The sequence below is a fragment of the Dendrobium catenatum genome, unplaced genomic scaffold (genome assembly GCF_001605985.2).
Source record: "Dendrobium catenatum unplaced genomic scaffold, ASM160598v2 fragScaff_scaffold_224, whole genome shotgun sequence".
NCBI lineage: Eukaryota > Viridiplantae > Streptophyta > Magnoliopsida > Asparagales > Orchidaceae > Dendrobium > Dendrobium catenatum.
The window spans coordinates 144920-213938 of NW_021318686.1; the positions used below are offsets into that span (position 1 = coordinate 144920).

A 69019-nucleotide genomic window follows, 5' to 3' on the forward strand; every position below is an offset into this window, starting at 1 on the left:
GGTCCCCTTGATCTAGATAGAAAAATAGAGAATATTCCATCAATATTTTACAGTTGTTGAAAATTCAGTATAAATCAGCATTGAGTAACTATCTGGAAATGTTTGGTTGCTTGGAAAAGATCCAATAATAAATAATGAATAGTCATAAGTCCAATGATGGTTGATGGTCAGAGTCCAATAATGGTTGGTGGCCAAGAAGAGCTCTGGTTGATGGTGTAAGCTTGAGAAAGCAAGAAAAATCTTTTATTTTTCTTCTCTTCATCCTCCCTCTTTATGAAGAACGAGGGGTCTATTTATAGTTTTTCAGAGTGGAATACTTAGTAAATAGTAGAAGATCAAGGACACATTGGAAATATTTTAATGGATGACCGATATCAACCCCCTTAATCATGCATCATTTATTGAGCATTTGAGTGTATTAATGATGTAAGCATTTAACGATCTTGTCATATGGTTTGTCTCATCGATCCGCTCAATTCGACTCTAAGAATATCCCACTTGGATATCATTTGGTCATCAATTAATATTTTGAAGCTCTAAATGTGCTTTGGCCTTTAATTTTAACCCATTTGGGTTCGGATTGGACTAATTTTAGAGTAAATGGGTTTGTCTCTTCAAGACATTCAGTTTGTCTATAAGTATACTGAAATTAGAGTTTGGATGATCCCAACTACAATTTTGAAAGTTTATGTTTTATATTTTCATCGAGATTTGTACCCTATCAAGATAATTTTTTGATGACATATCAGTTGCGCCAATTTCTAAACATCGAAACCTACAAATTCTAAAAATATGTGTTAGAGGTTTTAAAATTATTCAAATGAAAAATTATAATTTTTAGGTAATTATGAGGTGTGATTATTCCCAGGACTTCAATGTGGATTTCCCCTCTGGATCATGAGTCAAGTAAAATACCCTAAATCATAAATTTAGGATATCCTAAAATTGGCTAAAAAATCAGAGCAAGAACTATTAAAATTTATATTCTAAATATTTTGAAATGGCTTAAAACAGACTATAGAGGCTCTGTTATGCTTTGAAAGTGTCAAATCTGAGTCTGGAACATCAAAAAAGGTCCAAAGGATCGCAAACAAGTTTAAATCGAACTATCCGAGCCAAAAATCAGGCCCAAATATGAATTGGAGGCCAAACCAGTCGGTCGGCTGCCACTCGCAAACACCTTCGATGAGCCCTCATGATTATCACACCTGTTTAGTTGCCTTGTTGCCCATTGTCCTGTATGCTGCTTGCTTACCCACATGGCACCCAACAGTCCGCGCACACTCGCACCCGTTCGAATGGCTGCCCACGCCGTTTGGTGCGTGAAACTGGCACTGCAATTTATGTTTAGTAGTAATAAAAAACTGATAAAATCCAAAAAAAATAAAAACATTTAAAAAAATCTTGAATATTTATTTCCCCCATTTCACCTATAAATACCCCCTAAGGGTAGGTGAAGAGCATAATTCTTTATTTATTCTCTTTTTTTTTCTTCTGCACTTCTTTTAACATTAGAGTCATTCTTCTGTCTTGGATAGGTAGCATCCCCTATCAAACTCAAATGCCCCTCTTTTGGTAAAAAGAATATATTATTCCTTTATTCTCCTTTTTCTCTATATTTCTTCTAACATTAAATGCATTAAACTGTCTTAGATAGGCGGCATCCCTTATCTTGCCTTAGTGCCCCTTTTTGTGTAAAAGAAATAGTTCTTGCATTTCTTCTCCTTTTCATTAGTATTTCTTCTAACATCAGAGGCATTCCACTCTACTAGATAGACATCATCTTCTATCAAGTTTTAGTACCCCTCTTTGTGAAGAAAGAATGAATAATTTCTTTATTCTCCTTTTCCTTTATATTTCTTTTAACATTAGAGGCATTACACTATCTTAGATAGGAGGCATCCCCTATCAAATTTCATTACCCCTCTTTGTGTAGAAGAAGTTTGATGAAAGTTTATTCTCCCCATAGACTACCCATAACAGAAGAAAACAAACAACTTCTACATAAGAGGATGGTCTGAAAAGATCTGGTGAATGTATCACTCGGGAGGAGACCTGGTGTTTGTCATTAGATGGATAGAACTTTAGTGTGATTGATCGAGAAGAGATCTAGCAATCTTAAATTTATGCTTTGATACAGGGAGTCACGTAATATGCCAATGAATGCCTAACATAGGTGGTTAGGAGATATTCTGATGTTGGCACTCGGGCGATAAGCTGATGGCATTGATTGGATGGTATGCTTCTAATGATATTCAAATGAGAGGATAATGATGATGGTGGTTGGGTTGCATTTTTTTTAGAAATATATGTTAGCGGGGGAAGGTAGTGAATAACTTGATCGAGGTAATCAAACACTGTATCGATTGTAATAATCTAGTAGCACACTCATGGTACAAAATAATTAGAAGCTTGGTAATCTTTTCCCCAAAATATTTTAATTAGGCATGCGCTTTTCCACTAAGATTATATTAGATATAATGACATTTATGAAAGCAATACAATCTTATTTACTTTTTAGAATCCCATATTAGTTGAAGTTGACCATATGTTTGAATCTAATTTCAAATTATACATTATACATTGATTTGAGATGTTTATATGAGATTCATGTTTGTTTTCAATTTATTTGAAGTAATAATTGCTCTATTTTTATCCAAGAATACTTATAATTTGTAAACTTATCCCCCAATTGCAATTAAGACCATTTTGCATCTTTGATATATTGCCCCCAATTAAAGCAACTAGATTTAGGAATTTATCCCTTATGTAGCTTTTAGTCTTCTAAAATTTTTATAAATAATCAAAGAAATGTATATCTTATGAGGATTTTAGCCTTATAAGATTTTGATGCACTTATGCCTTTTGAAGTTTTCATCATTATAAGGATTTTGGTGTTCCTATGCCTTTTGAGGCTTTTATCCTTCTAAGAACTTTTAATGAGTGGTGACCCTGTCAATTACTTGCTCTCATGGACTCTTTTACCTTCAAAGCTACCTCATGGGATGCCTTCCCAGGGTTATTTATTAGAGTGTGGCTCAATATTATTAACTTGCATTAAAAATGTTGAGAAAATCCATAATGAATGTTTAACCTATTTGTCATAGTGTCGTTCAAAAATGGTAAATTGTGTGGAAAAGGTCGAGAGAATCCACCATTGATGTTTGACCTATCCGATATTTTTTGTTAGAGTATTACTCACTAACATTAACCTATACTGAAAAGGTCGATATAATCCACCAAGAATGTTTGACATATCTGAAGTTATTTATCAAAGCATTGCTTACTAATGTTAGCATACGTGGAAGAGATCTAGAGAATCCACCAAGGATGTTTAACTTATCCGGGGTTGTTTGTTAGAGCATTACTCAATGATGTTAACCTGTGTGGAAGAGGTCGAGGGAATCCATCTAGAATATTTGACTTAACTGAGATTATTTATTAAAGCATTGCTTACTGATGTTAACATGCATATAAGAGATCAAGAGAGTCCACCAAGAATATTTAGCTTATCTGAGGTTATTTATTAGAGTATTGCTTAATAACGTTAACTTGTATTGAAGTGGTTGAGGGAATCCACCAAAGATATTTGACATATCTGAGGTTGTTTATCAGAGCATTGCTCAATAATATTGACATGTGTGGGAGTTGTTAAATCAAACCCTCTTGGGATCGATTATGCTTTGATTGGGAGGGGGGAATGTCTTTTATCCCAAATCAAAAGTAAATATAGGTCTGTTTTTAGACCATTAATGCCTTTTTGAGGTCAATAATAAGATGTTATCTAAAAATTAGAGGTATAAGCTGAGACCATATAGTGCTTGAATTTTACTTGAAGCATCCTTGTATTTATTAAAAAAAATAGTTGTTGGTGGCATTATCTTGGATATTAAAAATGTTGGAGGAATTTTTCTTGGCCACAGACACATTTGAGGTTCCAGTCAAGGTTGCCCCCTAATTAGGAATTAAGGTCTCACAAACAATGCCAAACTATTATGTCATAGAATATTCGTAGTAATAGAAAGATAGAGCTTAATGTCTTAGATTTGAATAAAGATCTAATACAATGATGGATAAAAGAGAGGGGTGTAATATTTCTAAGAGACATCAAAATTTTTATATGAAAAACCCTAAAAAGGGAGAAAAACCTTAGGGCCTGACCCAGTTTAAATGAATCCACTAGTGTTGGTGGTTGATTACAAATAATGCCCTACTCAGAGAAGGGCGCTGGCTAAAATATATATTATATAGATCACATTGCATGGTTGGAGAATAAAATGATAGCTATTCTTAAGAGAATGTTAGCTAGTTCAATTGGTTTGTAGGACCATAGTCAGGCGATAAGGTCAGAGGGACTATAGTCGGTAAGTGATAGAGGTTAGAAGAATCATACTTGGGAGACAGTAGTTGAATGGACTGTATTTGGCAAAATATCATAATTTTAGAAGTTAATCAGACTACCAAGATTATTTGAAATATAGTTTTGAAGTTTTAATTGTACTCTAACATTATTTTATGGAATCATAATTACTTTCTAATTAGATAAAAATAATGCACTTTGCAAATTACCCTATAAAATCTTTTTTAAAAATTACATAAATGTCTAAAATAGTTATATCTACAACATATTGAAAGTTATAAGGACAAAGTTTAGCACTTATAAAGTTATTATCTTTTTAACACTACGAAATTTTAAATTTAATCAGAAAAATATCAAATATTTTGTATATTTTTAAATTGAGATGAATAGAATGTAAACTACCTCAATCTGAATAACTTTAGAATAGAGTAACTGCAGAAAATGAACCAAAGGTGCTAAAATATAACTTCGTATCATTAGGATTCCCCCCTCTCTAGCTAGCTGCCAAAGGAATACGGAGAATGAGTTTTTATTAAAAAAATGAAATGAGTGAAAAGTGATATTTTCATAAGATTTAAGTTAGACGCTTGACCCTGTAGTACCGTAGCGCTACCCACTAGAGAGCATGACATCGCAGCACCTACCCTAACACCACAATTTGAATTAATTTGGCAAAAAGGCAGAGCTCAATGTCACAACAATGCTTATTTGAAGCAGCGGCACCCTTAGGAGAACTTTTCAAAATTTTCAATTATGCACACAAACTCATGCGACCCTCTTCAGAATATATTCAAACACCCCATATACACATAGAACACTCACATATACTTATAAAGGACATGATTGCAAAAATTTAAATAGGTTATCCTTACCATATCGAGTCATAACAAGTGCAAGTACACACGAATTGAGTTGGTGTTACACGTATGTTTTCGACATCAACTCCGACTCCCAACTTTAAACACTTAGATTTATGCTGGAATCCTATCAAATGGCTATCTCAACTTCAACAATGCGATGTCTACTTTATTAATGCCTTCAAGGTAGGGCTTCATCTGTAACTTAATTAAATACGATAAATTATTTTAACTGGGTAAAACATGGTAAATTTTTTCTTTCTTTTCTTGATTTTTAACGTAAAACTCTTATGTATCTTATCATTATTTCTCCCCTCTTATTTGTTTGTATAGATTATTTGTGTAAAATTAGGACGTTAAACTCTATTTACTGCCGCGAATATTCTAGCAGTTAACATATTAATGAGAAGATTTATATTATTCACAAATAATGTCTATTAACTAATTAAAAAAAACTATTACTATAAAATTTGTCTTATATACTTAATATTATAAAAACTTGGTACAATTTTATCGCTCATAAGTCTCATATTAAATGTTTCCGGATCGATCCTAACCCATCGGGTGAGCCAGACTAACCGGTTACGGAGATCCGTGTTTCTAGGCGATCCAGTACTCACAGAGCCTAGAAGTTCTTTCTTCCACGTCTCCCTTGATTTGCTGCCCGATGCAGTCCGTGCTAAGCTTCCACTCTCCTCGGTGATCTTCCCGGCGCCGCGATTCAGCCTCGTCGTAGCCTCCGCCGCTGCTTGAAAGAAGAAGAAGAGGCGATGATTTCCACGGTACCTTCAAAACCTCAACCCTCATCGAACTGCGGGATTGAGACCAATTTGATCTGTTCTATGTTTCCATTTTGCCCTTTTTACAGCAGAGGACATTTTCGGGGTCTTCTCCTTCACAGAGTCCTAGATCTCCGTCGGGGCAGCCTTTTCTATCCGTCTCTGTGACTGACCCGGTGAAATTGGGGAATGGAGTGCAGGCGTATATCTCGTATAGAGTCATGTCCAAGGTGTGTTTTTACCTTAATTTGTTATATCATTTGCTTGTTTTTGTTTCTCTTTTGATAGTAGTTGCTAGGTATGTTTATTGCTGAATGAAGAGCCATGGTTTTGTTCATCTTTTGTTTTTGCCTTTCGGGGTATGAGGGTTCAGATTTTGCGTATCTTATAATGGGACCAATTTTCATTTGAGTTTGCTGGAGATGGGTTTCCATGACTTGAAATCATGGCATCGCATACGTCAGATGTCTATATATAGGGACTCTGATATTTTTGGTCGCAGTATTTCTAAAGCTATATCACTTGATATGAAATATTTGAGCTTAGGTTATGTTTTCTGAATTTTTTGATATTCCTATTGTATCATTATTTTCCAACATGCATGTTAGATATGTAAAAGTATTATGATTGATATTGATAAAGGATAATTGCATTACCTGATATTTATGTTTTCCTTGAGAAACACAGTAATCGTGAATTGCTTCGCATGCTGTAAGCTTTCTGCAAGAAATGTGTAATTTTGTTAAACTCTCTTCTAGATTGTACCTCTCGATGTTTGCTTTATGGGGGATCTATTTTATGATATTTAACTACCACCAGCCCAAAAGATCCATAAAAGTTAGAACTTTAGTGATTAAGGGCGACTTAAAGTCTAGAGTTCACTAATGCAAATTTTTTATGAGATGTGCATGGAAACACACAAAAGACTACTATTCATTGTTTTTAAATTTTGATTTAAGCAAATCCTAATTTCTTTTTATATAAAATTAAAAAAAAAACATTCTTTCTAGATTGAGTAGCATATTGAAGAGATTTCTCCTAAATGAAATAGGGAATTAAATATAGTTAATTTTAATTTTCGGGGTTGAGGTTTTCCATAAGAGAAAGCTCTTATGATTAATTACATCCCGGCTAAGATACTAAGAAAACTCTCAATTAAAGAACTTTTCTTTTGGTCAACATTATAGATAAGATACTATTGGTTAGGGTAAGTTAATATTTCAGGAATGTCAAATATGGAAAAGAAGTCTTTATGCAGGGGATTATGTTAATAAGGTCAAAATTAGATATAGATTAGTGGAACATTTCCATGAATTAATGAGGATAGGCGCAAGAGACATTAACATTGTTATGGAGTCTTATAGCTCGATAACATCTAGAGAGATATTCCCGAACTAGACTCATGCTATCATTAAACATATCTACTGTGGGATATTGTGGACATAATTCCTCAGTTTAGTTTGTGTTTTATAACTCCATAACTTTTAGAGTGAGATGCCCATGGTATCATGAGAGTATTTACCTAGACATACAACAACTCAGGGAAACTTATACTCCACTAGCACCCTTAAGGAAATACCTAGATTAGTCTTATAGTACTTAGAGAAGATATATACCTTTGAAAAGAATCAAGGGACCCACAATCCACAACAAATTTGAGGGATCTTTCTAGACTAGACTCATAGTATCTAGAATGGTACGTGTCTTTAACTGACTACAAGGCTTAGACTTAGGGCCAAATGGGTTTTTCAGTACTATTTATCAGTTCATTGGGAGGATGCTTACTAGAGAATATACAACTTTAACCATGAAAGATTGCGGAGCTTGACTATCATTCTTATATCTTGCTTAATTCAGGAATGCACTTGATCGACCTTGTCATATTTTAAAAAATGATGCCATTTATAGGGGGTGCATTATTTGGCTAAAATTAGTTTGATTTTTAAATTAACTATTTGGTTTTTGGTTTAAAATTTTGAAATATTTGGTTATTGGTTATTGAATCAATTTTGATCTTTCTTAAGCCACATAAATTGAAATAAAAAAAAAATTAATAAATAAATTGAAATTCGAAATTATAAGCTGTAACTAAGATTGGGAGCAATAAAAATCGTCAAGTGGTTGGCATACTTTTTAGTTCATGTAGGCAAGGGGGGGGGGTGGTCAAAAGCTTTTTGGGTTCTTTGGTCTTGGGGCTACTTGTTACCTCTCTGGTTGGGCCTTGGCTGCTCTCAGATTAAGCCTTGGCTGTTTTGGTTTTGAGTTAAAATCTTGGGATCTACTTGATTCAAGCTCATAAATGCTTGAGCTAATGATAGCTCATTAATATGAAAATGTATTATTCTTGTAAGCTCATTAAGAGGAATTGAATCCTTGCCTCTTCCCCTTCTTATGTCCCCTCGGTTTTCTCTTCGTGCTGTTCCCGTGAAATAATGCTGGGTGCTGGTTGCCTTTTCGGTTTTCCCCCAGGCTGCTTTCCCGTGACTTCTCCAGCCTGGTTTTTGTGTTGGCTCTTCGAGTCCCTCCATAGCTGTGTTCCTGTGGCTTCTCCTACCCAATTCCTGTGATGTTTTGGTAATTGTTTTGTGTTGCCTGCTCCTTTCTCGTTGCTATTTTTTCCCAGGATTTATGTGGCTTTTTTAGTGCTGTTTTGAAATAAATGCAAGGCTTTTTGGGTGTTGTTTTGGACTGAAAATTGGCCTAATTTAATGGGTTTAAATGAAGATAATAGTGGCTGTTTGGCTGCCCCTTTAATCCTATATATTGGAGATGTTTGTGGCTGTTTTAGAGTTTTTAGAGAGGATGATATAATCAGATTTTTAGAAGGCAAAACCTGAGGGTTTTTTCTTCTTTGGGAATAGCTTGCGAGCTGTGTCCCCCATCTCTTCTCATCTCTATAGCTTGCGAGCTATGTTTCGTCTTGGCTTCTAATATCTTTTTTATCTCCACAAGAATCGACATCAATTGTATCTTTCTTCTTAAGGGAATGCAAGTTTAGGAATTTTATGTCAAAGTTTGTAACCGTCGTTTTATTTCTATGAAAGTTGTCTATTGTTCTAGTGTTGTATAATTTTATTTAAGTTTTTCGTGTCTTTTCTTATAGCCTAGGAAATCTTTTCTTGCTTGAAAAAATTAGGCTTTCTCCTAATTTATGCTTGCATCAATTTGATATTAGAGCATGGTTGTTGTGTGTGTCTTGGTGTCAGATTTTTTTTTGTTTTGAGTCATGTTTTTTTTTTGAGTCATAGTCCTTGCAATCAGACTTCGGAAGCCTCGGGACAAGATTCAAAGCAAACTCAAGCTTCATCAGGAGATGAACAATTTCAACCAGAGGAGAATTGATGTAGGCAAGGGAGGGGGTCTAAGCTTCTTGGGTTCTTTGGTCTTTGGGCTGCTTGTTACCTCCCTGGTTGGGTCTTGGCTGCTATTGGATTGGGCCTTGGCTGCTTTGGTTTTGAGCTGAATTTTGGAAGCTATTTGGTTCTAGCTCTTTAATTACTTGAGCTGATGTGTTATCTCATTAATTTGAGGAGTTATTGCACTTTCTAGCCCATAATTTTGAAAAGGTATATGGAGTGGAGCTTGTTTCTTCCCCTTATTGTGTCTCCTCAGTTTTTTCTGTGTTGTTCCCGTGAACTGATGTTGGGTGCCTTTTCGGTTTTCCCCCTGGCTGCTTTCCCGTGGCTTCTCCAGCCTGGTTTATGTGTTGGCTCTTCGGGTTCCTCCCTGGTTGTGTTCCCGTGGCTTCTTCTACCAATTCCTGTGCTATTTTTGGGAATTATTTTGTGCTGACTACTGTTCTTCCTTGTCCCTTTATCTGATTGGTTTGGTTGGAGGTAGAAGTTAGCTGTTTGGCTCCCCTTTCTCTCTTATAAATATAAGATGTTTTTGTCTAAAAAAGAGTTTTTAAGATGCTAGGTGGCTGATTTTTGGAGATAAAAAAACCTGAGAGTTTTTTCTTCTTTGGGAATAGCTTGCGAGCTATGTCCCTCATCTCTTCTCCTCTCTATAGCTTGCGAGCTATGTTTCGTCTTGACTTCTAATCTCTTTCTTCTCGCCGCAAGTGACCATCCCACCTGTATCTTTCTTCTCGATGAATGCAAGCTCTTTTAGGTGTCTTATGCTTGTCAGGATTTATAAGGTGTTTGTTTTAATGTTATAAGCAAGGTTTTCAGAACCGGACCGGACCGGCCGGTTCAACCGCGAACCGGTCCGGCGGGCAGTCCGGAGAGAGTGAGCAACCGAGTGTTTTAAGAATCGGGTAAAAACTGGTTGAAATCCCGGTTGAACCGCTGAACCGTTGAACCGGGGGGTTCTGAAATAACCGGCCGGTCCGTTAAAGCTGTAATTTGAGTCCTTGATCTGCGATCTAACGGCTTAGATAACTATGTATCGACAATTCGGCATAAGTGTATTACTTGTTCGCTCGTATCGTTTGCCCTAGCATACGCGAACGACGGAACGAGACTTGGAGCCTCGGACGATCCCGACAGAGGTTTCGCGAATGAGACTTCTTCTTCACTTCTTCTCCCTCGTCCGACCTCCCAGCCACCGGCGAACACGTTGGGGAAGAAGTTACGTCGCTTTTGGCCTCCTACCCGACCCGTCGAGCTCAGCCTCGCATGTTCTTAAATTTTTTTGGGTAATTTTTTATGCATTTAAGCTTGCATTTATTCTCCAAATCGTATCGATATGCTTGCATTTCTTCTCCATTTATGCTTGGTAGGATTTGTTCAGTTTATGTGGCATTGTGGTAACCCTAATGTTAGTGTTGATGGGCATTAAAATGTTTATGTGCATTTGGAAGAAGATGATGATATGATAGATAGAGATTAAAATGTTTATGGTGTGCGTGAAAAAATCAGTATTGAAATGTTTATGTGCATTTGGAAAACAAATCAGATATATCATTTGGAACCATGAGGGCTGTTTTTTTCAGATGAAGCTTCACTAGCTGAAGCAATTGAACTACATTTGTGAATTCCCATAGCTTCTCCATCGCATAGGCTTTTGTGTTTCTGAAGATGAAGTTGATAATGCAGAGCTTATAACTTGCTCATTTCTAGATGTTTATACTAAAACTTTTATCATATATTCTTCAATCTAGTGAAATCCCATAGCTTCTCCATTTGTGAATTTATTATATATTCTTCAATCTAGTGAAATCCCATAGCTTATGGGAGATTTATTATAGATTATGATGATAATTGATTTTTTTCTAAATCCAGAATGGATCAACCAACAGTTTTGTCTCATAATATGCGTGAAAAGATCGATATTGCTTGGGATCATTGTAGTGAAAGTAAATGTTCAGATGGAAAAAAACAATATAGATGTCTACATTGTGGGATTATATACAAAGGTGGAGGAATTAATAGGATAAAACAACATCTAGCAGGGATAAGAGGTAACATAGCTTCGTGCAAAAAAGTTCCACATGACATTTGTCATCAGATGCAAGAGAATCTAAGAGAAATAGGCAAGAAAAAACAACAAACCCAGGAGGAGTTAGAGCAAAACACAACAGTTTTTGTTGATGAACATATGGATGAGGAAATAGGCTCTTCATCACTTCCCAAGTCACAAGCCTCTAATGTACATCATGAAGGACTTCATAAAGGGAAGAGAAAGAAAGATGACATAGATAACTTTTTTGCACCAAAAACTAAACCTGGTTCTCAAACATCATTGAAAAGTGTAATGTCATCCAAAGAAGCCATATACCGTGCTGATTTGGCAGTTGGGAGATGGTTTTACGACAGTTGCATTCCATTTAATGCCATAAACTCTGCTTTTTCACAGAAGGCTGTTGATGCTATAGCTGCAATTGGCCCTAGTTATAAGTTGGCATCCTATCATAAGTTGAGAGTTAATCTTCTGCAAGATTGTAAAAAGGAATGTAAGCTGTTGATAGATTCATATAGAAGATCTTGGAAAAAAATTGGTTGCAAACTCATGGCCGATGGTTGGACAGATAACAGGAATATAACTTTAATTAATTTTCTTGTTTATTGTCCAAGGGGCGTTGCATTCTTGAAATCTGTGGATGCTTATGATATTACTAAGGATGCCAAAACATTATGTTCATTATTTTGCGAAGTTGTTGAATGGGTGGGGCCAGAAAATATTGTACAACTTGTAACAGATAATGCTGCAAATTATAAAAAGGCAGAGGAATTACTGCATGAAAGGTTTGGTAACATTTGTTGGTCTCCATGTTTTGCTCACTGTTTAAATCTTATTCTTAGAGATTTTGGGAACATGACTCATATTCAAGATCTTGCGAAAAGTGCTTCAAAAGTTACAGTTTTTGTCTACAATCATGTCTTTATTCTAGCTTGGCTAAGAAAAAGAGAAGGTTGGAAAGAAATTATAAGGCCTGGAGCTACTAGATTTGCTACAACTTTCATAACTTTGAAAAGCTTATATGAACACAAGCTTGATTTGCAGGCTTTCATAACAAGCAAAGCTTTCTTTGATTCAAAGCTCTCCAAAACAGTTAAAGGGCAAGAAGTCTCATCCATCATTTTGGATATAAAATTTTGGAATGACTGCTTGGTAAGTTCCAAATTGACTGGGCCTTTAATTCGATTATTGAGAATTGTGGATTCTGATGAAAAACCATCTATGAGATTTCTTTATGATGGAATGTACAGAGCAAGGAGAGCAATCAAGTTAATGTTTAAAAAATCCAAAAGGTTGTACAAACCTTACACAAGCATTATAAAGAGGAGATGGTATCGTCAACTAAGACAAGGCATACATTGTGCAGCTTACTTTCTTAATCCACATTTTCAATATGATAAAGAAAATTTTTGCATGAAATCTGAAGTGATGTAAGGTTTAGTGGAACTGATTGGAAATAAAGATATATGCCCTAAATCAACAACAACAATGAATGAAGTTAGGCTTTTTCGTATTAATTTGGAAAGCTTTGGCAAACCAATTGCTCTAATGATGGCCAAAGAAATGCAGCCTGGTAAGTCAAATAAAAATGTTAGAATGTATTTAGTCTTTCTTGTATATCAAATATTAATTAACTAATATTAATCTTTTTTTAGATGAATGATGGAAGATGTTTGGATCAAGTGCACCAAATTTGCAGAAATTGGCTGTTAGAATTCTTAGCCAAACTTCTTCATCTTCTGGATGTGAAAGAAATTGGAGTGTATTTGAACAAATTCATACCAAGAGAAGAAATCATTTAGAGCATCAAAGACTAAATGATCTAGTATTTGTTCGGTACAACCTCAATTTAAGGCATGGGTATGAATATATAACTTTTAATTATATTTAGATGTCATTTGATCATTTCTGTATGATTGTATGGCTTAATGATCATTTAATTATATTTAGATTACAAACAAAAAAAAGAAACTAATTTTGAAGCTTGACTTGATATAAAATTTTAAAAATTTTGTGTGATGACAAAAGCTATGCATTTGTTTATGTTTTATTGACTTATTTGAAGAGACACTTATAGTATATGCTATTTGTTTATGTTTCATAAACTTAATTGATGTCATGTTTATGTTATTTGAATTAGGAGCTATGAAAATAGAATGTTGAATGAATGAATTACAGGAAAATTTAATTTTTATTTTATTTTTTAAATAATATTATTATTTATTACGTCATCCGGTTCGACCGCTCGAACCGTGAACCTCTCCTTCTTCCGGTTCGTTGTCCGGTCCGGTTCTGAAAACCTTGGTTATAAGTTTTTTGTTTGTCGTATAAATTGTAGTTTGTTGTCTTTTTAAGAATTTGGTGTATTTTCTTTATCCTATGAAGCATTCATAAACTTAATTGATGTCATGTTTATTTTATTTGAATTAGGAGCTATGAAAATAGAATGTTGAATGAATGAATTACAGGAAAATGTAATTTTTATTTTATTTTTTAAATAATATTATTATTTATTACGTCATCCGGTTCGACCCCGGTTCGACCTCGGTTCGACCGGTCGAACCGTGAACCTCTCCTTCTTCCGGTTCGTTGTCCGGTCCGGTTCTGAAAACCTTGGTTATAAGTTTGTTGTTTGCCGTATAAATTGTAGTTTGTTGTCTTTTTAAGAATTTGGTGTATTTTCTTTATCCTAGGAAGCATATGCCTTTTGCTTGCAAAAATTTGGGGCTTTTCCAAATTTTTTGCTTGCATCCATTTTTTTTACTTTCTTTTTCGATTTTTTTTTAATTTTAAAAGAAAGGAAGACACAAAAAACCTATGAAAATCCTAACCTAGACACAAACTTTGACATAAAATTCCTAAACTTGCATTCCCTTAAGAAGAAAGATACAATTGGCGTCGATACTTGCAGAGAGAAAAAAGAGATTAGTAGCCGAGACGAAACATAGCTCGCAAGCTATAGATGGGGGACATAGCTTGCAAGCTATTCCCAAAGAAGAAAAAACCCTCAGGTTTTGCCTTCCAAAAATTTGATTATATCATCCTCTCTAAAAACTCTAAAACAGCCACAAACATCTCCTATATTTAGGATAAAAGGGGCAGCCAAACAACCACTATTATCTTCATTTAAACCCATTAAATTAGGCCAGTTTTCAGTCCAAAACAGCACCTAAAGAGCCTTGCATTTATTTCAAAATAGCACTAAAAAAGCCACAGAAATCATGGGAAAAAACAGCCACGGGAAAGGAGCAGACAACACAAAATAATTCCCAAAACATAACAGGAATCAGGTATGAGATGCCACGGGAACACAGCCAGGGAGGGACTTGAAGAGCCAACACAGAAACCGGGCTGGAGAAGTCACGGGAAAGCAGCTAGGGGAAAAATCGAAAAGGCAATCAGCACCCTGCATTATTTCACGGGAATAACACAAAGAGAAAACCGAGGGGACACAAGAAGAGGAAGAGGCAAGGATTCAATTCCTCTTAATGAGCTTGCAAGAATAATACCTTTTCATATTAATGAGCTATCATTAGCTCAAGTATTTATGAGCTTGAGCCAAGTAGATCCCAAGATTTTAGCTCAAAACCAAAACAGCCAAGGCCTAATCCGAGAGCAGCCAAGGCCCAACCAGAGAGGTAACAAGCAGCCCCATGACTAAAGAACCCAAAAAGCTTTTGACCCCCCCTTGCCTGCATCAATTCTCCTCCGGTTAAAGAAGTTCAAGTCCAGATGAGGTTGCTTTGAATTTTTCTTGATGAGATGTAGACTCTGAATCCAATTCTTCAATCTTTGCCGCATATTTCTTTAGGATTTCTTCTCGTTCTTGCTTGAATTGGTCTTGTAACAATTTCTTTTTCTTCATATACTTGTCCGTACTCATATGCAATTTTATCTGTAGTTTGAATAGCTTATTATGTAGGGAATGTCCTTCTGTCGGAATCTATCTGTCCATAGGAATGTTTTCTTCGAGATCTTCTGACTGATTTTCATCTATCACTGGATCACAGTTTTTATATTTTTTTCATTTTTTTTAAACAAAGAAAAGAAGACTCAACAAAACTTAAACTCACTTGATACCAAGACTCAAATGACAACACAACTCATAAACCTAGGATTTACTAACCCGCTCTAATACCAAATTGATGCAAACAAAAATTTGGAAAAGCCCCAAATTTTTGCAAGCAAAAGTCACACGCTTCCTAGGATAAAGAAAATACACCAAATTCTCAAAAAGATAACAAACTATAATTTATACAAAAAACAACAAACTTATAATATTAAAACAAACACCTTACAACTCTTGACAAACATAAGACACCTAAAAGAGCTTGCATTCGTCGAGAAGAAAGATATAGGTGGGGTGGTCACTTGCAACGAGAATAAAGGGATTAAAAGCCGAGACGAAACATAGCTTGCAAGTTATAGAGAGGATAAGAGATGGGGGACATAGCTCGCAAGCTATTTCCAAAGAAGAAAGAACCCGAAGGTTTTTTTATCTCCCAAAATCTGCCACATAGCATCTAAAAAACTCTTTTTTAGACAAAAACATCTCATATTTATAAGAGAGAAAGGGGAGCCAAACAGCCAACTTTTACCTCCAACCAAACCAATCAGGTAAGGGGAAGAGGAAGACCAGCAGTCAGCACAAAATAATTCCCAAAAACCGCACATGAATCGGGTAGGAGAAGCCACGGGAACACAGCCAGGGAGGGACCTGAAGAGCCAACACAGAAACCGGGCTGGAGAAGCCACGGGAAAGCAGCCAGGGGGAAAACCGAAAAGGCAACCAGCACCCAGCATCAGTTCACGGGAACAGCACAAAGAAGAAACCGAGGAGACACAAGAAGGGGAAGAAACAAGCTCCACTCCACATACCTTTTCAAAATTATGAGCTAGGAAGTGCAATAACTCCTCAAATTAATGAACTAGAACCAAATAGCTCCCAAAATTCAGCTCAAAATCAAAGCAGCCAAGGCCCAATCCGAGAGCAGCCAAAACCCAACCAGAGAGTTAACAAGCAGCCCAAAGTCCAAAGAACCCAAGAAGCTTAGACCCCCTCCCTTGCCTACATCATTAGTTTATTACATTTTTTTTTTTTGGATTTTACTTTCTCAGGGTAGTCTATTAGCTTGCTAACTACACAATACATATTCTTTGTAATTTGTTAAATTCTACTTAACGTAGTGTCATATATTATTTGTATTGCATTATGGACCAATTTCAATTTAATTAAAACTGAACCAAGTTCCTATTTTGTTCAATTGGGTTTTGGCCAAGCTTTTGTTGGTTTTGTTTTTTGAATAATGAATCAAAATCTATTTGTTTAAGTTAATTTGTCAACCAAACCATCCAAAGAAAGCAAAAGCACACCCCTAGTTGTTTATGCATGTATGATACAGGGAGATTGATGAAGACTATTGACTTCTATAGGTAATATGCACACGAGGGATATGTTGCAATAATTTTATTTGGTTATCCGCTCTACCGTGAAATCTTGACTATATGGAGACTCACAAGGCTAGGATATGATGTGAATCTATATGGTTTTGTTAATAGGCTACACATATATGTCTAGGATGATAAGATTGCATCTTATCGCTGTATTCAGAGTATAGTAGTTGATAACGCATAAGTGCTCTGCTAGGACATAAATGGGGCATGCTCATTTGAATTGAGAAAAAAAGTGATCAAGCATTCATGCACTTTTTTTTTTCTTAAGATTTAATTAATTTTAGTTTTTGATGATAATGTAAACCTGATTATCAGGTAGAGTAGAGTATGCATAATAGGATTTATGATATGATCAAATTTATAGACAACTAAGCCCAAACCATCCATTAGGTCCAGACCAATGTGCAAAGTAGTTGGCCCAAGCCAACTGAATGGATAGTAAACATATAAAATATCATAGTAACTCGATGCTTCATTAGAATGAAGACTCATGTGATAGAGAATTAGGGTTGAACTCATATATTTTCAAGCAAATTTAGGATTTTTTAAAAATTTATTTGGGAATTTACTATAATTTTCTAATGGGGTAACCAATACACAGGCAATCATATTCTTGATGCATAATTTATGATATCAAGATGATAATTTATGTAATAAAGTATTTATATAATTTTTTAAAAAACAGGATATATGCATCTCAAGCTTTTTTGATGATTGGTAAATAAATATATTAAAACTCACATTGCAAAATATAATTTTTCCTTTCGCATAAATGACATTAAATCAACAATAAAAATATTTAAATATATATTTTTTAATTGGGCATTTCAAAACAATTTTTGAAAGGCATTTAAATATATGAAATAATGAAATAAAAATCTATAATTTCTCAACATCATTGAAATAAATTTCAATAAATAAATTTCAATGATTAAAAACAATGCCCTTATTTTGTGAATATATTCTTGAAATCTTTAGGAATTTACATGCATTATAATTTAAAAAATGCATGAACTATGCAAAAAAAATCACAAAACTCCAAAAATAATTTTCAAGGGTTAGGGACAATGTAATGCCATAGTAGAAATGTTTTTAGAATTATCTAAAATTTCATGAATTTTAATAAATTAAAAAAGGATAAAAAATGCAAATAAATGCCTTCGAAATTTTGAAAAATGCATGAGATTGAAAATGCATGTAGAGGATAACATGCTGAGTTTCTATAATTAATGAAGAATTCTCATGATTTATTCAATCCAAATAATAAATCATATAAGTTATAGGACCATTATTTTAATCATTTGAAATACATTTAATTTTAAAAAAGTTTATTTTAATCATCTTGAAAGTGTGTTATAATTTTTCAAAATCACTAAACTTACTTTTTTTATCAAAATAGAATTTTTGATTAATTAAACATGATGAGAGAGTTGCTATTTGCATGTTTTACCTACTTGCAACTTGTATAGTTTTGATGATTCCAAATATTATTGTTTTAAGTTTTTGTTTTCTCCTAACACTTTTTGGAAGAATTGTCTTTGCTCTTGTGTGGACTAATATTTCAGGATAATCGAACTCCAGAATAATAAAGTCATCAAATCAAATTCAGCATGAGATAGTTTGTAAATTGAAGTTTGTAATTTTTATTGTAATTGAGTTTGAAAAAATATGATTGTAATTGAATAGCTTAGTACACACACCTGGGGAGATCTTTAAAAATCACACTGATCGTACGGGACGATCAAGTCAGTTAATCCCCTCGGAAGAGCAATGGAACAAACAGGAAGTGACAAAATTTTTCTAAGTCCTGATCGTCCAGACGAATTTCCCAATTCGTCCCGGGACGATCTGCTCTGGATTCACACTTTGTTCTGATAGTCCAAACAAAATCATCCTGTTTGTGCCAGGACGAAACTCTTTAGAAAATTTTCGTCCAGACGAAATCCTATATTCGTCCCAAGACGAAACTCTCTGGAAAATTTTCGTCTAAACGAAATCCTATATTCGTTCCAGGACGAAACTCTATGGAAAATGTTCTTCTAGACGAACTCCTATTCGTCCCAGGACGAATTGTTCTCTCTTGAAATTTTGAGAACGTCTTGCAGTTCATCCAAACCAACCCATGATATAACTGTTCGTATCGGACGAACTTAGTTCGTATGGGACGATGATCGGGTACGAAGTCAGTTCGTACCAATATACATTGGGTTCGTATGCAACTAATTAAGTATATTCATACAGGACAATCTAAAGATCATACAGTACGATCCACTATGTACAGACTTAAAAATCAGCAGTTTTTGGACGATTTTTTGTGTCTTTCATATATAAAGTCCAATTAAAACTGCCTCTTAATCTTTTTGCCAACTGATCTTCGTGTTAACTGAAGGGAGAATGAAGGAGAGAGTGTGAGAGTGTTTGAAGGAGGATTCTTACTACTGTAGCGTGAAGGATTCACTTGGTACTCAAAGGTGAGAATCTCCACTTGTGATTTGTGATTACTTCACTCTTTTCTCTCATCCTTCTAGATTTCTTGTGAGAAGATCTATCAAGGAGATCCGGTTCTCTGCCGATATTTGGAGAGTGTGAACAGCCGAAGGGTTCTCTGCCGACACTTGGAGAGTGTGAACAGCCGAAAGGTTCTCTGCCTACACTTGAAGAGTATGAACAGCCGAAGGGTTCTTTGCCTATATTGGGAGAGTGTTAAAGGACGGGCGGTTCTCTGCCAACACTTGGAGAGTGTAAAAGGACGACGGTTCTATGCCAACACTTGGAGAGTGTAAAAGGACGACGATTCTCTGCCGCACCGGCTAGTGGTGAAAGAGAGTTTTGTAAAGGCTTCTCCGCCTTGCTGTGGGTGCAAAAGGAGAGTCACTAGTGGTATTAGTGCAATACTCGGAGGGTGCCTCCGGGGAGTGAATGTAGGTTGTGTTTGTCCGAACGACTATAAATCTTCTCTTTTATTTTCCGCTGCTTTTATTATTAGCTTTTTAATTTGTGGTTGGAAAATTTTTTCTACAAAATTTACTAAAGTTATTCTCAGTTTTTAATTTCAAAAAGAGGGATAAATTTTTTAATTACCAATTCACCCCCCTCTTAGTTAGCCACTGAGACATAAACTTAGGTCTAACAACCTAATTCATATTGAACAAGTTTCAACAAAACATGCCTCTTGAGAATTAATAAATTCTTGAGTTATATTGTTCAGTCAATTTGCTAACTCAACATCATCGTGCATCATTTGGGCCACTCAAGGTGTGTCATGTAGTCCAATTTTGTGTCTCCAATGATTGATGATCATTGGAGCCTTATAAGATGCTCCCCTCCCTTTGTTAGCTAAGTCAAAGTTGGATGGGGGTCTACGTTAGGTTGGGTTAGCGCAATCCTAAGTTTAGACCATGTTTGAATTTTTTATATAGGTGAGTTGACTTATGGTGCTAAGATTGACTAAGTGGTCCTTAGGTTCTAGGATTCCTATTTGACTTAGCTAGGCTGCCTAAGTTGCTTAGGATAGGTTATACATGGGCTAATTAGGCTAGGTTTAACCTTAGGCTTGACTAGGGTGTGGTGTAAACTAATATTAATCATATGAGTCAATTTGGGTCTACCAGTCAATTAAGGTTGCATGAGATTCAGCCAAAATAATTGGCTTATAGGTCACCACTATGTTAAGGGTTGACTTAAGGTGGGCCTTGGGTAAGTTAGGGTTAGGTTGGCTACAAACCAGGTCAAGCTTTATTCTTAACCACATGGGTTGTGTAGGATGTCTCAATAGGTGACTTAGAGTGAGTCAGGGTTGAGCTTCACTAGGGTTTGGTCCTGATCAGGTTTAAGTTTGGTTTGACATGCCCATGCCCATGCCCACCATAGATAGTTTTGGGTTACATGTGCTAGTAAATATTACGAAGGTTATTTTGGACTAGGTAGATTCATGAAGCCGAGCTAAAGCATGTAGAGTACCAAGGTGTACTAGTGTGTACTAGGTTTAGCTCAATAGGTTGCTTGATGGGAAATCTAGCTAGGATGTCATAGCTTATAAAGGTCTAAACTAGGTAGGCCTCCTAAGTAGGTTATATTCTCCCCAAGAAGGCATGCAAGCTGGCTAGCCAATCCCCTAGAGCATTCTTGATGGCTATACTATGTTGGGGTGGTTCAAATACGCTAAGTCGGATTAAGAATTATCCCTGATCATCCACAAAATATTATGAAATCTACTAGATAATCTGACCCATGGCAAGGTCTAGAGTTACATGGTAGATCATGGGATAGTAGAATTAGTAAGGTAAGTTTCTAAGGCTAAGTGAAACCATAAGCTTTAGCGCAAGGGGAGCACAATAAAATGGGGTCAACAAACAACCTCTTTAAAGATGAGACTTAGATATTAGTGGAATGATTTATGTCCTCTACTGTTGTCTAGGTTGATGAAAAGTAGAATTTCATGTTTTCCTTAGGCATTAGTAACCAATAAATTATTTATATTATTGACTTAATTTTAGTCACCATAAGCCTCTTTTAATGATTTGTATATCAAGATGCCAAAAACAAAAAGCAAAAATAATTTAATTTGATTTGTTGAAATAATTTGTTAAAAATTTCATATGGAGTTAAACTAGCTTGTTCATTTGATTAGCCAACTACAATTGATATGTGTTGAAAACCTGCTGATATGCCACTGTTGGAAAGAACCAGGTAATTTCCTGCCCGTTAGTCAGAAATTTGTGCAAGAGAAGTAGAACAGCATGAGAACAATGCTATTCTTTCTAATAAGATGATATGTGGATAACGATGTATAGGTGTTGAGGCGAGTGACAAATTTATGATATAATGATGAAATAGACAAACTTGGATCGGTCATTTTTAGGGAAAACTGATGGGCTTCTTAAGTTCCTCCCACCACCAAAACAGAATCAATATTTATCTATGAATTTTTGTATTACATCTTTGACCGTACATGGTTATAGGTATCCATGTGGGATTGAAGTCAGGTTGACCTCTCTCTGTAGGGACTGAAACGGGGAAAAAAATTGAAAATAACAGAATTACAAATGGATCTTCTTCTAATTCTTGAAATATTTCCTTCTAATTGCATCGAAATCTGAAATTTTTATTTGAACGTAACCTAGAAATTTGCTATTAGAGAATAATGAAAAACTCCTATTTGAGGCATAATTATGGAAAAGATTTAAAGAAGAATCATTTTAAAAGGGTGTCATAATTATTACCATGATGTATATTTTGATTGATCCAAAAATATTTAGAGTTGGCTTATGAAGAATGTTTATAAAAAGTTCTCGTTGAGATAGCTTTCGAAATTAGAATTATTGGAGGCATTAGATTAGTTTGATCAACCAATCTTTTAATAACAAATTCCTAAGGATAAAGAGGATGTTTTATTGTTGAAGAATAAGGATTTAGGTACTTTAAGAAAAGTGTTATTCGAGATTGTGGCAATTAATATGTATCAAACTTTTGAGGCTACAATGCTATTATGGAAAATGGTTATGGATATAAGTTTTTAAAATGTATGTCAATATCAAAAATCAATTTAGTTTTATTCTAGATCATCTGTTGTTACAATCTGTGTTATGGAAATCAGTGGAATACTATAGAGAGTAATAAACTCATCTGATTTTTTATTGACCTTGAAAAAGCACACGCATATCTTCTAGTAGTGTTATTAGTAGAAAATAGACATTTGAAGCAAAATGTTTTTGTCAAAGTTATGTCAAAATTGTTAAGTTTATGAATGATGGAGTCTTGATTAAAAATTAGTATTAGTTGTGAAGTTGTTCAGCATAAGGAAGAAAATGTGTGCTGGAATTATGATTTCCTTATCAAAGATGTATATGCTTGAGTATTAATTAGTACAAAAATACTCTTGTTAACAAAATAATTTTAACCATAATAAAATTACATCAAGAATCTAAATTTCATCAATGTCCTTTCTGGTCATGATGTTAATAACAGATATTCAAAAGAGTTATTGTATTGTACACTATTTGTTAATGATAGACTTCATACAAGGAAGAATTCTTTTGAAGCAAGCGAGAAGTTAGAAGAATAAAGGCTATAAAGCAATTCCTTATGAGGGGATTAGAATTGTAGAATTGAGAGTGAGTGCATGATGCAAAATTTTAGTAAATGTGAATATAATAACTATTAATTTATGTTGTTAGAAGATCAATTAATACCTTAGTGATATACGTTTGAAATACTTTGTAACTACTATACAAAATAATGGAATATAGATATAATGTAACTTTATGTTAAGGCTTTGTTATTAAAATGAAAAAAGTGCCTAATGAATATTACGTGACAAGAGAATATCAAGGCCTAATAAAATTATAATTAGAGTAGCTATACTAAATAAATTAACTTTATTAATGAGCATGATGAGGGCAAAAGAAATGTGAACCTACTTTAAGAAATGTTTGCTAAAGTAAGAACTACAGAGTCTATACCAATTATGCTAGAGAAATATGAGACTAGTGCTGAATGATAATAATGCAGTGGAAATTAGTCTTACAATGCTTGGCATCTACAATAATTGGCAGAAGATTCACTAATAAAAGTGGAATTGGTGAAATAGTTAGAAGGGAAACGAAGTATATCCAAGCTAACATTGTTAAACCAATGCAAAAAACTTGGGATTATGAATAAATGTAGGAGGATTCATAAAGTCAAGTCAAAATATATAGGATAAGGCTAGCGATGATGATAATTTTTGCCACTAACACAGGTTATTTGCATATGCTAGCCAACCATGTTAAAAAAAAAGAAAAAAAATTTGTGGCCAACCAAACAATCAGCTTAGTAAATGATATATCACTACAATCTTAACAATCCAAGCTAACATTGTTAAATCCGTTTTATTTCTATATATGTCCTTCAATGCTCAAGCAGACCATAAAAAAAAATGTACTTCTCTGCAACCCAAATACTTGTGACTTGTGAAGGCTACTTTAATCATTTTTTTCTTTTTATATATCTTGACATTTTTCCCTTAAGCAGACTAACATGCCTGAATATCAAGGGCAAGAGAAGATTGTCATTCGGCGTTACAGCGACTTTGTTTGGTTGCGTGATAGGCTTGCGGACAAGTTCAAAGGAATTTTTATTCCACCTTTGCCTGAGAAGAGCGCTGTAGGTAATATTGATATTGATCTTGTGCCAAATATTTTCTTCTCTATGCATCATTCTTTATGATATGAATGCCCCTGATTATAACAGTTTGATTCATGAGTGGTGTCTCCTTTCTTGTATGTGGAATATATAACCTCTGATAAATTAAAATTTTTTTTGATGAATTTGACAATGTCCTTTATCATCTAAGTTCTTTGTTTTTCTTTCTCAGTTTTCTTATAATTGCAGAGCTATTATTGTTGTGCCTCTTAGATTGCTTGCACACTACTTTTTTTACTTAATAATTTGTTGAGTAAAGAACATGAATATTTTTTTTTATTTAGTTCTTAGTTTTTCAATTTTTTTTTCCTTTAAGTTTATCCTATCTATTTATTTCTCATTATCATGAAGTAAAAAAACAATTTTCTCCATTGTATTGGTATTCAACTGGTATTAAAAAACATAAATCAACATTATCAATACAATTAATATTTTGAGCTAATTGGGAATAACTTGCAATAGACTAATTAGGAGATCAATTAATTTAATGATGTGGGGACCAACCAATGTGATATGGAAGTTGAGAAAGGGCCTCTAGAGAAATTATATGATGTTGAGAGGTTCTTGAGTCAAGAGCATTGCTTATAAGGAGAATTTGGGTCTCAAGAAGCTTAGGAAGAGATCTTGGTAAATACTCTAAAGCCATATGTCATGCATCAAGACAAAGCTGCCAGCCCAGTAGGTCCTTGAGAGATTGGCTATCTTTAGCCCAAGAAGTCCGTTGATTGCATGATAATGATGACATTCTTGTAACATAACTTCGTGATTGCAACACCTAGTGGTGGCCACCATATTGCATAAATTTCTTATTTTGAGTCATAATTTCCTATAGTAAATGTAGCCCATATTATAATCAACGTTCCTTACCTCTATAAAGGAAGTTCGATATAGGCTAAACAGAGCTAGTTGGCTTCACAAGGCTTGGCAAGACTTCTGTTAGTCTAAGTTTTTGTTGTAGGGAATTGACTATTGTGCTTTTCATCTTAGGGCTTCAGTGGGCATGAAGTTGGAGAGCTAAGAGAGAAAAGATTCAAGGAAGAGCTTCTTCCTCCTTGTATGTTTCCTAATTTTCTCAATTAATAAAACTATGTGCTTAATTTCTTGCTCTAGTCAGTATCCAAATTATATCCTACTTTACTCCATGCTGTCTTCTTACATTAAAGCACTTGGTTTGAATAGCACTTGGTCAACTTACAAATTAAGATTTTGCATTTAAGCACTTGATTTGAAGAGACCTCTGGCACATGATATTGACAAAGAGTGGCTACATGCATATTAGAGAAACATTCTTATTATTAAAATGAAGCTCAAGTAGGTAAGGGAAACCCTAGATGTCAAGCAAACAAAGAGAATCATCCAAAAACATGGCAAATCCCATTGTGATACAGCAGTGGTTATGTTAAGGAGATGTTAAGAAAGCATATTGTGGTGCAAAATCTTGAACAAGATCAATAAGTCGGGAATGTTGGTACCCAATGAAAGATTTCTGTCATGACAACAGAAGGAAACCAATGAGAATTTTGATAGGTAAGAAGTTGATTCTGAGATGAGGATCATAGGCCTTCATTCAATAGGAGATATCAATCCTTCAAGGTAGGGGTGAAGGTCGACATTCCTACCTTTGATGAAGCAATTGATGTGTAGAAGCTGGATGTTTTGGTAGCTTAGCTAGAGCCTGTAGTCTTTATAGGTATTCTTCCCAAGAGTAGATCTCGTTTACTCAGCTGAAGCTCACCTAGTAGATGTTGATTTGATAAAATGCTCTTTTGAGATATGGGCACCAGGATATCACTTAGCATCATTTCATGAAACTACTCCGCTAAGAATACTACCCTAGAGGGCATGAAGAGAAAAAAGATGGAGTAAATTGTATGAGTTGCACTAGCGACAAGACTAAAAAGTGCAAGATATCCTAGGAGTTTAGAGACAAGCCCTAATGATTGGAGCATCATTGGAAGATGTTGTTGAGGTGCTGAAGTACATTACAGGATTATATCAGAGTATCTACACCGACCTCCCATCCTTCACATCATTGACCTTGGTCAAGCTAGCATTTTGGTTATGCTAAATGAAAGAAAGAACAAGAGTAAGAATGATATGCCTCCCATAAGAAGAAGATAAATGAGATCAAGGTTGTTGTGATGAAATGAATTCAAAGGGTTCTACAAACTCTTTTCTTGAAATAACCTTTACTATTTTCAATGCTAGATCATGGGACAATAAAAGAAGCTTTAGAAGCTTCATCTAGAGTTATTCCGGAAAAAGTTCAAGATGAATATGATAGGGAAGAAGGTGACTATTAATGTCAAGCAGGATCAACTTTTGGACTCAATTATTTGCTCAGACTTGAGCCTTTCCTTGCTGGTAATGTTGAAGGGAAACGAGTTGAAGAGAGTGAATGGTCTAAGAGGTTTGTCTATGATAAGTTTAGCATATGATAAGGTGTTGTTAAGGGGTGTTGAAGTGTGTAATTGTGATGGAATGGTAAGATGACAAATTATAGACTATTTTGATAGCTTACAAAGAAAAGGAATTTCTTTGCATTACCAAGAAGGATTGAGTGGGGGAGCTCCGTAACACAAAAAGGAATGTAAATAAATGATAAACAACCAGCAAATACAATAAAATACTAACGTAATATAAATAAATCAAACCTCACTTATGGATGGAAGAGGAGGGCCACCAAGCAATCTCAAGGAAATAGCCACCAAGAGAAATCCAAATAAGTGAAAACTCCCAATTTTATTTTCAAACAAGATCATTACAACCTAAAGTCTAAAATCCATGTTTATATATAGCTTTAAGATGCATGAACTAAAATGGAATAACAAAAATATCATCCAAGGAGAGGCTGCTGACAATGATCAAGGCAAGGAGCCAAATTTATTCACACATGAATCTCCTTGAATTTTCAAGACATTTATTTATTCATCATTTGTATATCGAAGGAGATAAATTATCACTTAAAGGGAAGGTTCTTGAAGGAGGGTAGACTATTGACTTGTAAACATGATGTAACAATGAATAGGTCGAAGCTTGATTTTGACTTGCTTGGGTGGATTAGAATTAACTACCTTGCATGCCCACTTTTTACATGGTTACATGATAAATTATTACATCGTCATGTTATATTAATAAAATCAAAGTACAACAATGTAAAAATAAAATTGCAAGATCACATAAAAATAATCTAAAATTCATGAATCATATTGCAGCAAAGATACTACAAGATTTGTGGAGACACATCTATTGGTTGAGAATGGATTTGTACATGGCTAAGTTTTTTAAAATATACATACTCTGTTACACCTCAAAGCCCTCAAATAGAAAGCAAATTTGCGCACTATTCTATTCATACTGACTCGCCTATGGGAAAGCATCTCTATTGGCTTCCTTGGAGGACTATCATTGACCCATAGTGGTCATGACTATGTTTTTGTTTTGGTGGACATATTTTCAAAGATAGTCGTCTTCATGTCGTGAAATTACAACATCATGAGAGAAGTGATATGTCTCATCTTGAAGAATTTTTTAGTGCACTTTGTCTTGTGGAGCTCAATCATTATAGACAGCGACTCTTGCTTCCTTAACTTATTATAGAAAGTACTCAAGTTCATTAAGGATACAACCATGAAGAGAAACACATCCTTCCATTCACGAATTAATTGCTAAAGTAAGGTGATGAATATGACAATAGTGTACATGTTACAAGGATTCAATGCTTGAAATCCGAAGACTGGGATGAAAGCCTGTCGTTTAACCAATTTGCTTTTAATAGAACAATCCATAGTTCAACAAGTCGGACTCCATTCGCGGTATGCCTTTGGTACTACCTCAAAAGCCATTTGACTTTGAGTTCTCGACATAAGCAATGACTAATCTGAGTGTCGAGATGAAGGCCTCCTTGGAAGAGCCTAAAGTTTTTTTTTTTTAGTAGATCTAGAAAAGTTACTTCAAGATAGAGGTACGCTTGAAAAAGATACAACTCTACAAGAGTCATCATGATTGGTAGTGGGTAGAAAAAAGTTTGAAAATTGGACCCTACCACAAATTCTTAGCATGTACTAGCCAAAACATGTCACCTATCACCTTATTATAATAAAGGTAAGGCTTAAGACATTGAAATTTGAAATTGAGTCTCCTCCAACCCAGGGAGCATGACTTTGGGGTAGGGTCCTATTTGTATATATATATATATATATATATATATATATTATATATATATATTTATATATGACCTCTTTTCTTTTTCTATGTTCTAGATTTCTAAAAAAGAGTTTATAAGTTTAATAGAGGTTGACATATTTATACCCCATTCCTCATTAGTTTACAATTTTTGTTGGGTGTGAGTTTATATTTTGTTGAGTTTGGGAAGGATTTCCTTATTGTCAGATAGGAAAAGAAGTGAGGAGATCGTAATGAAGTTTGTGACTCCACTGCAATCGTTCACTAGAGCCGCGGTGTCATTTCCACGGCTGTTCTTTGCATCTGCAACACGATTCATACCTCAGACTGTTTGATAGGATATAATAGAAAAAGGGGGAGTGGCCTGGCAGTTTTCTCTTGGAGTGACAGGAAAATAGAGACAGCAACACAACCTCCAATGCGAAAAAGACTTGCAAGAATTAGAGAACAAGCCGTGACTGCAGCGGTTTGCCGTACAATTTGGAGATCTAGCCTAAGAAATTTATGAGAAAGAGTACTTTGGCTTGTTCAGGGTGCTGATTGTTCAAACCTGCAGGAACATCAGACTATAGCCGCTTAGATTGTAAAAACAGAAATGATAATTTCTTGATTGAAGAAGACTTTTCTCGCAGGTTCTCTATTGTTCTGCTCTTGCTTAGATTGAATTTTAGATTGGATCTTCTTGCTTCTTGAACAATTATTACTGCTGTCTTTACTTTTCTCCTGCTGGGCTGCTGGAAATTCCAGCACAAAAAGAGGTTTGGCTAGCCTTTTTGGACAGTCCGTGTTTGTTCCAGTCAACGATTTATGTAAGCTATGGAAGGAACAGGAGGAGACGGGAAACGGCTAGGGTAGAAGCCAGTTGTTCTTTTATCGGGTGTATGATTTCATTAGGAAGACTATAAGGATTGTTACATGACGTTTTTTGGTGATAGAACCAATCCGCTCTTTCTTGTTAGGCTTCTGTGGTTTTATTTAAGGTTCCAAATGCTTTGTAATCTGTAATATAGTTCCACTTTGTTTGGTAGCTTTCTTAGGTTTTCTTGGTGACATTTAGATTGGCATAGTTTTGTTTTGTTTAAACATAACTATGGTGTGAAGTGGTAACAACGCCCTAGATTAGGATGCCTCCTAGGAGTGAAACCTCTAATTTCAAGCCCAAGAAATGACCATGGAAGACTCACAATATGAAATTCATTGTTTAAAACGTATTGTAGTATATGAAGGGAGGTATCATAAGGCGTTTACTGCCAGTTCAGATGACAATCAAGAATAACACAAAATGGGAAACCCTTTCTATATAGTATTCTAAGATTCATCAAAGCAGCATGAATACTGTCAAGAGGTTCCAAGAAGAGAACAAAGAAGGTGATATCAAGACTATGGATTGAAAGTGGAGATTCTAGATTTTTAGGGCGGATTAAATCGAGATAATTCATCAATTGGTTGCATATTGTAGATCGCGTATTTGATTATAAAGTACCAATCGATCACCGTGCCCATTAAATTAAAAAAATGTGCTTTCATTTGGTGGGAAACCTTAGGTGTAGCGAGGGAAAATGCAAAATCATTATGTGGGATGCAATCAAGAAGTTGCAAAAAATATACCTTTCCATTTTCGGTGAGATGCTTTCATAAAACTCCATAATTTTCAACATTAGGGATTGTTTGTAGAAGAGTATGTTGCTGAATTTGAATAAATTATGCCAAAATTAAATGTGCTGAGCCTGAGGAATATACCATAGCACATTTCATCATAAATTTGAGCCCCCAAATGCTAATTTTGTGCTATTACAACAATATTATTTTTTTTTTTCTGATGTCACCAAACTAACTTTGGAGGACAGAATCCCATAAATTTGAAAATGAACATTATGAAGAAACACAATGATTTCCAGCTAATTTTTTTTTCAACCAATCCCAAGTTGTAGGAGTTAGTAAAGCTAGAATGTCCATTAATAAAAATAAACTCATAAAATCTTTTCAATGCTTCAGATTTGGTCCATTGCTTCCGGCTGTCATACCGAGTTATGTCTTCCAATTGTTCTAATCACCGAGTTATATCCGTAGTTGTAGAAACATCACAAGAGGATGAAAACAAAGAAGAAATACCATATGATGAGAGTGGGCATTTATTGTATGATGATGATGATGAAGAGGAATTACATATTATGCAATGTGTATTGAGCAAAAATGTGGAGTTGGAGTAGCTATACCACAACATATTTTACACATGATAAACTATAAAAAGAAAAAATATATATATTTATAAACAGAAACCTACCCCAAATCAGTATGTCAGTTGAGTTCATCTAAGGGGCGGAGGCAGAGGTGTTAGGTGTGGGGTAGAGGAAACGGTTGGAAATGTGGAGGTGCAAAGGCATAGATTGAAATGCCATGTGTAAAGGCATAGGTTGCAGGACGAGCTGAGGTAGAGCCGAAAGCATAATGTGCAGGGTGCAGAGGTATCAAGATCAGGTGTAGAAGCCGGGGAGGAGGTGTTGAGGTGAGGTGAGGCAGGCTCATTGTAGTTTGCAAATACTCGACATGTTGTATTCTGAATTACTTGATTTTAGATTATATTGAAATGAGCTATAAATTGAATTCCAAAGTTCTTAAAAAGAAGTTTTGGATTTTTTTTTACTCCGAACCAATTTGTCCCTAAATCTAGATGTCTCTACATAAAGAATGAATTTTAGCCTATCAATGTTATTATCTATCTAGGAAACACTGTAACTGTGACATCCATAAAGAATGAATTTTAGCCTATCAATGTTATTATCTATATCTAAGCAACATTGTAACTGTGACAACCATAAGGAGTTAACTTGCAATTTCACGTCTTTAAGCTATCAAATGGTTCTTCAGCACGTCTAAAAGTAAAATTTTAAAGATTATATTTTTTTTTTCTGAAAGTCATTCCTCTTGCTTAGGCAAATGATTGTGAAAAATAGTTTTACCGGTTTACTTGATGAGTAGCCATTAAGCGCATGCTCTAACCGAAGAATATTAGAATAAAAAATAAAGAAGAATCAAGAAGATTGAAGATGAAAATATTTTACTTTTTTCTTATTGTTTATTCTTTTATAGAGATCTTAATTCGGTGACATAAATGCTGAAGGAATCATGGGAACTAATAATCAACATTTTAACCTCTTACCTCTAGGAAATGGGCTAGCAAAAAGTAAATAAACTAATTTAACCCATTAAATTTTGTAGTGGCAAGAAAGGAAGTTTATCTTTGATTTTACTTTCCAGTTCACAGGATTGTCTTCCACAATGCGTGATAACTAGTATTTAATCTTCTTTAATTCTATGAACTTGCCTAGTCAAAAGTCACATGCTGTAAATTTATTTTAAAGCTTTTCCTTACTCAGATAGTGGTATTTTCATCGGATAGGACTAGGATTTTGTTAATTGTTTAAAAACGATGAGTTTGGGTTGTGTGCAATGTTTTAAAAGGCGAAGAAATTTTCTTCTCACAAAGCAAGGCGTAAGCCTCATAAATTTAAATTTTAAATATTTATAAATAAAAGTATTATTAAAAATCAATATAAGGAAATGATTGCTATAAATTTCAAATTTTGAAGTCCATGAAATTTCATTTATATTATAACTTTAAAATCTATAACACAAATATATAATATTGGTCGGGAATTTGGTAGCCAAGTGTCTAATTGAGGAGTATCTAAAGACATCTAGATATGAAAAATAAATTAAACATACAAATCCATAAGATCAAAGACTCATTTCATTTGAATTATAAACATAAGAAATTTGTGATATACTATATGGAATTAGTCTTTATAACATGCTTTAGAGATCCACTAAGAGGATCTGACTAAAAGTTAAGACCTTTGACTTCTTTAATAAAAGAGAATATAGAGGCAATAGCAAATGTGCAAGTGTGCTTTCAACCAAGATAAGAGGTGTAGGTTAGCAAGCTTGATAGTTGGTGGAGAAAAAGTGGTCTCAACAAGCTAACGAGGGATATTATTAGTAGAATTCAAGTTGGATGGTTGAAGTGGAGGAATGTATTGGTTGTGTTATGTGATAGAAAAGCATCCCTCAAACTTAAGGGAAAATTCTATGAATGGTGGTGAGACCTGCTATATTTTATGGTGTAGAATGTTGGCCAAAAATTATGTTAAGTGTAGCAGCTATGAGGATGCTCGGGTGGATAAGTGGCTTCACTCTTAGAGATAGAATGTGAAACAAGTATATATATGAAAAGGTTGGAGTAGCTTCAGTGGTATATAAGATTTGAGAAAGTCGCCTTAGATGATTTGGTTACATAAAACATCGACCTTCTGATAACTTGGTTAGGAGAGTAGATGCATTAGATTTGACCTACATTAAGAAAGGTATATATAGACTTAAAAAAATTTGGTTAGAAAATATTAGAAATGACATTTTTTTATTAAATTTAAATGATAATTTGACTCTTAATAGCACACAATGGAGAAAAAGGATTAATATAGTTGCCCCATAGTGGAATAAAGGCCTGGTGTTGTTGTTGTTGTTGAACAAGCTAATGAGGGAGACTAATCGAGCATGTAAGTCTATGAGGCTGCAAGTTTGATTGTGGGAGAAAGAATAATTGAGCTGGAGAATTAGTGAGGAAGTGGATCAGTGAGGGATAATGAGCGGTTTTTTTTTTATGGGGATAATGAGTGAATCATGAGTTGTTTGAGTTGAATTAGGGTTGTTTGTTTTAATCGGCTTTGAGAATAACTTTTGTATATTTTCATAATAGATTAAGTGAAAAAGTGTTTATTTGGGTAATTAACTGTGTAGAGTTTATAATCATATAATTTAATTTCACCTAAAATTATAATTTGGGCACTCACCCTACTTATGGGGCATGAAAGGCATGCCTTGGGTGCCTAGGGAAATGCCCTAAAATACGTAGCCCCACAAACTAAATGCCTTCTCTAGTTGCCACAAGGAAGTTTTGGTTCATCCCGCCAGGCACGCTCGAAAAATACTTTTGAAAACATTGTTTATATGCATAAATTACCTAATATTTCCAATACATAAGATATTTGAGCACTCAAAGTCTCAAAATATAGAGGAGCTTACTAGCTACTTTTTTATAAAGCATAAGAGAATATTAGATTCTTGCATGGATTAGTTAAGAAATATCTTGATGTTAAAATGCTGAGTGGTTGGCTCACCCACAAGTTTAACCATTTGGATTAAAAATGAGTGACTGCCAACCCATGAGACCCAACTTTGTTCCCTTTTCAGTTGATCCCTCTAACAAGAGATATGCAAGCCAGTGATTGATCGAGATTGATTGGTTTATGCTGTTTATGAGGTCTTGGTCACCTTCAATTATTGCATAACTGATGTAGACAAAGGGGGGTCAACTCATGTCCAAAATAAATCAATTTTGGCTTTCCTTGAGTCTACAAGCTCAATAAATTTTGAGCTGGAATTTAGCTCATTTATGAGCTGGTTTTTAGTTCATTTATTAAACTAAAGGTTAGCTCATTATAAGCTAGGTTTTAGTTCATTTATTATCTTATTTATATAGCTTTATCTTTTAAAATTCTGTGCTTGGCCTCTTGGTGCTTGGCCTCTTGGGTTCCCGTGCCTTGGCTCCTTGGTTCCCACGGCTGCCTCCTTGGTTCTTGCGGTTGTCTCTTCGGTTTCCGGTGCTGGGTGGCCTTTCCCGTGCCTTGATGCCTCGGTTCCAGGCGGGCCTCCTTGGTTCTTGCGGCTGCTTCTTCGGTTCCCATGGCTGCTTCTTGGGTTCCCTGGCTGGGTTGTTTTCCGTGACGTTGGGGGGGTAATAGTTTTTATAAAATGATTTTATTTATGTCTTTATTTGTGTTATTTGTGTCTCTTCTATTACCCAGTAGAGTTCTTTATCTTGTTAAGCAAAAAATCAGGGTCCCCTGGATTTTTTTCTTACATCAGTAACTCACAAGATAACTCCGCATCATTAGGTAGCCTTTTGGTGTATTTAAGGGGGAGTTATGGCAAATCGTAAGTTTTAATGAGATTGTATTGGTTTGTCCCACATGATAGTTAAAAATGGTATCTTAGTATGGAAATATTTAGTTGGCTCCTACTCCTGACTAACGGTTTTGTATTGAAAATATTTTTGAATACCATTGCATCAGGCCAAACATTAGTACTCTTTGGTAATTCTCTAACACCTTTGATACTCAATCTCTAGTTGAAGGAATAACAAAGACACTAGTAAGAGGCGTTCAAATCAGCATATGAATTAAAAACAGGTAATTAAATGGATCCAAACCAATTTAGCCTAATAAATATGGCACTGAAAAGTATGAAATAATTAATTTTCCTATTGTTTTTAGAGGCCCTTTTCTTTATCCAGAATGTAGGAACTTTATTTTTTATTTTGAATAATTATTATTTCCAAAATAATTAGATTTGTTTTGCATTGTATTTGAAACTAAATAATAATAGAAATCACTATTTTATAGATGTTGGTTCTAGTGGGTTTACATGGAACGCTATTTATAAAAAACGAACAAAAATTATTTTTTGAAAAACCAAATATATATATATATATATATATATATATCCTTGCACACGTTTCAACATCCAAAACAGATATTCTTCGGCTCCCAGATTTTAGCCAGCCTTATTCCTGCAAGATTTAACAATATTGTATGCTTACGTGCATACCAGAATAGGTTTTTATCGTACTCATTTAAGATTTCTTGAAAAATAACTTAGGATCAGCAAAACCTAATGTGTATTATCTTTGTGCATATTCATCCTGCTCCTTCATTCTAGGTGCTACATTTCAGTGTTTCTACACACACTTGCTGCTTTATATTTTTTTCTGTTTTCTAGAAGAAATTATTTTGGGTTTATACTCGTGTCTACTGCTTTTTAATTAGATCACAGGCTGATATAATTTTGTTTAAGCACTTATCTCTGTCTTTATGCCAATTCATACACCTTTTTGGAAAGAAACTGATAACTTCAAACCAAAGAATGCATCTTTTAATAGAGCTGCTGCTCTGTTTTTACTCAGAGAAGTTCCGCTTCAGTGCCGAGTTCATTGAGATGAGACGCCAAGCTCTTGATGTGTTTATTAACCGTGTAGCATCACATACTGAACTTAAACAAAGCGAGGATTTGAGGATCTTTTTACAAGAAGATGAAGAGGTAATATCTTGATCTGGTATGGTTAATTAATTGCTGTTATGTTTTTATATTTGTTTTCTCTTATCTTGAAATGTCCTATAATAGTACAAATTACATGAGCAAATTTTTGTTAATATTAACCCTTTGAAATGTTTTTTCGAACTATGGAAGGAACATGATCTTGGAAGAATGACTCAAGAGTTTAATATGATAGTGCTGGTTTTGTACATCCCTAATTGCCTCCACAGGTATCCTCATAGGTAGTGATTGTGTTAGAATTGGTTGTACCGGTTCAATCTAACCTGTCCATTTTCATATAATGGATCGAGCGAGCGGCGAAACAGGAAAAGGGGATGAGCAAATCGATTACGCTCGAGTGGTAGTTTGGTCGAATGGCTACGATTTGAGCGCATACAAGTTCAGAAGCGAACCTAGATTGGTAAACACAACTCCTTATGTGAGATAGGTTAATTTCACTCACTCCTCTGAAATCCATGAACGAAATAAGGCAACAACCGAGAGGTGGTAGTGATCGGGAGGAAGAGAAGGAATTTGTGTAAGGAAGAAGAATATTGTGCGTGTAAGAGTTCGTATTTGTTTTGCCAAAAATAGATAATTAATCCATTGTTTTCTTTATTTATTCTTTAGGAGGATAAAGATGGAAAAAAAGAATATTTTTGTGTGCTAGAGAGAGACGAAGAGTTGTGAGTTTCTATTTCATTGAGAAGGAAAGAGTAAGTGATTTTCTTTGTTCAAATTTGAAGGATGAAATTATAGTTTATATTTTATCCGCTATTGCAAAATTTATCTACAGGTGTAAGTACAGTCAGTAAATGCTTTGACTTGACAAAATGGAAGATAAATTGAGGTAATTAATATAATTTAAGGAACAGTTACTTTTATATTATGTTAGAGATTAATAGTAGATAGTGTAATAACAATTATGGGGTGATAATTTACAAACATACGATGTTGTTTTAATAACATTCAATTCGTTAAAAGTCATCCTTGGCAATGTTTGAAGTAGTCTATGTTGTCTTAAACAATATAAGAAATAATTTGATGTTGCTTTGATGATATTTGAATCATCCAAGTTAAATATTAATATTATTTAACTGTTATTGTTGTTATTTTGAAACAGTGGGAAAACTAAATCATTGAGCTTGAGATAAAAGTACTAAAGCCAACAAGAGTTTATGTACAAAAGAAGATGTATTAAATGAAAATAGATAATAGCTGATTTGTTATATGTTCAAATCTAAAATTATTTTATTGGTTCTTCAGTTATATGTTAAATCTTAGTCTATTGAGTATTTATTGTTATTGAAAGAACTGTATTAACCATCGGACCGTCTATTCCAGCCTCATTAACTTGAGCTTTCAGGTCGGTATGTGATAGATTGGGTCATGACGAGGATATTCCTCTTTAGTAGTACGACCCCTAGAAGAAATTGCCCAAGGAGAGGGCGCCTCTCGCCTCCATCCGCTGAAAGAACTTATCATATGCTAGGAAACTAGAAGGCACCTCGCTAAAAAGTAAATCATCACTCATTTCAGTCAAGCTCCAACTTTTTAAAGCCTGCCAAACTCGCTCACGAGAGGGCTTCTCTCTCAAGGACTTCACGTTCACTTGGTTACTCGTAGGGATGTAAACGAATCGAGTTGAGCTTGAGCCATAGCAAGTTCGAGCTTGGCTCGTACAATTTACTAGAGGTTCGAACTCGATTTGAGCTCGAACTCAACTCTGTCTCGAAACACAGTCTTGAACTTAGCTCGTTAGATCGAGTTCGAATAAACTACTCGAGCTCGCTCGAATGAACTGCTCGATAATAGAAGACCATTGTCATTTTTTTTTTCAAATTCCTTCAGTCTAAACAAACTTGCAAAGAGGATGAAAAACAAAAATTGCTGGGACATCAGAGCTGCTAAATCATCATAATACAAACTAATTTACAAACAAACATCTAAAATGTTATTAACTATCATCAAAAGCACAAACTGTGGGGAGATTTATACAAATTCCCATCAATTAAGTTTTTCATTTATCGTCCTGTAGGACAATCAAAAGCATGAATTGTAGGTATCATAGGATAATATACATATGATTAATATAACTCTTTCGCCTTGGAACAAACACAAACTATAGGACAAACAATGAAGTATCAAAGGCAAATATACAAAGAACATCGTGCTGCAACAAAGGATCCGCGCTCCGCGGCCAAGCCCTGGAATGAACGGGACTCTAGAGTCTAGAACGAACGCGATATGCGAAGGAACTGATTCCGCCTTCCATCTCCATTCTATTTCTTTTTGTGAAAACCCTAAACCTACTACCCCTCGCCTCATAAACGCTCGGTTTCACACTCTCGTTATGACATCCTATAATCTAATTTGGAAGAATTATTCTTTTTTCTTTTAATATACAATAATTAGAGCTATCTAATTTTTTTATCAATATAAATACTTACGTAAATAAAATTATTGATCAAAACATTAATATATATCTATATTCATTTAAAAAAAATTATATACACTACACAGGATCTATACAATTATATCACAACTATTCTATCATGAGTAAAAAAGAATAACTAAAATAATAAGAACTTGAACTTGAACTAGCAGTGTCATTTTCGAGTCACGGGTCGGGTTTGGATCAAACCTGAAACTGACCCGACATTATTCGGGTCAACCCGAACTTGCTCGTTTTTGCAAACAGGTCAGTTTTCCAGGCCCAAACTCGACCCACTTTGGGTATGGGTCAACCCAACATGACCCAAATGACCCGGTGCCAACAAAAAAATTGCTAGTTTTCAGGTCCAAAATGTTGCGAATATGTTTTTCAGGAAATATAATTTTGATGATAGCAAACACTTCTGTTTCTCTACGACTGCCTTGCCTACTAACATTTCAGATCCACAAGATCAAACTGCAATTTGAACCAGCTCAAGATTGGGTAGACTAGGTCCGAGCCAGTTTGTAAACTTTTTCCTTTCTTGAGTCTATTGTAAATGATTTGGTTCCTGATGTTAAGTAACCTTGCGCACACACACTTGGGGGAATTTTTTCTGTCTGATTTAGAGTTTTTTGTTTTTGCTCACATTACCCGGGACGATCTACAAATCGTCCTGGACGATCAATTAAAAACAGAAACCTTAATTAGGACATCCTGGTTAAGGCAGCCATCATTAAGCGCATCATCCTGGACGATATTTGTATCGGCCGGGACGATAGGCTCAAATCAGAAAGAATAACCCGCCAGATCTATTTATGTATTGTTTTTTTTTGACATTGTCCTAGACGATGCAACATAATTATACATAAAGTAATCTAGTAATTAAGGAAAGCAATTAAGGTTTGATGTTCGATCATATCGTCCTAGACGATCGCAGGATCGAATGGGATGATTAGTTCAAAAAATCTTAGTTGTTCTTGGACGATCAACATCGGCCACCTTCTATTCAAGGCGATGCTCTGGACGATTTTCACGGATTTGAACTAATCATCCGGGACGATCGTGAGATCGGCCTGGACAATCAAGCTATTTTTCCATCTTCCAGACATCCATTCAGTGCGATTGTCTGGATGATATTCAACGATTTTTATTGATCGTACATGACGATATACTATCGGCCTGGACGATATGAAAAAAAATCATATGATCGTCCCAAATCGTTCTGGCTGATTGAGCTTAATTTGCACTGATCGTACAGGACAATATTTATATCATCCTGGACGATAAAGTCGGTTTGTTGTAATTAAGAGCTATTTTGAAGCTCTTCTATTTAAGACCTCTTGTTCTTTTCAAGAGAGTATCTTTTGCTGCTATTCTGACCTGAGAGAGCCAAGAGGAGAGAGAAAGCAAGGGAGAGAGAGAGAGGAGTTTGTGAGGGGTTTCACAAAGGTTGCTCCAAGCAAGGATCCGTCGTCATCTTCTCTAGTCATCGTCCTTAGTTCCTTGGGGGTTCTAGAGAGGTCTACTTCAGCATCTGATCAAGGTTCTTTGTCTGCTTCAGGAGGAAACAAAAAGGAGTTGGGTTCTCTACCTACTTCTGGAGGAAGCAAAAGGAGTTGGGTTTTCTGCCTCACTTGGGTTGGTGGAAAGGAGGCTTGCGAAGGCTTCTCCGCCTGGCTGTAGGGGAAAAAGAAGAGACACTGAGTTTAGTGCAATACTCGAAGGGCGTCTCCGGGGAGTGGACGTAGGTCGTGTTGACCGAACCACTATAAATTTCTGTGTTATTTATTACTGCTTCCGCATTTTTTTCCGCACTTTGATTTTTGTGATGAATCTTGGTTTTTGTTTTAAGATTGTGTTTTGATCGAAAGATTTTTTAAAATATCAATTCAACCCCCTCTTGGTTAGCCTTGGGACTAGTTCATCCTTGTCGAACTTTCAAGTGCCATCAAAACACTTTCATAAAAATCTGTTAATCTCAGCTTTTCGAGTTAAAAACGGGTCAATTTCGGGTTGCTGGTCCAAAAAAGGGTCAATTTCGGGTACGGATCAATCCGAACCGGACCTGTTTTGGGTTCGGGTTGACCCTAACCCAAACTTTTTGGGTTATGTTCGAGTCGGGTTTTTGGGTCGTGTTAAATATTGACATCCCTAACTTGAAGGATCCTAGTCAATCTCACACCCCTGCTCTCTTGTCCCTGACCTAAAATTATTTAATCAGATATAACGAGCTTAAGAGCACAACAAGTAATCAAATCCTACAACTAAACTCAAAGAACAACAAATGAACAATATGCATATCAACAATTAAATCATAACAGTAACATTTATATGGCCACTAACCAATGCAACAGTAAAACTCACATACAATAGCAATAAAGTTTATAGCTAATAAAATAGTTTAGTATAGAAGCCAGTAATATAGTATGGTGGAGAAACCAATAAATCATTACGGGAGTCAAATCGATAAAGTGGTTGTCGTATCAGTATTATCAATCTGTAAAGAAATTTTATAAAGTGTTAAAACCAAAACATCGATATGAACTGTCAGAATCGTATCAATACAATAAAATCATATAAACGTGTGCATGTGTATTATGTAATTATCTTAATCACATGCTTGTATATCAAGTGCTCGGTATCAGTAATCAGTACAGTAAATCAATATTAATAGTAATAACAGTATTGATGTTTGTATTGGTATCTGTAAAGTAGTAGTAGTAGTAAAATAATGCAGTAATAGTAAATTCGTACAATAATAATAAATCCGTATAGTAATAAGAACAATGCATTAATAATATGCATTTTAATTGTCACACCATAAGTACGAAGTCCTAGATTAATCAGTACTTTTTCCATATCGTTTATGTATTCGTAAATTATTGGCTCAGTAAATAGAGCCATCGCTCTTTATCCATCGGCACACTAATCATCTTCTTATATCTCCTTATTATCACGTGAATCAATAAATGATAACATCAAACTAAAGATTTTAAAGGAAAGCCTTTTGGCCCACCATTTTATACAGATCAGTTAGTCTCCAGCCAAAGTTAGTGAAACCAAATTCTTCATACATATTATTATAATAGTAATAGCGACTAGCTATTATCGAGTTATACACTCATTTTCATTTTCAATATATTAACAGTATGCATAAATAAAAATACTAAATTATTTATTCAGTGCAAATCATACAAAGTTCAATAATATCTATTTTAATCAATGAATTTCAATAATATTACAGTCAAAATGTTCATATTATTATTATCTATCACATGCCAAAAGTTATGTTTTGAAAGTTTGCTAAAAATAAAAATATCCGCAACTTTTTAAAAAATAAAGAAAAAGATTTCCGCAACATTTGCAAATTTTGACAAAATTAAAACATATAAAATACAAATTACACAAAATCATTAAAATAAAAATAGGTCAATGACTCCTTGCAATGGGACGAGCAAAATTATCAACTGGACAAATGACAAAAAATCGCTCTATGGCTCCTAAACCTAGGTTTTATTTTCCTCTCTTCTATTTTTTTCTCTAATTTCCTTAATTTCATTTGTCTTTGTTATCCGAATGAATAGGGAGAGAAATAAGGATTTAATGGATTTCAATTAATGGAATCAAGTTTTTATTGTAAAATAATAATATAATATAAATTTAATTATATAATTTATTTAATTTTCAGCATAAAATTCATATAAATTTTCTTATATCTTCAAATTCGAAGCTCTAAAAATTATAGAAAAATATTTTTAAAATATTCAATATGTTTACAAAACTTTGGTGAAATCGGTTTGCAAAACGGACACCTAACGGTCCCAAAACCTCCACATATACCAATAGGTATAAATTTTTTAAGTATTTGCATCAATGCCCAAAAATTAGGAAAAACATTAGCGTAATTAAAATGCTACAATATCTATATTATAGTGAAGATGGTTTGTAATTTAGATTTATAAGGACTCTTGAAAAAATTTATTTGACTTGGTCAAAATATGGGTTATTATACCCGCATCCTCGCTCGTCTGATTGGATCAGATGTTTGCCTCCGCGGACCAACTAATCAAGCTGCTCAACGGACTACTAAGTAAAGCGATTCTTTGATCGAGCTCGGGCTTGATTATCTTATTAGCTCGATAAACTGCTCGAACTTGAGCTCGAAGCTCGATAAGCTTGGCTCGTGAGCTTGTTATTTGGTCGAGCTCAAGGAAGCTCGTGAGATGACTTGACTCATTTTCACCCCTAGTTGCTCCTGACAACAAGCTAAGGAACTCCCCATCCCCACTTATACTTCAGCTTGCCTCCATCAACAAGGTGATATCAAGCCTCCAATGTCAAACACCATGAAACAATTCTCTATATGCACATCCATCTCCTCGTAAGACTCGCCCTACACCTACTCGCTCCTTTTTTGAGCTTGCCCAATGATAAATAGCTCACAGGATCGTTGACTTCATCCTCTTGGGACAAATCAGGAGGTGCCATAGGTCTTAGATTAGTGTGTAGCATTGTATGGATATCTATATGTAGCCCATATTTTTTGTCTTCTCTGTGTAGTCTTTCCTATAGCCATCAAAATCCTATAAATACAGGGCAACAAGGAATAGAAAATGAACCTTTTTTTTGGTTGGGGTGGGGGTTGGGGGTGGGGGGAATTACTTTTTTAGAAGTAGTCCTTTTTTGAGCTTAGGCTAAATTTGTTTATTCTTGACTGAAATAGTGAATATTTGTCTAATCCATCCTTTTAACTATTGTATGCCTATCTGATTGTTCAGTCTTCTCTACCTTCCGGGTGACCTGTGTTCTTAAAGTTACCATGAATGCCTACTATTAAAGTCGTATCATTCAACCAAACAATTTAGATCCACCATCCTACTAGTTGTTGTTTTAGCATAGATTTGATTGCACATGTCAGAAAATAGGACTTTGTTTGACAGCGACCTTAGCAATAAGCCATACTGAACATGGTGAATATGAGTACACACTCATAGAGTCTTTAAGAAATGGAGCACACGTTTTGAAGAAAAACAAAGGTCTTAGGAGCCATGAGAAGATGTGTAGTTGACTATATGCACCTGAGGAATCATGACTGATTGATGCCCATCGAAGACGCTCACCTTTGCATCGACTGCCTTGACACACACTCCGCAACCTCGACAGTTATCAAATATAGCCCGCCAAACAAGAGTAGGCAAGGAGGAGAAGCTAGAGCTAACCAAGCCATTTCAATGAGATCACTTGAAGCAAAACCACTGCTTAAGTTTAAGAGTGTCACACCGTAGAACCAATTGAGAGGAAGATTGACCTCACTGATCATTGGCTACCTTCAGTCTATAATCTCCCAATTCGACATAGATGTCTTCTGAAATGCCTTCTCTTCTTGACATCACTCAACGAATCAGCGCTTGGGTGGTCACTCGCTTGCAGTGGGTGATCATCTTATTTTGAATTCAACCAGATGTTCGTAACATAACTCACTAATGCCATTGAAGACCCCAGAAAGCTTGTAAGCTCTGCTAAAGATGAGACAAGAGCCCGAGAAATGACTGAGAAACTTCATAGTGAGATTCTAAAGAGAAATACTGGATGTCAAGGATCTAGAGAGTGCAATCTCCTAGACTGCCTTGACCCATGGAATCAAGAAGGGTCCTTTCAGGTATGCACTCGGCCTGCAACAACTGAGGACTCTTGTTGAACTATTGGAACAGGCCAATAGTCATATGAATGCTGGAAAAAAATTGGGTAACCGAATCTTCCATAGCAACCCACCATCATAAGATCACCCATGGTGAGAATACCACTGAGAAAGGGAAAGACAAAGTGTCCATCCCAAGGATAAGAGGGATAGAAGGCCAAAACCATCGCACGATCACCATTGTCCTAATTAGTAGAGGGTGCTTGCACATCAAAAGGCCCTTGGGATATCGGGGCTGCCAGCACCAAGATTTAGGAGCCTCATCGGACCGCCCAACTTTATCATGAGGAGATCGCTCATCGACCTCTCATTTACCTTACTTACACTCCTTTGAGAGTATCAATGGCGAAGCTTGTAGAGGCCATTCAGAACAAAAAGTTCTTTAGGTGCCCCACTGCCCATGAAAGACATTACCAATACTCATGACCTCTACATATTGCACTTTCCACTAAGGCCAGAACCCACATAAAACGGAAGAGTGTTGCCACCTCCGTGACCTTGTGGAGGAATTAATTAAGACCGGGAAGCTGAAGGAGTTTATGCTTGCCGTCTCAGGTCAACAACTAGGAAAAGACCCTGTCAAGGGCAATGCAAAGAACCAATATCAGCCCTGCTTGCATATAGTCAGTGTGGTGCCCACCATCATAGTTGGAGAATGTGTAGACTCCCCTACAAGTCCCAAAAGACTACGAGCAGGAGAAGTCAATATGGTGTCCACCTGCCAATCCACTTCGATAGTCGTTGCCCCTATGAAAGGTACAAAAGGATAAACTAGCTGAAGGGTATCTTCATAATCACGTGGTAGTCGCCATTGTGCTCCTCGCCCTCTATTAGATTGGTAGTATTTTGATAGACACAGGGATTCTGTGAATATTATTTTAAAATCTTCCTTTGACTGGATGAATTTGCTTGCTTCCAGCTCATGCCATCTGTATGACCTCTTTATGGGTCCTCTAGTGAATAATGTGATGCGGAAATTCTCACCCTACCAGTTACCTTGGGTGAGGGCAAACATCAATACACTGTGATGGTCGATTTCATCATAGTCGATGCCCCGATGACCTACAAATCCATATTCGACAAGTTTTTACTAACCACCTTTAGGGCTGTGGTTTCCACATATCACATCTCAGTCAAGTTTCCTATAGAAGGAAGGAGATCACGATGAGAGAAGACATCATCCAGTCGCGCATTTCCTACCTAAGAGTAGTTAGCAAGGCTACAGCCACCTCTTAGGAAGTTCTCTAACTGGACATAGCATAGGGTCGAGGCTTGGAAACCTCTGAAGAAGTCAAAAAGGTGCTCGCCGTAGAGGGCGAACAAGGCATAACCCTCAGAATCAGTGCCTCTTTCAATAGAGAATGTCCGGGCGGCTCATTTTGGCGTTGCGAGGTGACCTCGACATATTCGCGTGGACAGCAACAGAGATGTCTGATATCAATAAGGACGTTTTGTGCCACCAACTAAACGTAAGGAGGGATGCTTGCCACATTAAGCAAAAGATAAGAAAAATAGTCACCTTACTTCCCAAGCCCATCAAAGAAGTGGAGAAATTAGTGGATGTACATGTTATGTAACTCTTTATTTTTCTCCACCCACCATCATCACCAATAGGTTCTTAAGTTTACTAGGCAAATTTGTTAGTACCGTTTGTTATCATCCACCAGACAAATTTAGATTACTAGATTTGCTTGAGAGATATATATATATGATAGCAGGGATGTGCTTTGCCCTAAACTAGCCCAAGCTATGTTTTAGGTTGACCTATTCAAGAAAAACTGTAATAAATGAGCCCATCTCTGAGATTTCCTTTGGTGGTGATATGTTATTGATGTGTTGTGTTTGTTTTCATAAAGATGGACAAATTGTTCTACAAGTGTGTTTCCTATGATAATGAAAGCATGGAGGAATGCACACGTGCATGGTGCTTTCCATTTTAAGGGTATTGTACATAGGGATGCAAAACAAACTGAGTCGAACCAGGGGCTTTTCTAGCTTGAGCTCATTTTCCAAAAGCTTGTTCAGGCTTGGCTTAAATTTGATTTTAGCTTTTGTAATAATGTTCAAACTTGGTTCATTTATATTCATGCTTGTTTGAGCTTGGTTTGAACTCAGCTCTTTTTTTGAATATTGAGCTTTAAATGAGAAACCAGTATGAAAACATAAATGAGTTGTATCCGTTCGAGCATAAAAAAGGAAGTTTAATTTAACAAGCTTTTATTTTAAAATGAGCCTTAAATGCCTTCCAACAACATCTGCCAGTTAGCACTCATCCAAATCATTTTGCTTGCCCCCATCGCCCCATATGAGTTTTCTACTAGTGCGTTTCAAACCAAAACAACTACATAAGCAGTAGTAAGTTAAACTTTTCAAATGATGTGGAATAAATAGCTTAAATTGCAGGTTTTTTTAACCAAAATTTTTAACTATATTTCATAATTAATTTTTTAATTTAATTGACTTTTCATTTATTTGATAAGTCTTCTATTTTTTAGATTTATTTAAAGCTAAAATCAAAGCATAGATTTGTTTAGTTAATTGCCAAGTCTTTTATTTTTTATTTATTTCATTTAATAAGAAATTAATTTTATTTTAAAGTAGGTTTTAATTGTGTTTTATTAAATTTAAATATATTTTAAATAAGTTTACAATGGACGTTAACACAAATATATATAAGTTAATTAATTATTTATTAAATGCATTTGTTGCATATAATGGATTTATTTCATATGCCTAAATAGTTATTATGTGTACATATCTATATAATCAAGCTTCATACCGAACCTAAATATCAAGTATTATATTGAGCTTTAATCGAGCTTCTTAACAAACTTTGAACGATATTGTTCATCATCATAACTAATCGAGCAACAAGTATTTAGACTTATTTATTTAACATCCTAACATTTTTAAAAGTGTTCAAACTTGTTTGATAGTTAATACAATAAACATGAATGAGCTCTTATAGACCCAAGCTAAAGTAGCTTGTTAAACACGCAATTTATTTGCAGCACTAATTGTACACCAACAAGAAAGCAGAGGGAAGTAGGGATTGGTGTATTTAAAATCTTTTGTAAACTATGAAATTTAGATGCAAAAAATAAAAATATAAAGTGCAATTAAAATAAATAATACATTTTTTTACATAATGTCGTCCTAATCGATATACATTTATGGCTAATCTTTTCTCATATTAAGATTTCACTACCCACTTGCTATTACAAACCTTACTCCTTTGTTCTTTGAAACAGTTGAAGAAACTGTAACAATCTCATACTCACATCACAAACAAGTGCTACTCAATACAATTATACAAAATGAAGCGTTGTTCCCGAACCTTGGAGCCATGTGGGAAAGGCCAGTTAATTATGTGTCATGATCTCCATCATCTGTTGTTAAGCATTTCCTACAACAACAACAACAAAAAGAAGCCTTTATCCCACTATATGGGGTCGGCTACATGAATCCTTTTTCTCCACTGTGTCATGTTAAGGGTTAAATTTTCATCTAAATCTAATAAAGAAATGTCATTTCTAATAATTCTAAGTCCTTTTAGATCTACCTATACTTTTCTTAACATAAGTCAAATCTAATACATCTACTTTCCTAACTGGGTCATCGAAAGGCTGTCGTTTTAGGTGACCAAACCATCTAAGGTGACTCTCTCTAATCTTATATTCCACTTGAGCTACTCCAACATTTTCATGTATATGCTCATTTTGTATCCTGTCTTTAAGAGTAAAGCCACTCATCCACCTGAGCATCCTCATCTCTGCAACTCTTAACTTAATATTATGCTTCTCTTTTAATTGCCAACATTTTGCACCATAAAGCATTGCAGGTTTCATTATGATCTTATAGAATTTTCCCTCAAGTTTGAGAAGGATTTTTTTTATCACATAACAAGCCCGATGCATTCCTCCACTTCAACCATCCAACTTGAATTCAATTAATAATATCCTCATCTATTTTCTCATCACTCTAAACATTAGATCCAAGATATCTAAAAACATGTGCTCTTATTAATGACTTGATCGCCCAAAGTCACAATACCCACTGGATTTATTATTACTAAAATTATATTCCATAAATTCAGTTTTAGATCTACTCAAATGAAAGCCTTTAGACTCTAAGGTTGACCTCCATAATTCAAGTTTACCTTCGACTCCCTCTCTAGTTTTATCAACAAGAATAATGTCATCAGAAAAAAGCATACACCAGGTGGTGCAGATATTCGACCATGAAAGCTTATCAGAGGAGGAGACGAAGATCAACGACCATGATAACACCATTTTATTTTAAGTTATTATTTATATATTTATTTATTTATGTATTTTCTATTTTTACCCTCACTTGAGGGAGTAGGTGCTTGTGATCCTAGGTGGCACTTTTGTCTTTTGTTATGTATTTTGGGCTATTTATAGCCTCCTTTCTTGTAATGATCAATGAATTTTTAAGAAGAAAATTTCTGCACTTTGTTCTTGAGAGAGATGGAAGTTCTTAGGAGAGTGCAAGTCCCGATTTAAGGGTAACACAATGCCCACCAGCCGCAAGAATCGTTTGGACTAGTGGCTTGAAGTTCCTAGGTGAAAGGCAACGCATCACCCATCAACCCCAGGAAGCGTCCGAGTTCGTGGTTTTATCTCTTCCAAACTCCCTTTTCCTTCTCTTCCTATCTGTCGACCACAATCTTCCCCAACCCCACAATCCACCGGCCTATTCCGCTTTCTCTTCCCTATCTCGTCCAACCCCTCTTCATCCTACAAGCCGCCGGCCTCTCCCCTTCCACCTTTGACTAAAAAAAAATTGTTCAAATTGAGGTATTGAATACCTTCCTATTTTGGTCCATTCTAAACTTGGAAAGTTTTCAAAATTCAAAATTATTTGAATTTGAATTCTTTCCTAAAATAAGTTGACTTGTTTTTGGAAACCTTCCCAACTCCTCAATATGACATTAATTAGAGCTTCTCCTCTAATCCTCTTTTCTTAATTAATGTCCTATGTTTGTAAAGGATTTCAAATCCCCAATCAAGTTCTCACTTGCATGGCCGGCCCCTAGTCCCTTTCTCTTCTTAATTTTCCTCTTTCCTAAATTAGTTTGATATTAATTTTGAAAGTTTTTAAATTCAAATTCAACTAAATTTGAAATTCAAATCCTTTCTTAAATTAATTAACTTATTTTAGGAACCCCCTTCAATCTTGGATTAATTAAAATTTGAAATTGAATTGGAATTAATTCTAATTTCAAGATTCATTGCACCTAAACACATTCGTTGAATGCGGATAACCCCCCTCCCTTTCTCTTGGCCGGCCCCCTTTCTCCCTCTCTCTTAATTAATTCCCCCCAATTAACCACCCCAATTACATCAGTCATTTAACCCACATCAATCCAAATTGATTCTTGCTTTAATTTCTCTAGCCACCTAAGCATTAGTTAACTCTGAATTTCTTTCCTAACTGATGGAATTAAATCCAGAATTTATGAATTGATGTCCTTTCTTTAATTTATCCCCAAATCAGGTATTAATTTAAATTTCTAGCTCCATTCTACATCACCATGGTACAATCTCTTGCAAATATCTAGTGAGAACATCCATAACTAAAGAAAAAAGATATGGGCTTAAGGCTGATTCTTGATGTAATCCAACTGAAATAGAAAAACAGTTGGTCAAACCACCTTGTGTTTAAACACAAGTAACATCTCCTGCATACACATCCGTAAGGATTTGAATATAAGTATTATTAACACATTTCTTATGTAGATCTCTCCATAGCACTTCGCTTGGAACTTTATCATATGCTTTCTTTGAATCATTAAAAATCATATGTAGATCCTCCCTATTCTCTCTATACTTCTCCATCAAACATCTAAATAAATGTATAGCTTTCATAGTAGACCTTTCTGGCATGAATCCAAATTGATTTGAGAAACATTTGTGTCACAAAGCAACCTATGCTCCATAACTCTCTCCTCCCATGGTTTTAAAATATGACACATTAACTTAAATTCTCTATAATTCATACAATCTTGTGCATCACCTTTATCTTAAAAATAGGAATCAGCACACTCATTCTCCACTCATCTGGCATCTTTTTAGTCTTCAAAATAGTATTATAAAGTTTAGTAAGCTAAGAAATTTCTTCATCTCCTATGTATTTCCACACGTCTATTGGAATATCATCAGGTCTAACAGCTTTACCGCACTTCATTTTCTTTAAAGTCTCTTTAACTTTGGTTTTACTAATACGTTGATAAAAATAAAAATCTTTATTTTCATTTAGGATATTAAGGTCACTAAAGTCAATCACATTCCCATAATCTTCATTAAAAGGTTTAGCAAAATATCTCATCTACATTTGTTGAATATCCTATTCTAATAAAAAGTACTTTTTGATCTTCATCCTTAATACACTTCACTTTAACTAAAGCCTTACTAATCATATCTTTTTGTTTAGTTAACTTATACAGATATATTTCGTCCTCCTTAATATCTAATCTATTATATGAATCTAAAATCTTTGCATTACAAATTACTTTTATAGACTCATTACGGGCCTCTTTATATCTTTCTCAATTATCAGAATTTTTACAACTAAACCAATTTTTATAAAAAAATCTTCTTATTTTTTATCTTTTCTTGTACATTTTGATTCCACCACCAATTATTTTTACTATTAGTAGCTTTTCTTTTTGATATTTTAAGCATATCTTTTTAAACATTAATATCACTAACTACTTTTTTCAACATAAAATTAGTTTCCTCATGCACACACAAAATCTTAATATCTACAATCTTACTCCTAAAAATATTTTGATTAATATTCTTTAAATGCTCCCATCTAAATCCTACAATAATAATTTAATTTATTTTTTAATTTTTTGTCCATTCATCTTAAAGTCCAAAACTAATAAGCGATGTTAAGTATATAAACCTTCACGAATAACTTTAATATCTTTGCAATCTAAATGATCTATTTTTTATAAGAAAATAATTAAACTTAGTTTTTCTATATCTATTTTTATAAGTGATAAGTTGCTCATATCTTTTCTTAAATAGATATTAGCAATTACAAAATCATAAGCTAATAAAAAATCTAATATGATCTTAACACTTTCATTAGTCACTCCAAAGTCATAGACATCATGAATACTTTTAAATATCCTCAAATAAAAACTTTTCTTTGAAAGGTATTTTTTGTATTAGTTATTCTAGGTCATTTCAAAATTTTAATTTTGAATACATTCAAACCTACTTGAGAAGTATAAATGCTTATAATATTAATAATAGCATCAACAATAATCTTTAAAACTATAATTAGATCTGTAATTCTATTAATTTTTATAACATTATCCTTCAAATTCTTATCTATAATCACACTTACACCATTTCTAGTATGACTCCTACTAGAATACTATAATCTAAATCCTAAACTATCAATCTTCTTTGCCTTTTTTTCAACCCATTTAGTTTTTCAAATGCAAAGAATATTTATCTTTCTCTAAATCACAATAACTATTAATTATATTACTTTACCTGTATGGGAACTTATATTCTAAGTTCTTATCCTAATTTAAGTTTCATGTACTAGTTTCTTTGCCCACATCTAGGGGTGCAAACGGGCCGAGTCGAGCTCGAGTCAAGAGGTGTTCGAGTCGAGCTCAACTGTCAAACATCAAGCTCGAGCTCGAGCTCGAACTCGAGTCGAGCTCAAAAATCGAGCTCGAGCTCGACTCGTTCCACCATAAACGAGTTTTCGAGCTACTCATCGAGCCTCCGACGTGCTCGGGCTCACACACTGGTGCACTCAAAGTACTCATGGGAGGAAGATAGAGCAAGAGATTTATTCTCTTTCTTCAAAAAAATTTGATTTGATTGGCTGTCTTTTACAGCTGCAGCGGGAGGGAGAGAGAGAGAGTGCATCTATCATTTAATACTTGCAATTTATTTCTCTGTTTCTGTCAAAGAAGAGAGAGAGATCAGTTTTTTACTTTTTTTGGTTTTGCCATTATACTATGCCTCTATTAGAGGAGAGAGAGAGGCTTGCGATTGACATTTGAGCCAGCATAGGCGGGAGTTTAAAAATCAGACGGTAATTTAAAATGAAGTTATTATTAATTTTTTAAAATATTTAAATTTAATAATTTCGAGTCGGCTCGCGAGCTCATGAGCCGAGCCTTATTAAGCTCGAACTCGAGCTCGTTTAACAAACGAGCTCAAGTTTGAGCTCGAGCTCGTGGCTCGATAAGCTCGGCTCGCGAGCTCGTTAACGAGTCGAGCTTGAGCCGGCTCACGAGCCGGCTCGGCTCACTTACACCCCTACCCACATCCGTCCATGATGTGGGAACCCTTGCCTATTTAACACTGCATCCGGGCACCGGTACGGCGGCCCTTGATCACTTGTCGCTGTATTGAGTTTATACAACGTGTCGCTTCTAGGGAACACCCTAGCATTAGTACTATGTATTAAATGATTCATGTCATTGATTATTTGATAAGTTTTATGCTGACTATTGATCACCTAATGCAACCCTTACGTTTCTCATCTAGGATTTGAGATCTGATAATGATGGTTTTAAATTAAGCATTTCCTAATAAATTATTATTCTGAGCTAAGGCTGCTTGCTCGCAAGGCCACCTAAAAATGTGAAGGATTCCTGTGGGTTCTACTAAAGGAGAGCTCGGACCACCGTCCAGGTCCATTTCTCATACATTAGACTGGCCTGGGCGTCAATATCAGAAATAGTATTTGTCATACCCTTCACTTGAAAACTGATTCTCTTTGCCATTACCTAGGTTATCCATAACGTGGCAGGGGGAAGGGGGGTGTGTTCTAAAGAATAAATGCAGTCCTGTTTTTGTTTATCCTTATATATCTTAAAGTGAGTGTTGTTTTCTAGCTTAAATATAAAATATATTCATCAAACATACTGACAATATCTTCATCGTGCTGCTTTCAGACTATGGAAAGGACAAGATCTCAAGAAACAGGAATTTTCAAGAAGAAACCTTCAGAATTTATGCAAATATTTAAGGTATATGTACAGGCCTTTTGGTTATTGAAGTTATTTTATGCATTGAGTGCTCCTGATAGGGTTTTGTTGATTATTGAACTACTTTCAAGAATCTGAATATCAGATAAAAATTTTCAACTAAAATATAGAAATATACACATTTTATTTAATATTAATTTGTTTATATTCTAATATTTTCAAAACTATATTTAATTTACGAACAAACACTAATCCATCCTAACCAACTGTGTTGTTCATGAAAATTACTGGGTTGGCTTACATTCCTACGTGTGTGTGTATATAAATATATATACAGTTATCCTACATTTTATTAACTTAAAAGCAAAGACCAGCGCACCATTACCAAATCGAATATCTCTGGGAACATATCTTTTTTTCTGGTTTTTCTCTCTCTTCCTTTTCTGATAAAAAAAATGTTGTCATCTTATGTACTGTCAACTTTAAGGGATGTGAGTTGTTCATTTTGGAATGGCTTGCGTATACACGGGTACAATCACTACGTTGCAAATTAACAGCACTGGTAAAAGGCGTGTCGTGTTCAACTGTCATCTATCATGTCAGCTACTTGTCTGAAAAACAGTATACCTTTTGGCATAACCTTTTTTGTTTATTGGTGCCATTAGTTTTTTTATATTGTTTGTGAGGGTGCCACAAGCTGCTACAATACCGCTTTTTTAACATCAGTAAGCCATGTAGAAATAGTTTACCTGCATGTTTGACTGTTGCAGGATGTGCAGTCTAAGGTGAGTGATGTTGTTTTGGGGAAGGAGAAACCTGTCGAGGAGTCGTCTCCTGAATACGAGAAATTGAAACATTACATTTTTGAGCTCGAAGACCACTTAGCTGAGGCACAAAAGCAGGCTTTCCGACTTGTAAAAAGGCACAGAGGTTCTATTTAGTAGTTTTTCATTTGCCTTTTTGTTTATTTCATTCTCATTTCTACTCCAATACTTTTATTTATAGAAGTAAAAGCTAATTCGAGAACTTTACGTTCTTGATCGACTGTTTCCCAGAGTTAGGACAATCACTTTCTGATTTTGGAAAAGCGATCAAGCTCCTCGGTGCTTGTGAAGGTGAATCACTTGGAAAGGCATTTTCTGAGCTTGGTTCAAAATCTGAGATGATGTCGATAAAACTACAAAAAGAGGTATTAAAAAGCAGCCAAACTTTTGGGAGTGTTGACATTAGGGGGATTTACATACATCCCACTGATTTCCTATATATGTTCATATCTAATATCTAAATATTTATATTTATATCTTTGAAATCTAGTTTTTAAACCACGTCAAAATATGTGTAGCATATTTCTCTTTGATAAAGTTAAAGATAGCAGTTTATTTTTTCATTTAGTGATATATAAATATATAAACTTAGGTATTAGATGTGTAAATACATCAATGATCTGCATATAAACTAGCTTTAATATTTTTATATATTTAGTTTTCCAAATGGCAAAAGAGCTGGTATTTCGGAATCCTTTCTTTGAAGGAAACTATAATTTATTAAAATCATCATGCGATAAACTCTCTCGGTGCAGGCGCACAACCTGCTCATGAATTTTGAAGAACCGCTGAAAGATTATGTTCGTGCAGTACAGTCTATCAAGGTCACTTTTTTACAGAATTTGTGTGCTGTTCGTAGCCACAGTTAGAAATTATTCCCTCCCTCAATAGCTGGATGAATTCTTAGTGATTTTTTGTTAAACATGAGATGCAAACTCATATGCTATTCTAACCAGGTGACAATGACGGACAGAGCCAATGCTTTCAGACAGCACTATGAATTGGCAGAAACAATTAGGCTGAAGGAAATAAACCTGTAAGATGCAAGTTTTAGTTGTTATCTCCTGGTATTCTGAGAACATTCTTTTATTTTTTTATTTTTTCAACCATGATACTCCATTGAAACATAAATTTTCTGTCTTACATATCTGAAATAATTCCCTACAATGTCCTTCTTTCACTCGCGATTAGAATGGAGCAAATGAAATAACAACTGCTTTGCTTGTGACGAAGTTTTTATTCCTTCTAAAGTGCATTTAATTTTATTTTAACTAATCATAAAAATAAATTAAGTACTCGGTATCTCCATATTATAAATTTCATGACAAATGTCTCAAAAGCCTAATAAGAATCTTAATTTGATCACGATTTAATTAGCATAAGATTTTATATAGCATATAATGCTTAATTAATATTAAATATAGGTGCACATTAGAAACTTCCAAACATATAGTTGTTATAATAATTTTGATATAGCTGTTTTGAGTATTTTGGTGAGTACCAGATGGTTTTTGTCTTGGAGAGTCTTTATGAGTATATAAATGCTTCCTCTTTGGGATATTAGGATAAGCAATGAATGAATTGGGCTGTCTGCACTCCTTATTTTTCCAGTTTATTTGTCGAGTTGTGGGAACACTCAATTTGCCCTTTTTCCTTACCTTCAGAGTAATGGAAATACGGGAAGTTATCTAGTTATCTCATTTTCTTGCTGTTATCGTCTTCGTTTCATTGTTTGGTGTAACATCCTTTGTTTTACAGTGATAAGCTGACACTAATTCGCTCAGATAGAGCTGGCGAAGCTGAAATTGAATTCAGAGAGGTGAGTTCTTTGTTGTTGATTTGGAAAATATTTTTAGAACCAGATTTGTATTGGTGTCTTATATTGCATTGAATTACAGCTAAAAGCAGAGAGTGAGGAAGCAACCAGAAGGTATGAAACGATTGTTAAACTGATGAATGAAGAGCTTTCCCGTTTCCAGGAACAGAAAACTGCAGAATTAGGTCTTGCCTTTCATGAATTTGCCAAAGGACAAGCAAAACTTTCCCATGATATTGCTGATGCATGGAGAAGTCTCCTACCGAAGCTTGGTGTTTCTTCTTAGATACCACCGATTGTTATAGAAATTATAATTTAGCTTCTGTTCATTCAAGAGTTTTGTAATATGAACAGTTTTGTGGTTTATAACTATGGTCTTTTTCGTTTTCTTAGTTATTTTTTTCCTTTTTTTTTTTTCATGTTTTAAGATATTAATGATTTAAAAGTTCTTCTGGCTGTAGAATTGGATAATGCAATAATGACTGCTGGTTGTAGTTTGTAAATTGGGTTGCCAGTAATGTGGGTCAGAATAATAAAGAATTGTGTTTGTCTTCCACTTCCAGCAATATAACTTTATGTCATTTGAATTTGAACACAAATAACCTTACAATAAAACAAACTTGGGAGAGATCCAAAAGGATATATATGAGCGTATCAGGAGATGTTGGTTAGTGACGGCAGAATTTCGACTTCTTCAGCTCCAACAACTCTGTGCGCTAGCTGACATATATGTCTGTCTTCTTCAGCTGTTGTCGTTGTCTCCTCTGCTCAGTCGTACTACTTTTCGCTTTTGTAACTAACTAGAGTAGTTTAGACTTTTCTTTACTTGCTTAAACTTGTATAAATACGCCAGCTTTGCTACAGTAGAATGCAATGAAACTGCTTCCATTCTCTTCCACTTGGTTATTTTTTTCTCTATTTATCCTGCTTGTTGGAATGCTTACCAGCAATCTGTATGTTGGCTCCAACATGGTATCAAAGTCGTCTGCCTAGTTGGTCTCTTCTTCGATCCCAATGGGAGATTCAGCAGCATCATCTGCTACATCCACACCTCCTGCAGTGATGACCAACACACCAGCTTCCTCCGATGTCTTAATCCTCTTTGCTCTCAAATTTCTTCTCTAATATTAAGAATGTGATAAACATTCAACTCCTTCCTGACAATTGTCTTACATGGTGTTCAGCCATTCAAAAACTCTTTGCCGCAAATAACTTTTATGGCTACCTTGACGGTAGCCAACATTGTCCTTCCAAGCATCTTCTTATTGCAACTGGGGTACTAACTCTTAATCCACAGTTCTCTTCTTGAACTCTTGTAGACCAAAACCTCTCCGTCGATATCTTTTTCATCATTTTAGTTTCAATCCTTTCATACATTTTAAATTTCAACACCACGTCGATATGGATAACTCTTGAACATCAATTCTTTTAAACCAATCGTTCTTGTGTTATCCAATTGAAGAATGAGCTCCATTCAATGTCCTTGCATAATAAATCTATGATTGATTACCTTGCTTCCTTGAAGACTCTGGTGGATAACATAATTGCTGTGGATGATTCCATGGACAATGAAGACATTATTCTCTACATCTTAATTGGACTTCTCCCTTCGTATCAATCATTCAAAATAACAATCAGAACTGCTTTGCTTCCCATTAGTCTGGATGATTTCTATTATTTTTTCACAGTGAAGAAGTTAACCAAACAACTGATGATGTCAAAGAGCTCTCTTTCTCCTATACTCTTTAGTCGTCTAACTTGACCTTAGCTCTATTTTCAAATTGTGGACATGACAGAGGTCGTTTCTCCTACAATCGCGGTCGTGGTTGTATCTCAGCACACAACTATACGCGTTCAATATAGCAGCCTCACTTTAATGGTGATTGTCAGATTTGCAGCAAACACGGACACTCTACCCTCACGTGTTGACATAGGGGAAACTTCCAGTACACTCCTCCAACTACCTTCAACAATGTAGCTTTGCTGGCTGATTCTGATCCTTCGCCTTGTTATTTAGATAGTGGTCCTACTGGTCGTCTCACATCGGATCCTCTTCCTCTTAAACAATCCACACCCTATTCTGGCAAGGATCAAGTCTTTGTTTGCAAGGGTGCTCCTCTCCCCATCCAACACTACAGTAATGGTTTTCTTTCCACACCCACTCATAAGCTCTCTCTCACTCCATTATTTCATGTTCTTAACCTCACCCATCACCTACTTTCTATATACAAACTTATTAATGATAATCACTGTTTCATTGTTTTTGACAAATCTGGCTTTCATGTAAAGGATCGGATGACCAATCGAACCCTCCTTAAAGGCTCGTGCCATAATGACCTTTATTCGATTCCGATCTACCCTCAAGCTTCTCAAATTTTGACCCTGCAATTACACTTACACTGGAAGCTCCCTCCTCAGCTCACACCTGACATCATCGGTTGGGTCATCCAAACACACATGTTCTTGCTAGTTTATCTAAATCATTTCCTACTTTATCTATTCCTCCTTTCCCTACCTTTTGTAATTCCTGTGAACTAGCTAAAAGTCACAGGCTTTCCTTCTTTCATTCTCAACATGTATCTCAATCCCCATTACAATTAATGCATGCCAATGTTTGGGGACCTTCCCTTGTTTTGTCTTATGATGGAATTCCTTACTATTTACTCCTAATATATGATTACACTCGTTATTCATGGCTTTATGTGCTCAAACAAAAGTCTGATGTCTCTCAAACTATTGTTAAATTCAAACATCTCATCAAAAAACATTTAAATTTACCAATTCACACCCTTAGAATTGACAGCGATGGAGAATTCCTCAACAATGCTCTCCGCGCCTTCCTATCCCAATCCGGCATAACCCATCAGTATACTTGCTTCCACACTCCCCAGCAAAATGGAACTGCTGAAGGAAAACATCGCCAACTTTTAGACATAACTTTCACCTTTCATGTCAATACCCAACTTCCACCCCAATTCTAGACAGCATATATACATATTGCCACTTACCTCATTAACTGTCTCTCCTCATCCACCACCTCCTCCAAATCTTTCTATCAACTCCTCTACAATACTCCACCCTCATACAACCATCTTCATGCATTTGGCTGCCGCTTTGTGACGACCCAACCCGATCGGGACGGATCTTGCTCGCATAGGGTCGCGATGGAACTATTGAAAATCTAGGATCTAGGTTTGAAATTTGCTTCACACTTTCTTCCAAATATTAAATAGACAGAAAAACACAGAGCTATTATAAACATCCAAATACAAAACAGTTCATCTATCTTTTCCTTCATCAGAACAATCATAAACAATACAATCCATGGCTTCAGACAGAAATAATAGAACAAAACAGAAAAGCCATGATTGTACAAAATCAAAAGTACAAAATACCTAATCTCAGATCAGACACAGAACTTCTAGTCGAAGACCTCCTTCCTTTTCCTAGAACCTGAAAACCACGTAGAAAACAAAGATGAGCTAACAGTTCATCAAGACATCACTCACCAATCAAAATCATCAGAAATTCACATCAGAAAATAGCTGTATGGAAATCATAGAACAGATACTTGATCAATTGAAATCAAACAACTGATACAGACAATTGAAGTCTTGTCGAATCGGAGTTCATAATAGATATCATAAAGCTTTCAAGTCATAGAGCAGACAGAATCGTACGGAATAACCATAATCGTATAGAAATCAGGTAAAATCACATTCATATCAAATAATTCTAATCAGATAATTCATAAAACATATCGTATAAGACAGCACAGATTATCAGATATCAAACATCATATTTCAAATAACATATCACATATCCGATTTCAGATTCCCAGACCCTTACAGAATCTCTACGAATTCTGGCCCCTTATGCCTCCCTTTCCTGACACTTACAGAATCTCGACGGATTCTGGCCCCTTATGTCTCCCTTTGTGCTTATAGCACAAGAACAGAACAAATATACGAAATTTTCGGAAAAGAACTTATTTTCAGATTTCAGAGCTCATTTCAGATTTCCCTAACACTTACAGAATCTCAAAGGATCCTGACCCCTTATAACTCCGTTTTGATAGCATACAAATACTTCAATTCATTAAATGTATCAAAAATCAGAATTCGTACGAAAAATCAGTGGCATAACGGCAGTATACGGAATTTACACAAAATTCACAGATTCAGAAATTTACCAAATTATCACAGAATATCCACAACAACATTATAAGACTTTTACTGTACTGAAGTAATAATATCAGACATCCAGATAAATTGTTATTCGAATAAAACTCAGCAGAATTCAAAATACCCGGTAAAAATCTTCCAGAACATACTCAAAAGGTGCACAATTATCATCTCAAAAACATACCAAAAGTTACGAGGTAAAACCTTTGTTATAAGAAAATAATACCAGAAATTCGCTAACAGAAACAAAATCCGGAACAGAAAAGTCGTCAAAATCCACGTTTCTAAAAATTGAGAAAGGCGAAATGTGCCTTACCTCGAGTCGATCAACTTTTCCAACTACGGCGACGGACGAAAACGTGTCGAAGTCGCTCAAAAATCCACTTTTCTTTCTCTTTCCACGGTTTTCTCTCTCCTGGACTTTCTCTCTCTTCAAAAACGACATCATTTAGATATTTATTAAGCAGGATCGTCCCGGATGATGTCCCGATTCGTCCCGGGACGATCTTCTCTGGACTCAAATCGTCAAGAGGAAAATAAATTCCAATTTCTTCGTCCCTGGATGAAACTCTTTGTTTGGTTCGTCCCGACCCTTCCAGGTTCGTACAAACGAACCATACAGATTTCTTTATAATTTCTTCATTTCGTCCCGTATTAAGGCCAGTTCGTCAGGGACTAACAGCACTAAAAAAATAGCTTTGGAGGGGTTTTACAATCTATCCACCTTAAGAAAAATGTCATCCTCGACATTTCCAAAGTAAACTGAGTCAAAACAAATACGGATATGACTGCCTCATGTCCGACTCCTTCTCCCAAGTTGCTTCCCGAGCTATTCTGTGCTTCCACTGAACTTTAACCATAGGAATTTGTTTACTTCTTAACTTGCGTACATCATAGGCCAAAATTTTCTCAGGTTCTTCTTTGTACTGTAGACTCTCCTGAATCTCAATCTCATCATGTTGACCTCGTTTTTGTCCTGATTTGTCCTCGAGCGCATTTGATCGAATTGGTCGAGTCTCGTCGGGCTCGATTTAATTCGAATCAGGATTAATTTGGGTTTGGTTTTGTTGATTTGGGTCGAGTCGAGTCGAACTCGAATTAACTCAAATCAAGTCACATTGGGTTTTGATTTGAACTTAATTTCAGTTTATTAAGCCCATCTAAATTTTGATTAAAGCTTGATTGATTTTTCTTGAGCCAATTTGAATCCCACGGTCCGATCAAGAATTTGATCGGACGGCTCCGATCTACCCTCGCTCCCTTGGTGCCCTAATAGAGGCCGAAGCCTCCATTTGACAGAGGACTCTCTCCCCCCGATTCTTGACATTCACACAAGAGGAGTCTGGCATTCGGCTCTAAGGACCCGCGCCTCCCTCTCTCGCTCACGGACTCCCTCCGTTCGCCTCTCCCTTTCGTGGGCTCCCTCTCCTCCCCCTCTCCTGTGTTCGTGAACTACAGCCAAGGCCGAAGCCCCCCTTCTTCCCCGTGGGTCTCTCTCTCCGGCATTCGCACGACCCCAGTCGGGATCGAAACTCCTCCCTCCTGTTGGATTCACTTCCTCCTTCGGCCACTTGCTCCGGACCCGAGCCCCCTGTTCCCCTTCTCTCTCTCGCATGAGCCAGAGGACCGGAGCCCCTTCTCCCGTCCGATCCCGCCTACCCTTCCTTCGACCGGTCTAGCTTCGACATTTCTCTCCATAATCGAGACCGACGCCAAGCCCCGACAACGATTCAAGCAGGTATACCTCTTTCATCCCTCCTCTTCGTTTGCGCGAGCTAGCCGAATCTGACGACCCGACTTCGCCTCCACGTCCAAACCCGACGCCTGGACCGGTTCTGAGCTCTTGCAAGATGAGTATCTCCTTCTTCTTCCCCCTCTTCTTCTTTTTTTTTTACTTCTTTTCATTTTTTTTTCCAGATTTTCCTAACTATCTCCTTGTCTTACTTCTTCTTCTTCTTCCTTTCTTTACCTAAGTTTTCCCCAGTTCTTCTCATTCTAATTTAGAGCTTTGTAGATGATTTAATTGATATATATATAAAGTTTACTTTAGATGAAACTGAAACTGTGGATGAGACTTTTATGGTGAAAATGTTATCGCATCTCTAGTTATTTTGCTCTTAGTAAATGCATTCGTGCCTCACAAGCTTGTGATAATCATGCTACAGGAAAAGTTGATTTTTGGCTGCAACATGTTGACTTGTTTTGTTTTAAAAATGGATGATTCTCATGTGAAACCTATTTTTGCTTTATGCCATGTGACTTATAGTTTAGGTGTAAACTATAAAAATGCATAAAAGGCCATTTTGATCCTATATCAAAGCATGCGCATGAGATATTTGTAGTATTGCTCACTAAGAGATTGTGGGTACGTTTATGCTTCGTCTTATCTATGTATTTCTCTGGTGAATGAAGATCTTATGCTTCAAAGATGTGATGGTTGAAATGGCTTTGATCCTTGTCATAAACTGGAAGATGCATTCACTACTATTTCTTGTTGTCTAGTTTTACTACATTTACTTGGTTACCAAAAAAATGTTTTAATCCTTTTGGGAAGGTGTTGAAGGTTATTGTTGAGCTTGCCAAAATATTCACTGACTTGTTTTGGAAGGGATGGTTGATACATAAACTTTACTTTTGGGAATTTTATGAATTTATTTGGAAAGCTTGCATCGCCGGCATAAATAAATGTTATATGGTTTGTGAGTCCACTTCCTCTTGGCTCATGTTGTAGTGGTCGTGTTTCTTTCCATAAGCATGTGTTTTTTACATTCGTGATTAAGCTTACCCTTTGGATGCTATATATACATGGTTGGAGATGGTTAGATTTGTAAACACGTTTCAATGTGTCTGTTTAGAACTGATTGTTTACACACTTTCATTAGAGCTTGTTCCCGTGGTTTCATTCCCAACAGAGGAGTAAATGTCATTGTTAGTTATCTAAATTTTGCAAGGTGGCTATTCGGAGCATGTGATTCATGTCATTGGGTTTATGATAGTCATAAAAAAAAAATCTTAAATGGGAGGTTTAGTGTAATGTAATAAAATCTTCAAGATTCTGAAAATGTGGCATAAATTTTGGTAATATAATGTGTATTGATATCATGAATTGACTAGTTAGTTTTCAGTTATGTCACCATATATGAATGTATGGACTGATTTTGAAATGGCCCACGATTTATTTCACATGGTTTATAGTCAGGAATTAGCAAGCTTCTAGTTACCACATCCAAGCTGATTGAATCTTTCATGCTTCATTCGTCTCATTCATGTAATTTGCAATTCATGTTAGGAAGTCCTGTAAAGACCAACTTGTGGTGAGGAAGCACATGGAGTTGAGGGATTCTCATGAGAAGTTGTAAAGTGCTGAAATACTTCCTTGATGATTTAGAGAGTGCTGAAATCATCTTATAATAAATTATATTGTGCTGAAATATTTCTTTGGAAGAATCACATTGTGCTGAAATATGGTTTAATAAGTTACAAAGTACCTAACTTTGTCTCTTATTCTCTTCTACCCATGTCCTTTTTCTTTTCTCATAGAAATGAGATTTCATAATGGGTTTGCATATTCCTAATTCAATTTGAAATGGGTTTAATGTTTTATGCAAATGAGAAAATTGCTAGTGCATTTGGAATCACATTGGCTGGAATCACGCTTTGCATAGGCACTTATGTTAAAGGCAAATGGGTATGAATAATCTCATGTGGTGATTGGAGTAATGAAAGTGGATGTAGCTTGTCTCTCTTTTATTTGATGAAGTTTTATTGGTATGAAGAATAATGGTTCCTACACATAAATCTTTTCTGTTATTCTAAAACTTTGGAGGAGATGAAGGATTTGTTTCGTGATTGAAGAGTTGATGTATCTTGATATTCTCTTGGTAGTTAAAGGATTCATGTGATATGAGCTTTATCATTATAGCATGAGATATTTTTCTTAGCAAAGAGCACTGTTATGAGCACACAAACTTTACCGTACTGGAAGAGTGGCCCAACATATGAACTGTTGTAGGTTCTCTTATCCTCTAAGTTATACATTTGTAGATTCTTTTGAAACATTTGACGATGCATAATATGGAGGTTGTTGGAGAGTTAATTTATGCGTATTTGAATGGTAGCATTGTCGTGGTAAGTATTGTGTTGGCGATTCTTGTTACTTTATGTTTCATGAAGAGATTTGTATGAATTTAATGTAATAGTGTCTTGGCGGTATTGTTGAATTTCAATATTGAGTGACTTGGCTTGGAAGTGTAGTTTCTTTTATTCCCAAATGGTTATGGTTTATTGTTATAGTTTTTGATGAGAATATGAATGTGGATTTGACGCATGATTAATAGCTCTGCTTACAAGTTTCAAATATATATTTTTTATGCGGCATCAATTATGAGTTGATTAAGTGAAAATTTAAGATCTTATGCAAGTCTTTCTTATAAAGTTATAATGCGTTGTCGGACTTGCATGAGTAGAATAGTAGTTATCTGAAATACTCTTTTTGTTGGAGAATTTTATGAGTTGGCTCTCATTCGAAGGTTAATGGTTTGTCTTATGTGGGAGAGTTTTATGAGTCCCTTATTGTCGGAGGTTTTAAAATCTTTGTGAGTTATTTTATATTGGAAAATTTTACGAATTGTCCGATGTTTGAAAGACTGATGGTTTTGCCTTATATTTGAAAGACATGTGATTTGTCCTGTGTTGAAAAGAGTTTTGATATATCTTATATTTGAAAGAGCCATGGTTTATTTCTACAATTAGATAAATACTATGATTTGTTTTGTGCTATAAAATCGTGCTTCTTGTATTTCTCCTTGTTGGAAAGCCTTACGATTTATTTTGTGATAAATTTTATGAATTTTTATGAGGTTTTTGAGGGTTTTACCCCACTCCAAATGTCATAGAGGCACTTGATCGTTGGTCTTTTTCTGTGGAGTTTTGTGTCAAAAGATTTTCATAGATGCTTTGTATGGAATTTTGTGTAATATTTCATTTAGAGGTTTTTCATGAGGTATTCTAAGACTTCTAGCTTTATGATTAGCTTTGTGTGGTAGACTCATTGAGGTCTTTGTAAGAGCGATGTGATATTTCGTGGGGGAGTTGTCTTTCTTCTCGCTTGCACTTATTTTCTAGATGGTTTTGGATCAGTGGGTAGTGAGAGCATGTTGTTTTGGGTTTTAAGTGAGAGGTCTATTTTGGGGATTTCTTTCTCTTTGTCATTTGGAGCTTTGTTTAGAGGGTAGGTTTAGTTGTTTGAGTTGAGTCTCATTCAAGTGCCTTGCTTGGAGCGTGGGGACAGTAAAATGGCATTAAAACCCCATTCTCGCATGTTCATTTTACATTGAATAGGGGTGAAGGGTGTTTTAGAGATATGCTTGGCTTTGAAGAAGCATGTCCAATAACAAAATGCCCACATTCCTTTATTGTTTTATCTTCTCATTTCTTCCTCTCTTTTTGATATTTTGTAGTTTTTGTTCTTCTTTCATTTCTACTACCCTCATACTTATTGTCTTATTTCACTTATAGATCACTAAACCTATTAATACATGTATGAATGTCCAGAAGGGTTAAAAAAACACATTCTTTCGTTTCTCATAACACTAGTGACATCTAAGGACAAAAATTAAGGACTGAGTCTTAGAAAACATAGACTTAGGATGCATGCTCCCTATAGGATAGAAACATCAAAATATAGAAAACTTAGTGACACATTTTCCTAGGTTTAGTGTTCCTTAACTCACATATACATATTATATAAATGCAATTATTAATTTTTTTTTTGTTAGCTATATTTAATTTTCTGTTAGTTATATTTTTGTTAGTTACCTGCACTTCTTTTCTGAACGGCATCTACGCTCTTTTATATAATTTTCTCTGTTGCTTTTCTTGCGAGGTACATTTGGAGCTTAATGATCGGAAGTAAACGGACTTATTTTGCTTATAAGCCTTTTAAGTGCGCCACATACAGTCAGGTATAATCTCTGCAACTTGTAAAGCAAATTCTTATAATTAGATATCGAAATTGTACACATCACACACGATTGTTAATTAGATATCTAGATGTTTAGGTAGCAGCCTTAGGTTAGTTTCACGACGAAGCTATTGGCCCTAAGGTCAAGCTGCCCCTTCTGTGAGCCTAGAGACCATTAGGGTCATTTAGGCTGTAGAGTAGGCCACCTACTTGATGCATTGGCATCGTTGTTTTCCCACCGAATGTGGCAGTTTTCGCTAGGATTAGGTCCTCTGTCGTTTTGGTCCATACCCTCCTTTTTTTTCTTTTTTCTGTGAGCCTTAGAGACCATTAGGGTCATTTAGGCCTGTAGAGTAGGCCACCTACTTATGCCATTGGGCATCGCTGTTTTCCCACACGAAGTGGGCATGACTATGATGATTTTCTGTGCGGGTACCTTGCCTGGAGGGTACCCTTAGGGTGTGTTCATTTATTTTTTTCTGTACTCTGAATGTCATGCATGCATTTGTTTTTACACACCTTACTTCATGCTACACTTCACTTACATACATACATTACATCAATAGACCTAGGGATATTTTGTAGCCATTTCATGCACCATACATGACGTTAGGTATATCTTTTTGCATATTATAGAGTCACTGATTGAAAACTCTTGAACTACAAATCCTTGACTTCCTAGGGTAGAGCCTTCTTATCTTTTATACATATAGGGCGTTTGATTGTGTTTAGGATGTTAGCTGGCAGCTCACTCCAGGCAAGCATAAGTCCAGGTTGTACACCCCTCAGTGTGTCTCCTTTCATCTGTATTTTGAGTCTGTCTTTTCTTTTGGGATAATAATCCGATTTCTGATCTTTTAAACTCAAAATCTTAATTATATCTTTATTCATTTAAAAGAGTCTAATCATCACTAAGGATAAAGAGAAGAGTTTGTTTTCTTTTGGGTAGAATTTAGGAACTTTCTCTATGCACTAAATCAAGAAGTAGATAATACATCATCCTTAATCGAGAGTTTTTCTAAGTCAAGGCTTAGGATGTAATTAACTACGGGGGCTTGCGCCCGTAGGAAACCGATCCCCACAATCAAATAAATCCCATTCGAGCTGATGCATCAAATGGGGGAAATCTCGTGAACTTTTGGGTTATAGATATTATTATCCATCGAGGCTGGTAGGTGAAAGCCGCTATCCTCCATGGCTAATCGTATCTATAACTCCATCTGCTCTTCCATCGGCCTGCTTGTGCCGAGTGTAAAGGACTACAACCATTTTGTCCTACGGGATAGTGTGATCGTACCCTTTGTATTCGAACCACACGAGCGGAATCCTTTCGGAGATCCATACATCAGTAGACACTTTCTTGTCAGAATCAGGTATCCACTTTCTCAAAGAGGATATATGAAAAATATTATGCACATCAGACAACTGATCGGATAAAAACAATCTATAAGCAGACTTACCAATCCTTTTAAGGATTTCAAAAGGTTGGACATACCATGGACTGAGCTTGCTCACTCTTCCAAATCTGCTCACACCTTTCATCAGACTGACTTTGACATACACAAAGTCACCAATTTGAAATTCCACAAATCTGTGCTTCTGATTGTAATACTTCTATTGTCTATCTTGTGCAACTTTCAATCTTTCTTTAATCAAATTAATCTTCATAACAGTTTAATCCATAAAAATTGATGCCATCACTTGTCTATCTTCCACCTCAGTCAGAGTCAAAGGAGTTCTACACTTTCGGCCATATAAAATTTCATAAGGTGCCATACCAATACTGGACTGGAAACTATTATTATAAGCAAATTCGATCAAAGGGATATGATCTTCCCAGCTTCCTCCAATATCCAAAACACATAACCTCAGAAGATCTTCCAGTACCTGAATAGTCCTCTCAGACTATCCGTCAGTCTGCGGATGAAAAGTCGTACTGAAATGCAACTTCGTACCCAAGCCTTGTTGAATAACCTTCCAAAGTCTGGAAGTAAACCGTCCATCTCGATCAGATACAATCACTTTTGGCACACCATGTAATCTAATAATTTCCTTCACATAAACCTATGCCAACTTATCCACAGGATCCGTCTGCCTGATCGGAAGAAAGTGTGTAGACTTCGTCAATCAATCCACAATCACCCAGATGGCATCATGCCCTTTCCTAGATCGAGGGAAACCCATAGCAAATTCCATCGTTACCTCCTCCCACTTCCACTCAGGGATTGGCAATGACTACAAAAGACCTCCTGGTCGCAGATGCTCTGCCTTCACTAACTGACAGGCTTCACATTTCGCAACAAAATCTGCTACATCCTTTTTCATTTCAGGCCACCAGAACAAACTCTTCATATCTCCATACATCTTACCACTTCCCGGATATATTGTATAGCCTAAATGGTGAGATTCGTATAGAATCTCTCTCCTCAAATCTCCAAACACAGGAATCCTTAGTCTATTCTTGCAGAAGATATGACCAAAATTAGAAACTCGTAGTTCAAGTTTCTTACCAGATTCAATCTGAGTAATCGGAGTCTAACTTCTGAGCTTTCTGAATCCTTTCTTTCAGAGAAGATTGAATGTTCATCTAAGTCAAAACAACAGAATCTGGAGCAGTAGAGGAAATCACCTCCAACTGTAATCTTTTCATATCTTGTATTAGATAATCATCAGATGTGAGCTAAATACCTGATAATCCAGAAGACTTCCTGCTCAAAGCATCTGCTACCACATTAGCCTTACTAGGCTGATCCTAAATCGTCAGGTCGTAGTCCTTGATCAACTCAAGCCATCTTCTTTGATTTAAATTCAGATCCTTCTGAGTGAATATGTACTTCAAGCTCTTATAATCCGTAAAGATCTCATATCTGACACCATACAAGTAATGACGCCAAATCTTCAAAGCAAAAATAACTGCAGCTAATTCCAAATCATGGGTCGGATAATTCTTTTCATGTGGTTTCAACGATCTCGAAGCATAGGCTATTACCCGACCATGCTGCATCAGAACACAGCCCAAACCTTTTAGTGAAGCATCACTAAACACCTGAAATCCTTCCGTACCTGACGGAAGTGCTAACACAGGAGCAGATGTCAAACAATCCTTCAACCTCTGAAAACTAGCTTCACATTCCGGTGTCCAAATAAAAGCTACTGACTTCTGAGTCAGTCTCGTCAGAGGCATAGAAATCTGAGAAAATCCCTTCACAAATTTCCTATAATATCCAGCCATGCCTAAGAAACTACATACCTCAAATACTGTAGTAGGCCTTGGCCAATCAGCAACAGCTTGAATCTTCTGGGGATCAACAGAAATACCTTCATCGCTCACCACATGCCCCAGAAAAGAAATACTCATCAACCAGAATTCACACTTGGAAAACTTAGCATTCAACTGATGCTGACTTTAAGTCTCCAACACATTGCTCAAGAGTATAGCATGATCTTCCTCAGAAGAAGAATACACCAAAATATTGTCTATGAAGACGATCACAAACTGATCCAGATACTCCTTGAACATTCTGTTCATCAGATCCATGAAACAGCTGGTGCATTGGTTACCCCAAAAGGCATAACTAAAAACTCGTAGTGCCTGTAGTGGACCTCCGAACGAGCACCGCTCGTGGGGTACGAACGCAGAGGGTACGGCCGTACTATCCCTGTGGGACAAAACAATCATAGACCTCTACACTCAACACGAACAGGTCGATGGGAGGGCAGATTGGATCATG

At 35.6% G+C, this 69019-nt stretch overlaps 1 protein-coding gene and 1 long non-coding RNA gene across 3 annotated transcripts; both read left to right on the forward strand.

Annotated features, from left to right (window-relative positions):
- Positions 1-5768: 5768 nt before the first annotated feature.
- Positions 5769-55704, forward strand: LOC110099084 (sorting nexin 1). Of its 2 annotated transcripts, none has more exons than XM_020826118.2 (11): positions 5769-5999; positions 6086-6226; positions 23868-24003; positions 35245-35378; positions 52470-52544; positions 53273-53432; positions 53558-53691; positions 54082-54150; positions 54283-54362; positions 55085-55145; positions 55225-55704. In XM_020826118.2, the coding sequence occupies exons 1-11, from the start codon at positions 5988-5990 to the stop codon at positions 55426-55428; spliced, it is 1206 nt and encodes a 401-aa protein (XP_020681777.1). In that variant the 5' UTR covers positions 5769-5987; the 3' UTR covers positions 55429-55704. The 2 variants fall into 2 exon arrangements, with proteins under 2 accessions (XP_020681777.1, XP_020681784.1); XM_020826125.2 differs by having other exon boundaries at positions 6089-6226.
- On the forward strand, positions 35427-36225 carry LOC114579178. Its single transcript, XR_003700088.1, has 3 exons — positions 35427-35796; positions 36006-36091; positions 36172-36225. It is a non-coding gene; the product is annotated as an uncharacterized LOC114579178 (long non-coding RNA).
- Positions 55705-69019: the final 13315 nt, after the last annotated feature.

Excerpts from the sequence above, each read along its gene's own strand:
- LOC110099084 (XM_020826118.2), top strand. Across the intron at positions 52,545-53,272 it reads AATTTATGCAAATATTTAAG|GATGTGCAGTCTAAGGTGAG; the intron begins GTATATGTACAG and ends TGACTGTTGCAG. Across the intron at positions 53,692-54,081 it reads CGATAAAACTACAAAAAGAG|GCGCACAACCTGCTCATGAA; the intron begins GTATTAAAAAGC and ends CTCTCGGTGCAG.